The sequence below is a fragment of the Adiantum capillus-veneris genome, chromosome 3 (assembly GCF_014529385.1).
Source record: "Adiantum capillus-veneris isolate H3 chromosome 3, ASM1452938v2, whole genome shotgun sequence".
Taxonomy (NCBI): domain Eukaryota; kingdom Viridiplantae; phylum Streptophyta; class Polypodiopsida; order Polypodiales; family Pteridaceae; genus Adiantum; species Adiantum capillus-veneris.
In genome coordinates this window covers 121,374,076-121,446,164 of record NC_140933.1, presented here as the reverse complement: position 1 = coordinate 121,446,164, position 72,089 = coordinate 121,374,076, and the positions used below count along the sequence as shown (strand labels likewise).

Genomic DNA, 72,089 nt, shown 5'->3' with positions numbered 1-72,089 from the left:
GTATGGTTGGATTTAATGGATGATCAAAATGGACCTCAATTCACTCCTTTTGATTTAACACAAAGAATCCAGATAAATGTTCATGTGTCCAGAATTGTTTTTTCCAACAGCTCATAGTCTTTATGTTCAGGCCAAGAAGATTAAGAGATATATTGTAATTCCCTTTGCCTGTTGTAATTCCAATGATTAACTATGAAAACTCATTTGATGTGCATGTGTTTGTGTTTAATTAAAGACAAGCTCCATTGAAGTTTCTAGGGATTGAGTCAGTCAAAAGTTTTAGATTCTTGCCCGTATGTTCGAAGGGTTTCTCAAAGCATCGTAACTTGGGTAGCCATGGCTTTATCTTATTCAGAAGTTCATAGAAGAAGTGATGAAGATGTGGAAGAATTTTTGGAAAAGATGGAGGTTTCCAGCATTAGCAACCAGATTCATGACCCGGCATAGGTGTTACGTCTTCTCTAGATTTGTTTGAAGAGAGATGCACAATTTTGGTCCAAAGCATTTGAAGAGGAGTTGTGTGCGGCGGATCCACCTGTGAGATTAAGTTGGGACAATCTAAGGCATGGATTGGAAGTGGAGTTTGTGAAGACTGAAGATCCTGACAAAGTGTGGCAAGAAGTACAGGGTTTGGTGCAAAGGGAAGGTGAGCCAGTAGATGCGTACATATGTAAGTTTTAAATGGCATGGGAGTGGATGTGCGAGGCCTTAGCACCACAGGTACCTTCACCTTACATGATGAAGAAGGATAGGTTATTGGTTGGTCTTTGGGAGAATATACATTGGAGAGTGGAGCTAAAGAAGCGTAGGACATATGAAGATGCACTAGAGAAAGTAAGGACCAAAGAGTGGAAGCTGAGAAGAATGAGTCAAGTAGTAGTAGAGTCTTCACCCAGGAGGTCTATATTTCAGCCTATGGATTCCTTGCAAGGTCGCATGACATGGGTTCATCATGAACCAGTGGTTTTCGTTACTCCTCAGGTTATACCAGCAGTGGTCACTACAGCAGTGCAAGATGATGGGCTAAGGCAAGACATGAGGCAAGTGGTAGATTTAATGAAGAATATTTGCCTAAACATGCTAGGTAATGTGGTAAATAATCGAGGCCGAGGGAGGTCTGCAAATCAACCAAGAGGTGAAGAAAGACCCAGGAATGGTGTTGGACAAAGCAATGGTAGAGTCTGGAGTTTGACGCCAACATGTTATAATTGTGGAGAGTTGGGACACATCAGCCCGCAATGTGATAAGCCACCAAGGATGGGGGGAGACATGTATCCATTGCCAAGACAGGTGGTAACTAGGTCAAATGATTATGGCATTAAAATTAAGGGAGAAGAAGGAACCAATGGATCAACCCAAGAGGAAAAGGGAAAGACAAAAGTGATAAGTGTGGTCACCTTGGAAAAGGCAGTAAAGCTGGAGGATACATTAGTGATGCCTATTGGGAAGAGGACCACTGAGGACAGGGAAGGAAGAAGTGCCCCCGGTCCTAGTAAGAAGAATGGAAAGAGACATGAAGGCAAGGATGTCAAGGCAAAGAGGAAAAGGAGGGCTCGTCGCAAGTTTCATGTTTCAGATTTTCCATTAGGGGATGGGCAATTCAGCTATTACTTGAAGGAGGATCTTACAAGCAGGAAGGTAGATGTTACTTTTGGGAAGCTTATAGAGATGGTGCCTAAGCTAAAGCGATAGTGGAAGAGGATGGTTAACCCAATGGAGAAAGAGCCAGAGAGAGGTTCAGTAAAGGTGTTGGCAATGGATGAGCTACCAAACATTATCCCAATAGTATATGTGTGGCATAAAAGAAAAACATTTGGACAAGGCTATGTTGATGGCAGAGCCCAAATATGTGTCATAACACACTCATGCATTGAGAAGATGGGTCTTACAGTGACTAGGGTGTCAAGCTTTTGGAAAAGATTGGAAAACATTCAAAAAGTAAAATGTTTGGGTGTTGTAAAGAGCTTAGAAGTGGAGGCGTATGATGCAAAGGCAGTGGTTGATTTCCAGTGATGCCAGCAGGGTTGGGAGCATATCCTATTATACTGGGCAGGCCATGGCTACATGCAGTGGGAGTTGTTCAAGATTGGAGACGTGGTACGATTAGCCTCTATGGAAATACAGGTGCCAAGAAGCTATATAATATGGACACAAGGAAAGTATTAGAGGATCTTTATGAAGATGAGGACGAGTCTACTGATGAAGACTATTCCACAGTGTCTGACGAGGAAAGTGATAGTTCTACCAGCAGTAATGAGGATATTGATGTTTCATTTCTTTTGACGGACAAAGAAATCCAGGAGTATGGTTTAGTTTCATTTGCAAATGAGAGTGAAGATGAAAGTGAAGGGCGTTATGAAGTAATTGAAGGGCTGATGCAAACAAAGGTTGAATTGTCAAAGAAGCAGAAATTGATGAGACAAATGATCAGTGGAGACCTCTCAGCTATGGAGAAGGAGATATATTTGCACATGCTGGCTAGTTTTCTTGATTTGTTCATTACTTCATATGAAGAGATTAGAGGGCTCAAAGGAGAAGAGATGCATATAGAGCTGAAATAAGGTGCTAAGCCAGTGCGACAAAGGCTAAGAAGGACGGGTCAAGAGCAAATGAAAGCCTTGCGGGAAGAGGTGGACAAGTTATTAAAGGCAGGGTTCATAGTCCGAATGGAAACCATACAATGGGTGAGTCCAATAGTAGTCATTCCAAAGAAGGATGGAAAGTAGAGGATTTGTGTAGATCTTAAGCCCTTAAATGCAGCCACTAAGAAGAACCCATATCCTCTTCCATTCATCAATCAGATCTTGGATTCAGTGTGGCAGGTTATGAGAGGTACTGTGTGTGTGATGGTTTTTCAGGCTATTTTCAATTGAAGATTTCTCTTAAAGACTGAACAAAGACAACATTCATTATGCCATGGGGCTGTTATTGCTACACGGTATTGCCATTTGGATTGTCAAATGGACCATATTTCTATTAAGAGAGAGTAAATTGGGTATTGGCACCATTCATCGGTAGTTGTGTTAAAGCTTTTATCGATGACTTCTGTGTCTATAGCAGTAGGGCTTGAACACCATGAGAAGTTGCAGATGGCATTGGCTCGATATGATAAATGTGAAGGACAACTAAATCCAAAGAAATGTCATCTAGCACAACCAAGGGTGAAGTTATTTGAGTGCATTGAGGCTTATCTAGACAAGGTTAAGTCTATTATTCTTCTTCTATCACCTACGAGTACAAAGCAATTGGCAACCTTTATACACAAAGTGAAGTACATGGCGCAATTTAATCCATTGTCTTCACAACTCCTTTATCCATTACAAAAAGTGGCAAAGCATGATCCATTGTAATGGGATGACAAGTGTGAAGAAGTGTTTCAAGATGTGTTAGGGGGGTTGTCAGCCATGCAGGCTCCTGATTGGGAGCAAGTGTTTTATGGAAATCCATTAGTAGGGCATGATGCCGCTGGAGCCATGCTATTGCAAAAGGGGAAGTGTAGCCATTATATGAGGCTATTGTATTGTGCAAGCTGAGTGAAGTTGGTAGAAGATTGAAAATTAATGGAAGTAGAGCCAATGATGGCGAGTGTAATATTTGTTTGTCGACGATTTCGTCATTACTTGCTACCATGACCTTTTGTTTTCTTGATGAGTTACGCATTTTTGCCACAGTTAATTAATGGCACTAACATGTCAAATGTGGTCAAGAAATGGGTAATTGAGCTGCAAGAGTTTGACAAACACATTGAACGTGCTCTAAATGAATGTGCTCTAAATGGAGAGGCACATGAAGCAGCTCAAAGCATGATTGGGGAGCTATTTGTGTTGAGGACCAATTTACCTCTTTATGATGGCCGAGAAATTTTGGCTGAAGAAGAAGAGTTTTTGCTAGTAGGAATCATTTTGAAAGACATTCAAAAGTCTAAGAAGTATGGTTTTTTGCTAAGAGCATACATGTACAAATTGATTGGTGATGTCTTGTACATGAAATTGGCTGATCTCGTGTTGAGACGTGTACCATGGCGGGAGGAGCTTCATAGAGTGTTGGAAGAGAATCATGAAGGCGCATGTGGTGGACATTTTTCTCTAAAGGTCACCTTGCATAAGATCTTTCAAGAAGGGGGGTATGTATGCCCTAGTTTGCACAAGGATGTTCACCATTGGTGTAGGTCTTGCAATAGGTATCAAGCATTTGGGAAGAGAGTGTTGAAGCCAGAGCTACGAAAAACCATTATGGAGTTTGATGTGTAAAAGGGACCATTATAAAAGGGGGGCCGCATAACTCATTCACTATTTTCACTTTTGCAACTCTTGAGCTCCTCCACTCTCTATCTACACCCCAGGCTAGACATGGATGCTTCCACAGCCTCTGCATCTGCACCCACATCCACCCCTTTGTCACACTTCATCCTCTTCCTCGAGGACACCAAATACAAAGGGAAGTTGGACCTCCACACTGTTTTTACTTGTCTCCTGAACTTGCCACCACAATTGCCCTTCACATGGATGCATTTGCCGAGATTTTTGCGTTCATGGAGGAGCACATCATAAAATATTCTGTATCTATCTCCCCACATGCAGGGATCTGGGTGCCTTGCGATCTTTTGTGCTATATAGACAAAGGTGATCGCCCATTCTCTAAGAGGTTGCAATGATTCCAAGAAATTGCCACCGACGCATGCCATTTCTTGGATGAGCAAGCCCCAAGGGTGCCAGCGCTCAAGAAGCACAAGTTGGGGGTGGAGTACCTTTCTTGGCTCGCAACATTTATCTTCTTGGTGAACGAGGAACCTGATTTGGAGGTGCTCTGATTACCACATCTTTAGGTTGGGTCCTTTATCAACGACACCAAGGAGCAGGAGGTTATCCCCATGAACCTCGCAACGGAAGGAAAGACACTTCGGCTCGAGTACCCAAGGGGGCTCGAGGAAGTGGTTGAGAAATCTATAGTTATGGCTGGCCCTAGTGACACTCCAGTGCCACTACCATTGACGGATGTGGCTATCCCAGAGGTAGAAATCAGTCGCTTCTCCTCAGTGGTAGTGGATGGGGAGGAGTATGTGTTTTATGCATGATTTGGAGAAAGCATTTGGCCTGCACATGGATGAATGCTTGAGTGTGCTATGAAAGCAAGATCTTGCCAGTTGGGGACTTTGTTGTTGACACTATTGCAGTTGTATGTGCGGAGGTCCTGGCAGCAGAGCGGTGCCACTATGCAACCTCCCATTTGATGATCCAAAGCTCGTAGCTGCAGTGCATGGGAGCATTGACTTGGATGCAAAGGGCAACAGGGAGGAGGATGACAAGGAGTAGGAAGTAAAATCTATCCTAATTTTTATGTTATTATTTTATCCTTCATTGTCTTTTTTCTCAACCTTCATCGGTTTATGACAAGACATCGTGGAGGTTGATGATTTTGCTGCAAGGACGGGTGGCAAACGGACGGGCTTTGGACCTCAAGCTTCCCTTGCGCATTACCTAGGACAACCCCCCCTGTGGAAATGTGGCCATTATCCATAATGAATTTACTCCCCAAGCCCATTTTATGACTTGGTTGTTGAAAGCTTTGAGCAAGTTTTTGTGTTTGAGCACCATTGCTCAAACTGCGCATCTTGTGTTCCTAGTGCGTAGATACCTTGTATGCACAACGTTTCGAACTGGCTTCCATGGTAAAGTGCTTGCCAAGATAGGGATACATGATTCCATTGGCTCAACTGACTCAAAGGCCATAGTGCAATCCCTCTTGACTGGGGAGTTGCCTTATGTGCAAGATAGGCGCCAGGAAATGGTCAAGAAAATTATGAACTCCTCAGATACATGATGTAAACTCACCTTTTTGGAAGTAGTAAAAAAAACAAAATTGTCTCTCTATCTTGTAAATTCTTCTAAATGTGATTTGTCAATCTTGAAAATTGTTGTAATTGGTGATATGTTTCAATAAGCTGTGTCTTTTTTGTTTGAAGTAACAACACAGCGAAAGTTGGATGCACATGCTACTGGGGAAAGTATAAAACACATTTGAGTGAGAAGTGGTTTCTCTAAAGTAATGATGCAAACCCAATTCCTTTGAGTTAATTTATGTATTTTAAGTATCCTAGGGGGTAGAGAAGCCTACCAGGTGCCGAAAAAGGGGTGGCCACAAGGGCGTGCAAATGGCCCATCCACCAGTTTTGGATGGCCCATTTGTGTGCCCTTGTGGCCACCCTTTTTATGGCACCTTGTAGGCTTATCTACCCCCTAGGATACTTAAAAAACATAAATTAACTCAAAGAAATTGGTTTTGCATCATTACTTTAGATCGAGCCTTGTGGCCACCCTTTTTTTGGCAATTTCAGCATATGTTTGCACTCAAGGACACTAGAAAAGGTGAAATCAACTTTGAGTTTAAGTTTTCTAGCACACTATCACCTGCTTTAGCTCTACCTAGTACACCCCTGCACCAAAAGGCCCAATTACATTGAACATTTGAAAAATCCAAATTAATGTTGCATAGACACTTGGTTTAACAATATGTTAACTTTTTTGATATCCTATGGGAAAGTCAAATCTTGAAATTTCCAAAAAAAGGGTGGCCACAAGGCTCCATCTAAAGTAATAATGCAAAACCAATTGCTTTCAGTAAATTTGTGTTTTTTAAGTATCCTGGGGGATAGAGAAGCCTACTAGGTGCCAAAACAAGGGTGGACACAAGGGCGTGCAAATGGGCCATCCAAAACTGGTGGATGGGCCATTTGCGCGCCCTTATGGCCACCCTTTTTTTGCACCAAGTAGGCATCTCTGCCCCCTAGGATACTTAAAGTACATAAATTAACTGAAAGCAATTCATTAACTGCACCAAAAGGCCCAGCCAATTACATTGGACATTTGAAAAACCTAATTTATTGTTGCATAGACACCTGGTTTCACAATATGTTAGCTTTTTTGATATCTTATGGGTAAGCAGAACTTGAAATTGCAAAGTCATCTCATTACAAAGATAATAGACACAGTAGACACAATTGTTGATCATATTGTCATTGCAAAGTCAAAACATTACAAAGATAAGGGTGTGCAATACAAAAAGAGGGGTAACTTCGGCTAATGCTCTAAGTCTCGTCGCAATCGATGTGCAAGCTGCATATCTTTTGGCTGTATTGTCACTCACTTTGCATGAATGGCGTATAGGTTGGTATCTTCCAACACCAAAATGATGTGGGCCTCCGCAGCTTCTTGAATAGTCTCTAGCACTATTGCTTGCATTCTATACTGATTTCCATAGCTTTGAAGCACCTCCTTCACTGTGCGAGCAAAGGGGGTGCGTCAAATCAAAATTTCTGTAGTCTTCTGGTAGTGCAGGATTTTTGCGAATGCCCTTGCTATTTTTCGGTGCCGCTGCGATTGTCTTGGGGGCACTTGCACATTTGCTGGCTGGTGGCGTTTAGGCTTCTTGAAAAACTTAGACTTGCACTTGTTTACATGCTTAGGGGTTGGATCTGCAGCCTCTTCTGATTCATCCTCTTCCCTTAGACAAAGAAAGATACAGAGGAAACTCGGACATCTCAATATGTGGAAGTTGAAACAACGAAGAATGTACTATACCCACATCCAGATTTCATGGAAGAATGTATGGGATCAATTTACATGAGGCACGGAAAATACATCGACAATGAGATAGAAATGTTGTACAAAGATCAACTTACAGTTATCTACACATATCCTCCAAGTAGTTTTCTGTACAAAGCACAAGATGGAAAACGAAAAATTGGTACTCTCTATGGAGACGAAGACGGTCGATACTACAGGGCTGTCACAAGTCATGAAGTTCCTGTAGAAAAAAATCATTGTTTTGCAGCATAAGCATTTGGCTCAAGAGGAGGAGACTACATGTTTAAAGGTGGTAACGTATACCATCTCGTCATGAGTTTACCTCTAACTATGCACCTGGAAGAATTGACACCTACAGCTGTCACTACACAAATGAGTGACACACCACATGACACACAACAAGGCACAACACAAGACACCACATGGAAAGACACGACACAAGTCTCGTGCACCGCACCAGCACAAGACAAAGCTCAAACACACCAAATTGCACCAACAGGGAATACGCCGGAAGTATCACCTATGAAGATAGCACAACTTCAAAAAGAACTAGCTCGGTCTCAAGAGCTACTTAACAAAGCACAAGAAGTCATATCATCAGGCATTGAATAGATGCCAACATCAGATATGGAACCCTCTCGTATGGGGAGAGTTCAAACTCAACAAAGAGACCTTATATCTTCAAGAGTGGGATTAATAAGTCCGGCTTTACAAGAAGCAGTGTCCTTTTCAAGAGCCCAAGTGGAATCTCAAGAAGCATTGGAAGATGCTGAGCCGGAGGAGAGACCACTGGAAATTCACAATGCCCAATGTAAAAGGTCAGGTCAAGATGTCATTGTGGTCAACAAATACGATAGGCACTATGAAATAGCCAATGTGAAAAATATGGATGAATTTAGCAATTGTGGTCAACCTGTAAGTCACATACTTGGACCCCGTCCAAAATCACCATCCAAGGAAACGGAAAACAAAGATTCGGTTTGATCTTCACCCTCGGTGCAGAACTCACCAAAATCAACTCGGAAACATAGCCCTAAGGAGATGCAAAAGCCCCACGTCAAAGACCATATATTGATGGAAGAATTAGCATTACAACTGCTAGAAATCATGGATAGTGATTTGATCTTGTATGCAAGCAATAATGGAAGCTATTTTCAGATTCTCAAGGACAAAACGATGAAGGATAAAGAGACAAAGCCAGTGGATACACCTAAGTCAGTCGTAATCTACAGGTTCATGCATGCAAAGAAGAGGTCATATCTGTATCTAGATACCACAGGAAACCATTATCAACAGTATTATGGAGAGCTGCCTCGTCCAAAGGGTGCACATGTTGAGATAACAACATATTGCGACCAATGTGCCATTGGTCATTTAGTGAAGGAGTGCCCAGCAAAGCTCTACATGGAAAAGAAGAAGAAACAAGCCAAAAGCAAAGTTCAGACAGTGACAACAAGGGAACGGAAGAAAGAATCCCCAACAAGATCTCCAGAAAAGAAGCAGATCTTGTCGCAGAGCACAAAAGATAGGCTCAAGACATAGTTGCTTGAAGTCAAGGGTGTCAACGACATTATCATAGAGAATCAGGATTTCAAAAAAGATCAATTGAATCAGGTGATTCAAGATCGTTTAAGGAACCTCAGTGAGGAAAAGTCAAAGCATCCACAAGGTGATGAAGATGAAGCTCGCAGTTCAAGGGTCGAGAGCAAAAGAAGCCAAGATTCTGACCATAGTGAGTCAACACAAGAAGAGGTGGCAGAGGTAACAAAAATTCTTAGTGCCATGTCACAAGTGGAAGACATGCAAATATAGTCAATGGAGGAAGCTGAAAGTCTACCAAATAAATTTTCCATTGTGGACTCTTCATAAGTGATTGAACAAATCAAAGAGTATGAGAAGCTAAAAGAAAATGTAACTGAAGACATAAAATGCACAGAAGAAAGGGAAATGACCGACTCCAAAATTGACTACCAAGGACAAGCAATACAGGATATGAATGAATATTTTCGAGAAGAGACTCTACAAAAACCCATGGAACAATGGAAACCAAAGGCCACAGTGACCATTGCATTAGAAGAAGAGAGTCAACCTCAACATCATGCTACACAAGATTCAGTAGATTTCCAAGAAGAAAAGTCACCATTGAATTACCTTCAAGTGCTAGAAGAAGTAAATAGTGATAGAGAGCTGCTAAAATCAAGAGTCAAGGCGTCACAGTCAGAAACTAGCAAATGAAGACCAACAAGCTGCTCAGACTATAGACCTTCCCCAAAGCTATAGATTAGAAGATAGTAAGCACTTGGGACATGCTACAACCAGTCAACTGACAAAGAAGTTCAACATACAAGAGGATGACCAAGCCTTCAAGGCACAAAATTCTAAGAAAAGTATCGAAAGCAACGAGGACATCAGTTACTTGGCAGCCAACAAGAAGATTAAATTCTCGTTGGATGTGCATGAGAAATTGAAATTCAATTTTACAGCAGAGATAGATTGCACTGCCACGACTAATGTCATGTCTTATGGGCTATGGTTACTTCTAGGTAAGCCATAACTCTATGAAATTCAGGTACAGGTTCCTATATCACATGGAATAGCTGTCACAAGTTTAGGGATTGCAGAAGCTACCCTTAAACTACAGTCAAAGGTAATCAAAGACAAATTCCTAGTGGTGGATTCATAAAAAATGAGTACACATATTCGATTTTGTCCAAGAAGTGGGCAAAGTCAGTTGAAGAAGAAACTGGATTTTCAACAATGGTCATCACGACTAGCTCTCAAGAAAGCCAGCTTACAACCGCTCCAAGATTATCGGCTGCTGACAAAGGAAAAGCTAAAGTTAGCACACAAATGTCCTACCAACACACACATCCTCTGCAATCAAAGTCTTTAGCCAAAACCATTCAGGTTCAAGAAAAAGCTTCTACATCAACCGTCAACATGCTTCCACATCAAAGGTAGTCTCCAAAGAAAGTCTTTCAACCAAAATATCCTACACTATGAGATCACCGTCGACAAAGGTTTTCAAAGGCCTACATTAAAGATGAAGAAATAAAGGTCAAGGACCCAATACGGGTAAATGATCCTAGCCAATTGACAAAAGATAAACACATGGGATGGATAGCCTTCCACTATAGCTTAGCAGAGCAAGGCTATTATGAGGGTCAAAAGAAACTTTGGTTACCAAAACCACAGACCTCAGCTTATGCGGTGGATAAATGTTTCAAAAAGCATCCCCAAAAGCAACAAAGCTTATATTTATATCTCCAAAGGAAACCAACCAACAAGGCTCGCCAAAGGTACGCAAGAAATTTCAAATCCAGCTGGCCTTCATACCAACATAAACTTCATCGATAAATACCCCCAAAAATGGCACTCTTGTACATCTCAATACGACATCAAAAACATCATGGGAAGTGCCATCTACAATTCTTCAAGCACAAGGTTACTATCAAGGAAATCGGAGAATCTGGTTACCAAAGATGCCAGGTAAACATTCTTCAATCCGACGACTTCAGCATGAAAATAATCGCAATTTCACGGAAAGCAAAATCAAGGACAATGTCACAGTCAAGGCAAAGGATATCTGCAAAGACACGCTAATCAAGCGATGTAGATACAAATGGGTTCCAAAGGAACAACACATAACGAAGAAGATTGAAGTCGTCTCTAGCTTTCAAGAAATGTCAAGACATGATAGACAAAGTGTTATGGATAATGGAGCGAGCCAATCTTCTCAACCAAGGGACCAACAACAACAAAAAGAAATTTTGACAACCAAGGTCACCCAGGTATGGCAAAAGAAACCAATATTGCCAGTATGGTCCTTTACAAATCCTCTCTTCGAGGATGGGAGTTTTGAATTTCAAAACCTATTCTTGGTCGAAAGCTCCCGAGAGTAAGTCAAGTCGCCATAAAAATAATGGCATAAGAGTCAAGAGTCGGGCAGCTGAGCAGCTGAGCCACTAAATGAGTAAGCGTCAGACCCAAGCTTCATGTCTTAATATTTTTGGTGGTCTATGAGTCTAGAAATTTAGATTATAGCTCAAGCTGGAAGAGTTGAGCATATTGTAAAATGGGGTCGCTCATGCTGGATAGGTGAGCATAAGAGTCGAAGGCTACTATTTTAAATGGTGGAGTGGCAGAGTAGTCCAAAAAACACTAACGCACATGAACACAGTTAGGAGAGTGGACAAAACATCGTCAACAAAAAACCTTCTTGTGAGTAGCGGCATCTCTTGAAGTCAAATATATTTTTGCTTCTCTAGCTACGTTCACTCCTGGAAGCACCCATTCAAACTCCTCTCACACCGCATATTGTTTCCCATGCATCTATCTGTGCAAGCATATATAATGTCCCATCATTGGACGTTTGCATTTGACACGATTTGTGTTCCACCCATGCACTTACACAACAAAATGACGATGACGAAGCGGTAACAGGTTTCATAAGCATTTTCTCAACAACAACGACTCTGACTTCAAGCTACTAACACTTATCCAATGTATATCAAGTCAATAATAGTATCCATACGGCCATAAGTACTTTAACTCAACAAAACTTGGTTACATCTAACATAAGTACATATAGCCTCACATTTAATGGTGACTAAAGGCATTTTTTTCCCATAGGGTTTTTCCCTTTAGTCCTATCCAGGTATCCAAGACCTTCATTTTGTAATATACGCCACATTTTATTTTTACTATTTTTCTTATAAAAACTCAAAAAAGCAAACCCACGACATCCCCAAACAACTACATGCTCATAAGCTAGAAAATCAAAGGGGAGCGGCCTAGAAAAAATTCAAAAAGGCTTCAAGCTTACAGGTACACGTGCAGGATGACACCCAAAGAACAAACAATCCAGAGCTGCCAAGATAAAGACTTGCTGCAACAACAAACCTCACTCGATTTATTCATGCTACAACAACAAATTGGAGGGGGAGAGCTATGGCTTCAACTACACTACATGTACAAGAAAAAGGTACCTCTACAACATACAAAGAATCTGGTAGAAGCAACTGCAACAACAAAAGCTTCGACCAACACCAAAACATGAATCACTCATCAAGGCCACTGCAGACATAGGGTCTTATCGGGGATGACAAGACTTCGGAGGGGGAGAGTGTTGACAGGTCAACCTTTCAACAACGCTTCCACAAAGATTCCATGAACATTCCTCAAAGATTCTCTAAAGATTCCAAATAAAGATGCTGATGAAGTGATGAAGACGAAGATGGATGCTGTGATGTGAAGATACAAGCTCATGGACATCATCAAATATACCGTTAATATCATTTTGAGCCATTACGGCCACTTTTGTAATGTTTACAGGAACTTCATATTTTAAGTCGGCAATTGTATTTTGGCCACAGATGCTTGTTGGATGAGCAAAGCCAGCTCACAGTGTTGTAATTAACCTCTATAGAAGCCTAGGGACAAATCAGCTCATTTTGTCGGACATTAGGTTTTCTAAGGCTTAGTATATAAGCAAAAACCTAAAGCTTTGTAAGGGGACTTCTAATAATCTGATCTTCTGTGTCGTTGGGAGATTGCGAGACAGTGAGAGTGTGTGTGTGTGTGCTAAAAGAGCTATGGTGGTTGGAATCGCAAACCGAGAGCAGCAGTGTGTTGCCCACGAGGAGAGCAACGCGTTGATGCTTACATCACGCGCGTTCGTCTATGTTTTGGCAGATTCACCCACGAGCTACTTTTGGAGTTTCGGTGAGTAACTGTTGTCCGTTTTTGCATTTCAACATATCCACACAATCAGAGAAAGTAGAGCTACACATTAGGCACTTTAGTTTTTAGAAACATCGACCTGCAAAAATCGGCCAAACATCCTACGCGTTTTCTGCACGGAGGGTATTGGGTAGGTTTTTTTGGTCATGGACCTTAAGGAGAGTGGCCTATTGGTGTTGATAGGATATCCCTCAAGTTTCGTAACGTTTCAAGAACGTCTAATGGGCTTTTGACTGGAGGTAGCATCATAGGAGACTCTCACCTTCACAGAACTGATGGTGAGTAGATTTGATATCTCTGTAGGAAGTAGTCACTAGTCGGTCGAGTAGAGGTTGACATACTTTTCTTGCTTCCACGCGCCTGCGGGTCGAGCTCCGTCCTCAGTTGACATTATATGTTAGGTGAGTTCTCACTATGCTGATATCCGTCGCTACGTATCCGTCCAACAGTGTAACAATGGGCTTAAAAGACCTTAAGGTTCAGCCCACTAAGACTTCCAAAATGCTAAGGTTCCAAAATTCAAAGGTTATGTCCAAAGGTCAACTTTAGGGAAAATTGGATGCTTTGTGTGTGTCCCAAAAGTCTTTGTCAAGCCCTACATAGGAGGGGGCGAGCCCATGAAGTAGGGAATGATAGATAAACTCATACACACACACACACACACACACAAGCTCCCGTTGTACACAAGGGAAAAGAGGGACACATGTTAGCTTCCTAGCCAAGATGCCCACAACGTGTACTCAAATCCTATTGGATGGCCTTGGAGGTGGACCAATGAGAATTAGACTAGAGTAAATCTAGTTTAATTAATTTAAAAACACTTAATAAAGGAACCAATAAGAATTAAGATCTCTAGAAGACTATTGGACAGTCTCCCAAGGGGACCAATGAGCATTCAGCACCCCAATGGCTTGCCTGATTCCTCTTGGCCAGGAGGCAAAGGGGTCCAATGAGAGTTTAGTTGAATTATTAAATTACCTAAAGCTCTCACAAAAAGGGAAAGGGGGACACATGTCAGAAGGCTATCACTTATGCTGCTTAATTGTCATTGGCTAAGCCCGAGGAGGTCCAATAGGATGCTAGCATGAGTAATTAGCAAGGGGGGTCGACCAAGAGAGAGAGGGGGCTGATTTTTGCAAGGCATTATTGACACACACACTCACACAATCAACGTGTGGAGCAAGAAGACTCTCTCTGTCTCTCTCTCTCCTTCTCAAGCTTTAATGGAAAGCTTATCACCTACTCCAAGCTTGTGAGAAGGAAGGACTACACCAACAACTTGGCTTTGTCATGCAAATCCAACCAAGAGACAAGATTCAATGCATGCTCCTCTCCTCTACCATGCTAATTACTAAGCTAATCTATGCTAGTATGAGTGATTATGTGAGGAGATGTACATATTTCTCGTAATAATACTCCTTCTTCCTCTTAATCTACTCTCATACCCCACTAGCTCTCACCATCTTCGAAGGTGTGTGAGGTCTTGGGTCTGAGACTGTGAGGGAATTGATGTTGTGTTTGATAAGTGTTTTGCGTAGTGCATGAAGCTTCCATCTTCATTGCACTAGCTAGTATTGAAGGAACACAAGAAATTGTATTGTAAAATGTCTCTCTTGATGGGAGAAACCATAATACAAAGCCTTTTGGAGGGGGGGGCGGCTCCATGCAAATCCGGTCCTCAATTGTTGTCAATTGCTTAATTTCTCTCTCTTTTGAAGTATTGTTCATGCTATCTAACTGTGTTATGCTTTTTGTTGCTTTCTCCACCCAAGCACTCTTGTTATTATCATTTTAGGAAACTATTCTAATGAAATGCTCACTATGTTCATGCTTTTTTCCGCTACATACAAGTTACTAGGCCATTAAATATTACATTGGTATTAGAGCACAAGGTTTCTCTTTTCTTGCTCAAGAAGGAAGGTCATCAAGCTAGTTATAAATGGCTGGTACTATTAATTGCATGTGAATAAGTAGAATAGGGATTTTTTAGCCTCTTAGTGCGCCTGCCTTTGTGCAGTTAACCTGGCATCACCGTCGAGAGCTATGGTCTTAATAGTGGATTCCTACGAGGCTTGCCTACGGCTTAACCACTATTGAGCTATTAGAAGCTTGAAAGGAGCCGGTGTTGTTTTGGTGTTGAACGACCACCCTCTCATCTATTCCTTGCAATTAATGGTTTTCAAGCCACAGGTACAGTAGCTTGAGTGCTTTTTCTAAAGGGGTAAAGAGGAGTAGGAACTAGGGCTTGAAGTGCCAAAGTACAACCAAAAAGTTTACACTTAAAAGTCGTTAGAATGGCTGACAATAGTAAAGAGAGTGAAATTAATGTTGATAACTTTGATTTTGCTAATGAGCAAGGTACTAATGATGCCCCAATGCCTGTTAACTATCTTGTTTCTAGGCTTCAACAAGCCATGAGCAATCCATCCCTCCAAAGTGAAGTGCAACGGTAGCTTTGTGCTCATGGGATTCTCCAAGATCCCCACCATGATGAGAGAACACCTAGGAAGCCTCCTTGCAAGACTTCCAAAAGAGGTCTCTCTCTGATTCGAGAAGAAGAAGAGGATCCCTATGAAGGGCTCAGAAATTTTCTCCTTGATGACGCATCTCCTTCTCAAAGGAGAATTCAAGAGCCTCCATCGAAGGAACAAGAAAGAATTGAGTCTCCTGCCACTTTGGTGGAGATGGCTCCACGAAGATGGTGGGCTAAACGCTCTCCATCACCTCAAAAACGGAGAAGACCACCGCATACTTCTCCACACCATACTTCAAAGAGGGATAACAAAAAGCAAGAGAAGAAAAAGGTGAGAAATAGGACACCCTCTTCTCCATCTTCTTCATCCTCTTCCTCTTATGAAAGTCATGGTGAAGACAAAGAAGATCAAGGAAAGAAAAAGGCGAGAAAGAGGTCGCCCTCTTCTCCATCTTCCTCAAATTCTTCATCTTCTGAAGAAAGTGATGGTGCAACCTTTGAACCATCAAAAAGAAGAGGCCATAGGAAACCCTATGCCACGTGAAAGAGGTCATCCAAGCTCAAGAAGTTCAAAGAGGGAGGGAAGAGCATCTCTTTCCTTACCTACGATGACACTTTTGGTGCTACGGACAAAGTCTTGGCCTTTATTCAACAATTCAATGCGGCGTTTGGAGATGAGGGATTCACAGAGTCCTCTAAGCTATGCCATGTAGCTATGCACTTTCAAAAGTCCGCCAGACAATGGTGGTCTAGCCTACGGGCCAACGGTGAAGCTCCACAAACATGGAAAGCTTTAAGAGCTTCCATTATGAAGTAGTTTTTGGCCACCGATGCCAAAGACAAAGTACTCACCGAATGGCGAAGCTTGAAGATCTTTCCCTATGAATCCATCCACAAATACGTAGACACGTTTTGGGACCTACAATTCAAAGCCACTGTCTTCAAATAGTTGGATTTTGGAGAGCAAAATCAGCAATTTTGTGCGGGCTTAACCAAAGAAATGGCAAAGTATGTCAACTCCCAAAGGCCACGGACCATATCGGCGGTAATACATCATACTATGGTGGCCTCTCGAATCAATTTCCAAACAGGGGCTAAGAGGAATTCTAAGCCCCCTGAAAACAAGGGTTCCAATGAGCCTAAGGGAAAGGACAATGTCCAAAAGTCTCCTAAGGGCAACTCCAACAAAGCTAAAGAGAAGGGAGTTTATAAAGGCAAAAGTAAACTCTCTCCTGAAGAGCTTGAGCGTTATCGCAAGGATAAATGGTGTTTCAAGTGCGGAAAACAAGGGCATGCATACCGCGCTTGTCCCCAAAAGAACAACCACCATGATCCTCCTAGAGCTACCTTGGTCGAAATCCAAGAGGAGGAAACTCACCACAAAGGATCTCCTCTATGCCATGCTTGGGGAAAGGTAAGAGAACATGATGCTTTTATTCTCTTTGACCCCGGTTCTACTCACAATTTTATATCTATAGAGCTGGCCACCAAGCTAGGCATACAAGCCTACGAGATGGGAGATGTCCTACCCGTAGACGGTGTTTTTAAGGGGCAAGAAGCTTCAGTCACTCCCTTAATCGGGAAATCGAGGCTCCATGTCCAGAGCTATGTGGACAAAGAGGACTTCTTTATCTCTCATCTCAAGCATGAGGATGTAATCCTAGGGGCACCATGGTTTGATCCCATGGCTGCCAATGTTAAATTCCCTGAAAGGAGAATATCCTTTAAGTTCATGGAAAAAGATATGTATATAGATGCTAAGGAAATGTGTAACACTATACCCATTGTACATACACAAGCTTTCGACAAGTCAATAAAGAGCTCTATTTCCATGTACATGATTTTTGTTAAAGATTCTCGAAGTGAACCTAATGTTTTAGCAAAAGAAAATATACACAATCAAAAGGAATTAGACTTATCCAATTTTCTCAAGGGGTTTCAAGATGTCTTTATTGACGACATCCCTTGTGAGATACCTCCTAAACAAGGCAATGATGACCATGCAATTGAACTTCTTCCAGGAATTTCACCGCCTAACAAACCTCCTTATAGAGTTTCTCAAGCTCAACAAAAGGAGATTATGCAGCAAGTGCATGAGTTAGTTGAGAAGGGCATGGCTAGGCCTAGCTCATCTCCATTTTGTTCTCCTGTGCTACTAGTGCGAAAGAAAGACGGCACATATCGTATGTGTGTCGACTATAGAGCACTAGATAGGATCACTATCAAAAATAGGTTTCCTACTCCATGGGTAGAAGATCTATTTGATAAGCTATGCACTCTCAAGATGGCCGAGAGTGAATGCGGTTTCCATAGCAACTCACAATGATCTATCTTCTATGATAGATGAGTATGCTATTGATCCCGATTTTAGAGATGTGATTTCAGCCCTTGCACTAGGGAAGAAAGAGGAACCATTTACTTTACAAGATGGTTATCTTCTCTATGGCAATAGACTATGTGTTACTAGCTCACTACATGAGAAAGTAATGTATGAATCCCATGCTCCTCCTTATGTAGGGCATAGAGGGATTCAGTCTACCCTAAAGGGGATTGAAACATATTTCTATTGGCCTACCATGAAAGAAAACATACAAGAGTATGTTTCTAAATGTGTGGTATGCCAAAAGACGAAGTTTGATAGAGGGAAGAAACTTGGATTGCTTCAACCTTTGCCAATCCCTAATTCACCATGGGAGAGCATATCCATGGATTTTATCTTAGGATTGCCTAAGTCTATCCATGGGAATACTGGAATATGGACGATAGTAGACAGGTTCAGTAAACAAGCTCATTTTATACCTGTCAAAAAGACTATCAAATCCCATCAAATGGCAACCCTCTTCATTTCACAAATCTTCAAGTACCATGCCTTGCCAATGTCCATAGTATCGGATAGAGATCCTAGAATGACCAGTAACTTCTGGAAGGGTCTCTTTGAGAATTTAGGAACAAGGCTAAACTTCTCTTCGGCCTATCACCCGCAAACGGATGGCCAAAGTGAAATAGCCAACCTAACAATTCTCAATCTACTAAAAGCCTATGTGACGGAAGTAGATCAAAGATCCCAATGGGAGAAGTACTTACCCTTAGTGGAGTATGCCTATAGTAACACTGTACATACTTCTGCGGGAAAAGAACCTTTTGAGGTAATTGAGGGAAGATAAAAAAGTCCCTTGCTACTAAAGGTACACGGGAAGATCGTCGCTGCAGATGAGTATAGCCGAGACCTACAAGAATCTTTCCAAAAGATTAAGGATGCTATCTCTATCTCACAGCAAAGGCAGAAGGCTGTTGCTGACAAGCACAGAAGAGCCCAAGCCTTTAAAGAAAATGATTGGGTCTTACTCAAATTTTTCAAGGTTCGATTAAGGCACAGGACGGGCAAGAATCCTACGGGACACCAAAAGTACTATGCTAAGTTAGCAAAAAGGTACTATGGTCCCTTCCAAATTCTTAGGCCAATCAATGAGATGGCCTATCAACTCAAGTTGCCCAACCATTGGCTCATACACAATGCTTTCCATGTGAGCCTACTAAAGCCTTACAAAGGAGAGCCACCTCAAGAACCAACTATTGAAGACCACCGGAGATCGAGGACCAAGAAGAGGTGATGCAGCCCGAGTCCATTCTCCGACATGAAAACAAGGTACTAAGAGGCGGTAAGACTATCCGACGATATCTTATGAAGTTTAAGAATTGTCCTTTTGAAGATGCTAGATGGATGCAAGGCATACAATTAAAGGATAACCTAAACCTTGTCAATGCTTACAATGCTTCCCAAGAGTAAGCAAATGTACAAATGTTCAGCAAAATTTTTGTCTTATAAGACTCTCTTTTTCTTTATTGTGCACAAAAATGAAGTAGTATGCATGCTTAGATCAAGTTTGCAGAGACAACGTCTCCCTAACACCAAGTAGAGTTTGTCACTCTACCATGGAGGATTAATAGGACTAATGTGCAGACATGCTTGCGATAGCCTCAGGCTCTCAAACGCCACAATTGGACTAGTCATCGATTTTGGAACGATGTTGTAGGGTAACATAGGGATCCTCTACCCGCTAAGAAAAAGGACTCATGAATATGCTTTATCTTCTCTACACCATAGTCGAGGACGACTATGATTTCAAGAGAGAGGTAATGTCATAATAATCAATATCTAATTCTCCTAAATGATTTTCTCATGTTAAACTGATCATTTAATATGGGAAAGTGCCAGGAGAGTAAAAGCTAGAATATTGGTTAAGTTAGCAGACCGGCCACAATAGGGATCCAAAGGAGGAAAAATAGGGATCAAAAGGGGGGTCCATCTGCAAAAGAGCTATGTGCAACAATGGGCTTAAAAGACCTTAAGGTTCACCCCATTAAGACTTCCAAAATGCTAAGGTTCCAAAATTCAAAGGTTGTGTCCAAAGGTCAACTTTAGGGAAAATTGGATGCTTTGTGTGTGTCCCAAAAGTCTTTGTCAAGCCCTACATAGGAGGGGGTGAGCCCATGAAGTAGGGGATGAGAGAGAAACTCACACACACACACACACACACAAGCTCCCTTTGTACACAAGGGGAAACAGGGACACACGTCAGCTCCCTAGCCCAGATGCCCACAAGGTGTACTCAAATCCTATTGGATGGCCTTGGAGGTGGACCAATGAGAATTAGGCTAGAGTAAATCTAGTTTAATTGATCTAAAAACACTTAATAAAAGAACCAATAAGAATTAAGCTCTCTAGAAGACTATTGGACAGTCTCCCAAGGGGACCAATGAGCATTCAGCAGCCCAACGGCTTGCCTGATTCCTATTGGCCAGGAGGCAAAGGGGTCCAATGAGAGTTTAGTTGAATTATTAAATTACCTCAAGCTCTCACAAAAGGGGAAAGGGGGACACATGCCAGAAAGCTATCACTTATGCTGCTTAATTGTCATTGGCTAATCCTGGGGAGGTCCAATAGGATGCTAGCATGAGTAATTAGCAAGGGGGGTTGACAAAGAGAGAGAGGGGGTGATTTTTGCAAGGAATTATTGACACACACACACTCACACAATCAATGTGTGGAGCAAGAAGACTCTCTCTCTCTCCTTCTCAAGCTTTAATGGAAAGCTTATCACCTACTCCAAGCTTGTGAGAAGGAAGGCGTACACCAACAACTCTTGGCTTTGTGATGAAAATCCAACCAAGAGCCAAGATTCAATGCATGCTCATCTTCTCTACCATGCTAATTACTAAGCTAAGCTATGCTAATAGGAGTGATTATGTAAGGAGATGTACATGTTTCTCGTAAGATTACTCCTTCCTCTCAATCTACTCTCATACCCCGCTAGCTCTCACCATCTTCGAAGGTGCGTGAGGTCTTGGCTCTGAGACCATGAGGGAATTGATGTTGTGTTTGATAAGTGTTTTGTGTAGTGCATGAAGCTTCCATCTTCATTGCACTAGCTAGTATTCAAGGAACACAAGAAATTGTATTGTAAAATGTCCCTCTTGATGGGAGAAACCATAATACAAAGCCTTTCAGAGGGGGCATCGGCTCCATGCAAATCAGGTCCTCAACTGTTTTCAATTGCTTAATTTCTCTCTCTTTTGAAGTATTGTTCATGCTATCTAACTAGGTGTTATGCTTTTTGTTGCTTTCTCCACCCAAGCACTCTTGTTATTATCATTAGGAATCTATCCTAATGAAATGCTCACTATGTTCATGCTATTTTCCGCTACACACAAGTTACTATGCCATTAAATGTTACATTTTCCCTTACTAGGAGGTTTTTTCCCTCATGCATTGTGTATATGTCCATCACTCTAGGACTATCTTATCTTTCCATTTCACGAGCATTTCACACTAAGTAGTACTCATTGGGAGGTTTTTTCGTTCGTGCATTGTATATATGCCCATCACTCTAAGACTATCTTATCTTTCCATGTCACGAGCATTTCACACTAAGTAGTATAGTCTCAGTTGTTTGCCTTGAACTTCCTTCATCTTCTCCAAGTTGTGTGTGTTTCCCTGCAACCCTATCTCCAACATATCCCACAATCACTGCATTACAAGAGATGACATTCGGAACAGGAAGCTCTTCAAGCACTTTTTGTGCTTTCTCAAGCACACCACATTTGGGATACATATCGGTACCAAGGCAATGCCAAGCACGACAACTTTTTCCAACAATCTCTCACTAGAAATATAATTGTGAATTTTTGTGCTCATATCAGAATCTTGCATAGAGCCACATGAGGCCTTCAAGATGCATGTGTAGGTGATTGCATCTGGAGAGAGGCCCTCGCTTCGCATTTGTTGAAACCAAACTAGAGCTTTTTGGCCCTCCCCCTATGGGGCAAATCCTTCAATCAATTAATTCCAAGAGTCCACACTCCGGATAGGAAGCTTCTCGAGCACTTTTGGTCCTGTCTGAAGTGCACCACATTTAGCAAACATGTCAACCATGGCATTGCCAAGCATGACATCTTTTTCCAAGAACCCTCACTAACAATACCAATGTGAATTTTTATACCCATATCAGCATCTTGCGTAGACACATGTATGTCATCAAGATGCATGCGTATGTGATTGCATTAGGAGAGAGGCCCTAACTTTGCATCCATTGAAAACAACCTGGAGATTTTTGGATTTGCTCTTGTTGAGCTTATCTTGCAATCCAAGACACGACATTTTGGACAGGAAGCTCCTCGATCACTTTTGTGCTTTCTGAAGTGCACCACATTTGGCATATATATCGACTAAGGCATTGCCAAACACGACATTATTTTGCAACAACCCTTTACTTACAATATCAGAGTGACTTTTTTGGCCCATATCAGCATCCTATATGGAGCCACATCCCTTTAAGATGCACGTGTAGGTGAGCTCATCTCGATAGAGGCCATCACTTCACATCCACTGAAAATAGCCTAGAGCTTTTTGTCCCTAATCATGTTGTGTGCATCCCACAATCAATGCATTCCAAGACACCATCTCGAACAGTAAGCTCGACTCAAGCAACTTTGTGAAGTGCACCACATTTGGTATACATATCGACCAAGGTAGTGTCAAGCATGACATAACAACCTCCACTCTGCTCGTTCTCTACCTTCTTAGGCACGACGAAAGCAGACAATGTTGTTTTTTACATGAAGCTTGCTAAATTTAGCCTTTGCTTTTTATTTGGCCTCCAATCAAGCAATGCCAGGAGTGGCATCCCTCTCCTTTCTCCATTTTTCAAAGGTAAAGAGATTCAAATTTCAACAAATCATTGGGGAAAACGGTCAAAACATCTACATCGCGGGTTTTGTACATTGAATTTCGGGCTCCTTGAGAGCGCAGCACCTGATCATCGTCTTCTGCACTCTCTCGATCATGCATATGCACCTCTCTCCCGTTGCTGCTGTTGCCGCTGCGTTTGTAGTGCTCTTGTCATTTGCACTCATCACAATTATTCATGCTGCCGGTGAGCAGGGACTCTCTCTTCCACCTCTCTGGACCTTCTCCGCGGACCTCTCCTTGCCCTCTTCGACTCCTTCGTCTCTCAATTCCTACTCTCAACTCGCCCCCTTCTCCCTCTTCGTCCCCATCCTCAGCTCCCCCGCCTTTGCCTCCGGCTCCAAAGGCTTCTCCTTCGGATTCCTTAGCTCGTTCGAATCCTCCTCCTCATCCCCCTCCCAAATCTCCCTCTCCATCTGTTTAGGCGTCCAACATAGCAGCAGCAATGGTGGTAGCCCCTTCCTCGTTCCCGTCTGGAATCTCAATACCACAACCCTCCTCAAGCAGCAAGGCAGATCGCTTGTCAGGCTGCAGGTGGACGAGAACAAGCAGTTGTCTCTGGTAGATGGAGATGGAAGCGTGGTGTGGGCCCTGAGCGCTGTGAATAGCATGAAAATGGAGAGCAATGGCAATCTGGTGATATTTGACAGCAGGAATGGATCCATTTGGGAGAGTTTTGAGCACCCAAGTGACTGTCTCTTGCAAGGGCAGAAGCTGAAGCTGGGAATGGAGTTGACCAGCAGCAACAACATGTATAAGGTAGCGATGCAAGCAGGGGGGATCGTATTCTACCAAGTGTCAGCCAACCCTTTGCCCCTGGTATATTGGATCGTTGCTGTCAACATGACTGTGGACGTTTACTTTGATGACTTGGTGGGTGAATTTTCTCTGGACAAGGACGCACCCGTGAACCTTACAGCGTCTCTTGCTCTCGATTATCCGAGGCGCTGTGCAGTTTTGAATAACTCTCTAGCATATTTTCTGGTGGATGGGGATCGCTATGTGATGCAAGATGCTTGTGCAAACATCAGAATCATGGCGAAGAACACCACAGCAGCAGATCTGTTCAGGTTGGACGCAGATGGTATGGTGAGAGAGTACTATGTCCAGCAATTACCAAATTCTAGCTATGCATATACTTCTCCCGATTCAAATCGCAAGCCGTGCTTCAGCCCCAACGTTTGTGGAGCCTATGGAATCTGCTCTTTGTCTAATACCTTGGGTACTGCTGTGTCACATAATTGCAGGTATGGCCTCCCTCTCTCTCTCTCTCTCTCTCTCTCTCTCTCGTACAAGAGGGGAAAACGTTACAAGTTTACTAGGTACCCCTCTTCTTTCACACATTTTCAATGGATTTGAGCTCATTTAGCCCATGACATAATTCTTAGATGTCCCAAGAGTATCATAGCAAGGCCATCACTAACTTGCCAACTGAGGCACACTGTGTGAGAGAGAGAGAGAGAGAGAGAGAGATAGAGAGAGAGAGAGAGAGAGAGAGAGGGAGAGGGAGGAAGAAGAGAGTTTTAACGTCGTAGGAAACTATCTCTAGCCGACGGGGAGAGTTGAACTCAAGACTTGTCATTCAAGAGGGAAATGGCATAACCAATCTATTACTCTTGGGTGATAGAAAGGTTATACCATTTTCCTCTTTTTATTAGCACACACACCCACACCCACACACACACCCGAGAAGAAGAGAGTTTTAACGTCATAGGAAACCATCCCAAGAGACCTTAAATATCTAGCCATGAGGAGAGTTGAGAGAGAGAATTGCTTACACACACTCAGAGAACGTTAGAGAAAGAGTCATTTTTTGGACTACATAAGTAGTCCTTAGGAAAGGGTTGGATTTTGCGTGCATCTCTAGACCATCGGAAGAACAAATCTTACAGATTGTACTAGTCTCTGAAAGTTTCGGATGTTGAGTTGGCAAGCATCGACATTGTGGATCTTCACATTACGGCTTTTAATTGTGTGTAGATGTACGGCTATAAACTGTAGCCCTCTGACCCTAGACTTGGACATATTGTGTCAAACACAATCTTTCTTGCCCTCTTTCACTTTGTTTTTTCTTTCGATTTTTTACAATGCTTCCAAGTGTTTTTCAATCATTATTTTTTATGCTTTTGGAATATATTTTATTTTAAATAGTTCATTGTTACACTTTTTTCAAAAAAATTATTTATTATGAAACCAAGTGTTTTGAAATACTAGTATCACTTTCTATTTTCTCTCTCATAAAGTAGCCTCTTATTATGAAATTCTTCTTAGTAGCCTTATGTAGGCCATAGTGAATTTTCACCTTGTTTGTGTTGGAGATGTGTGTGGGAGAGAGAGAGAGAGAGAGAGAGAGAGAGAGAGATTAAACAAAATTGAAAAATTGCATTCTATAAGAACGATCTCTTCTTGGGAGAGGAAGTATTTAAGAGTCAAGGGCTTCTTATGTGTAGCAGCATACCTTGCACTCTTTGCTCGCCTTGTGTTGGTGCTTTGTGGTTGCCTCCATAAGGCCATATAGGGGAAGCTTGAAAAAAGGTGCAAACTATGAGCCATTGATGCAAAGCGAGTCAATGATGAACACGTGTCCTCTTTGGTTGAGCTGAAATGTCTCTTCCTTTTATATTCTTAATGAATCTTTCTGTAATCGTAACTTGGTCTCTTTATTTAAGTCTCTTTTGACTCTCTTTTCTTTTTTCTTTTGTCTTTGTTTACGTTAATGGGTCCCTTCATTTTTTAAGGACCTAATAACTTCTCAAGTGTAACTTGGTCTCGGTCTCTTCATTTAATTCTTTATTGACTTTCTTTTTCTTTTCTCTTTGTTACTTTGTAAGTGGGTCCCTTCAATTTTTAAGGATTTCATCTGTCCGGTTTAAGATGTACTTTTTTACTTTTGTGAATTGTCCTTTCATTCAAGAACTTCAAGGATTTCTTTTCAACTTTTGGTTTTAGTATGCAAATGTAGTGTTCATCGACTATTGGTGGGTGAACACTCATTTGCACACTCCTTTCTTTAATTGCCACCTTGCAAATGGCTCTAGATGCATTGACAATGAGGATCCTGATTGACATATATATAGTAAGAGCTACGATATTGAGAACAGTTTGACAGTCCAAAAATGTGATACTCTTCCAAACATGATGTGAGCCTTTAGACACAAATCTATTTTTTGAAGCGTGTCGGTGGCAACTCCTTAATTAGTAGAAGGAATAAAAAATGCAAGCTACCCAAGAAAAAGTAGTCGAGGATCTGCAACTCCTTTGATGTTTTTTTTCTCCTTTGATGTTTTTTTTTGGGAGAACCCTCTACAAAGGATATGCCAAGGTTTTTTGTAACATTCTATGATTAATGCAAATCAAACTCATCAAAGCACTTAAAAAAAATTAGAAACTCATATACTTCTCATATATATTATTATACATGTTAAAAGCAACACTTGATATGGAGAATATTCTAAAAAGAAAAAGGCCATCAATTAGTGTTATTTTTATGAAATATCATTGGTATTAATTTACAATTTCACATAAAATTAATTAGGACCTTCATTCCTCATAACTTTTTCTACAAATTTGTGATCAAAGTTATTTGATCATACTTTGAAGTTGTTTCAATGTTGATATTAGCTATAAAATTCTTGCATAACTTGAAACCATCACATCGATTTCTTTACATAGTTTACTACACAAATTAGCAAAAAAAAAACAAACTCCAAGTTGGACCAAAATTGGTGGACAAGTACCTTCTCCATAATACCACTAACAAAATTGACCTATTTAGTCTCCTTTTTTTTCAATTATCTATTACTCCTTCAATCATACACCCTCTCTACAACCTTTTAAAATTCTTGTTGTAGATTAAAAAAACTTATTAACTTCTACAAGTACAACCTTCTTCTACTTTTGTTTGTACTTCCTTGCGGGCCACAATGATCCTTCACCTTGTTTTTAACGCAAGGCCCTTTTTTTTATGACAAGCATGGCTCAAAAGCAATGCTCGAAAAAAACTTTTTTCCAAAAACTTGGCAAACCTAAATATGTGAAACAACGGAGGTAAATTGACAAAATTTGAAGGTTTTTACACCAAATTACACTAATTTTTGCAAAATTTTGTAAGTTTTCTCACCATCGAAAATAGAATTTAGAGGTAAATTTCGAAATTTGTAGGTGGGATTACACTAAACCTAGGCTTCTTTCGAGCACTGCTCAAAAGTTTAAAAAGCAGCATCCTAAAATAGCTTCAAAAAGCCTAAGAATTTTGTACAACATTTCATAGACTCCATGGCACACGCCTATATCTCTCTCCCTACAAGCAGACAATGCCAAAAACCATACAACTAGCAAACATGTGTCACTGAAGAATCTTTAATACCTAAACCATTCTTCACAAGTTTGAAAACGAATGATAACATATAATTTAATATCATAACAAGCCATATCATTAGCAAACATCTTTCAATCAAGAATTTTAATAACCAAATTATCCTTGACCAGTACGGTAACAGGCAATTTAAAGCACAAAAATAGGTAGGTGTGATAGCAAAGAGGGTTAATTAATGGGTATCTTAGAAGATGGCCGTTTTGTGATCAAATAGAAAAGGGCAATGGGTTGCTAGATGGCGGGCAAGGGAGACAGTAGACGCAGGTCAGGTCAAGTGGTGTGAGGGAAAAATGTTGATGAGAGGACACACACTCTTTTTGGCTTTCTAAAAGAAGCATTGGAGGCGAGTTGAGTTAGGCATATTTTCAATGTTTTCAGTGATGATGAATACTTACCTTAAATGTTATTTCGGGTTTAAAATATTTAATGGCAAGGACCAGTGCAAAATGGTTGCCGCAAAGCCCCTATTGGATAGAAATGGCCAGGAAGGTGAATAATAATGGGCTCGTTCTACTAGAGCAATTCTGGGATGGCAACAGTAAGTGCTGGAAAATTGCTGACTCTTTAGCCATCCAATTTCAATTGAATGGCTTTGAGATCTTACTAGTCTACAGGGTGATGAAAGAGCTTGATAAGGTGGTGATGCCAATTTGTGAATCCAATTTTGAATGGGGCGCTTGGAGATGGCCCGAGAGTAGCATCTTTTGGAAACCACATTCTAAAGGCATTTACCATGTTTTAATGCACGAGGCTAATTGGTGTAGCCCCCTCAACAAATTATGGAAGAGGCACTGGACGACAAAACGGTGGGAGGGAGTCATGGAGAACATTTGGAAGCCAAGGTGGCCTCAGTTTATGACTTCAGATGTTTCTGTGGAAAGTGATGTGGGGTGCTCTGCCCACGGGCGTAAAGATACAAGAAAGAGGAATCGGATTTGATCGTTGCTCGGGGTGCAGAATAGCTAGTGAAGACCTAGCCCACCTTTTCATGGGATGACAGGCACTCAGTGGCATGGCTGGAAAAATATGCAAGTGGATTCAAAGGACATGGAAAATTAAGTTCTTCAAGATTGATCTGTTCTTTGGTAGTAACAGGTTGGGAAGTTCTATTCTTCGTGTCTGCACTCAAGTAATCAAGTACTACTTCTTTCACCATATTTGGCAAGCAAGGAACCACCGCGTGTTTAAGGGGGATCTGGCTGTGACAAGCTTTTGTGAGATCATACAAGAGAGAAGAGTGACAATCCACATGATCGGAGGCAAACAAGCCTTAGAGGACTGGTCTAGAAGATTACATGGCATGATGACATCTTGTAATAAGTAAAGCCTAGGAGTAGTTGTGGTTTCTTTGTCAAGCAGAAAACTTGTAATCCTTCGATCCTCAAGGCTCGGTCTGAGCTTGAAGTTGGTGTATATTTCTGATGTTATTAATATTATCCACTCACAATTGTGAGTTTTGCAAAAATAAAAAAATAAAAAAATTTAATGGATCTTTTTATTTCACCTTTCATTTCACATCTTGACATGCCTTGGCTTTTCTTGCATTCTATTGTTTTAGAATGCTAAAGTGAAACTTCACCTTGCATAATTCTAGTGAATTCTATACACACACACACACACATAGATATATATATATATGTATGTATTATATATGAGTTTTTTTAATTTCACCTTTCATTTCATAGCCTCACATGGCTTAGCTTTTCTTACATTCTTTAGCTAGATCCGAGAAAGTCTCTTTTATTCAAGCGACCACCAAGCGAGTTTCCTCCTCGCAAAGAATTTTGAAATTTGAAGGATTTTTGATCTATTTTCTCACATATTTCATCGAGTTTCTTCCCTTTACCATTGTTTGCAATCGGCTAGTCTCGATTTTCAACCGGCTCAAGGCTAAGCTGAGGCAATCCTTTCCCAAAGACTAACTCCAGTTAAACTCAACTTAATGATTTTATCACTTTCTTATTGTTTTAGTTAAACTCAACTTAATGATTTTATCACTTTCTTATTGTTTTAGAAAGCAACTGTGACCCTTTCACTTGTTTTAAAATGCAGGGTGTCGTTCACCTTGCATTTCTAAAATGCAGAGTGTCGAACACACCTTGCATTTGAGCCATGAGATGCCGAGGTCAAATTCAAGTTGGCGCATGGAAATTTTAGTACAGTTTGCGACGAGCACAACTTGAAAGAAAGTCTATGAAGATTCCAGGCAATGAAAAAGGACAACCAGGTGAGTATGCAAAGCATATAAGGGTGGGTTCAGATGACCAGGCGGTAGAGAAGCATGTTGTTGCGTGGCATGTTTTGATTGGATGTAAAAAATGGGAAGAGTTTTTGGGTCCACCATTCCTGTGGCGACCCCTCCGGCCACTCTAAGAAGATGAGAAGCTCCCACAGTAGAGGCTTGAAGATGCCCTCACATAGAGCTAAAAACAACAGAAATTTTCACACAGTCCATAGCACTGTCATTGGCTGCTGCGAAAAGTGGAAAGAGTTTCCGGGTCCACCAATCCTATGACGACAACCCCCCCTCCGCCCTGTTGGAAGATTAGAAGCTCCCGCGGCCAGGGCTTGAAGGTGTCTCTGCTTAGAGCTGAAAGCTATAGAAATCGTGCGCAGTCCTTAGTACTATCAATTTGCTATAGGTGGTAATAAGTGGAGATTAGTAATTTTTTTACCAAAAAGCTCAAATTTTATAAAACTTTATAGACTTTATAGTTTTAAATTCTTTTTTTAAAACCTTTCCATTGATATATAGCTCGCTCGTTTATTTTACATGTAAAACATGAAAATGGGGTTTGTCAATTGATATCAAAGGAGACTATCCAAGGCACTACTTTGTGGTAGCATTAATATATTATTTTGTCCATCACCGTTAGTAATAATTTCACAAATTTAGCAATTCCCTTTGTATTAAAGTGATGGTACATGTCGTACTACTTTCCTGAAGAATAGTTTCAAGCTTAGTGAACATGTTATAAGTGATGTACTTTAATGGCCATGGTCAAAGCACAATACATTAAAATCTAGAAGAAATATAGAAGGTAATGGAGCAATGGCTTTTAATTGATCCGTATAGCAATGGCTCACTCAAACATACTGGGTCTATGTTACACTTCATTAATTTATTAATGAAGAAGATTCCTCGCTGAGAGCGTTAGCCGAAACCAAAGTGGGCTGGAGTGCAATTCCCACGGTGCGTGCGATCGCAGAGTAGGAGGACGCTCGAGTTCCTACTGGCGCTCTTTGCTTGTTGCGTATCATTGCTCGTGGGCTAGCATCCATGCAAGGCGTCGATCTGTAGCTACCTGGCACCACCAATAGGTCGCAGCACAACAGTCCCCACCCGGCAAGGCATCATGAGCAGGTGATTGCACCGCTTGTCTGTTTCGATGCATCGAGGGACCACCAATAGGTCGTAGCCGAGTAATCCTCAATTGCGGGCCACCATTAGGATGGCTGAGGTCGCGGACCAGAGACGGTCTGCTGTGGAACAGAGACACAGACAGAGAGAGACTGCAGTTGTCTCAAGTGCATCAAACATTTGTACATGTGAGAGATCGAGACATGTGGACGATTTGTACATCAAAGACATCAAGACATACTTCCAATTTTGCCATCCAAAACAGTTGCGCAAAGAACAAAACAAAAACATAATCTCATTTGATGTCAATAGATTGCTCTGTAGAAAGTTATGACAGCTTCAAAACAAAGTTTCAATACAAAACCATATGGTTGCTATACTTCTAGTGTATGTATTTCATGTAGTTGGCCTGCCAAGAACATTTGAGAACCTAGACGCTATCACATTCAGCGATTTAGCTGTGTTTCAACATCACAACCTCTTTCCGCAACAAAAAAATCCGATCTTCTATCTTTGAGACTTGTACATCTGCAACATTGACATTATAATTGTCGATAGTGTCTTTCATCGCATGCACTGCTTCAAGAAGCTCTGATCGAAGAGATGGTTGACTCCTTGTTTGATCTCCAAGAAATTCTTTTAGAATACCAACCAGCACATGTTCAATCGTGTCGATTCATAGGTCTTCGACTTGTGTGAATGACTCATCTGGTTGTGTGTCCTCCTGCACCGGTAGTTGGTTCTCGTCCTGCTCATCCATATTTTTCTCCTGCAAGGGACAATATTTTGTATTAGTGTCTTTCTTTGAATAAAAATAAACTCAATGAACAAGACAACAACCAGCATTAGTCCGCTAAGCGACTCTCGTGACACCAATTTGATGCACCAATGGGATATACTCATCTGCTATGTTCGCGTCTCTCACATCAGTATCGATGTCACCATCATCACCAATTGTAGGTGCTGGGCTACGGAACACACTTATCATCACAAACTATTTGAATCACCAGTTGCACAAACCTGATGCCTTACCTTTCTCTTTCTTGCCAACGTGACAAGAACCAATCCGATTGTGGATGCGATGTGCCATACATCTCGTCATTAACAAGGATGTTAACATTATCTTGGTAGCTTGTAGTTGTTGGATGTACCATGCAACGCCATAGCGCCTTCATTTTCCTCAATTGTATGCCTTGCCCCTGATATGGAGTTATCCATGACGAGGATGGGTAGTATTTACCACTCTTCACCATTCTATGCAATGTCGATAGAAAATCATTGCATGTCGGGTGGCGCAGCAAAAATTAACAAACATTAACGCTCTATCAAAAATGTTTGATGGTGTCAAGAAAACCTTGCTTTTCACCTCGTTGGCACCATACAAGCATTATAGTTCTATCCCTTTGTTTACATCATTAGCAGTAATGTTGTGCATGACTTTCTGAAAGTACACCTCGCCACATTCCTTCAGACAATAGCCTATCATCCCTTCAAAAGTATGCAACTTGCGTTGTTTGAGTCCTAGGCACAACACCATCCCACCCGCCGCGCAGGCATCGATTTATCCCACCCTAGATACGCTTTGATCTTTTTATTCACAGAAATCAGTGGCGGGGCCCACAAGCGTACCACCATTTGCAAATGGAGGTGAAAAAGAGTGCCTCCCCTCTCTACAGCACACAAGCCAACAATAGTTTCACTTTCGAGAAAGCGTTGCATACGTTTCAGCAAGCATGTATCTATATCCCCACCCCCTACAGAAATAGTCATGCTTACTTCCATGACTTTGCTGGCATGTTTTGACAGTCTCCCATTTCCCCGTTGCACTTTACTATGCTTGGATCTCTTTGAAATGCATTCATCTGGTTTTCCTCTAGCTCGGGTTTCACATTTTAATCGAGCCATGGCTTGGGTACACAACAATGCAACAACACTGCTTTTTGTGCTACCACCACACTGAAGACAGATTGCCACACAAAATATTCACAATAAACCTCTGCCACCTTATCACACAAAATCACAAGCTCCGCAACATCAACTACGATGAAGAAATACGCATAACAAGAGAAGCACCTAGTCCAGTTACACGTACCTGTCATTACGATTCCTCCGGAGCACCGCGTACAGAGCATGGCCACCTTGGTCTTTAAATAAACACAACCAACTGGTCCGAATGTTACAGCTCTCAATGGCAGTTGCTGCGATGCGTCCACCTCGACCCTGTCCGTGCCCATTGACACGCCACATCGCTCTCGGCTCTCTTTTTCCTCTTCACCTCTCGCTAACCTAGACTGGATCTCCTCAGATTCGCGTTAATTTGACATGCTTCGAAAATTAGAGGCACATACTAAGCTCATTTCCAATTCTATATTTTACGCTATGTTTGCATTCAACATCAAACAAAAAGGCACTTACAATGTGCTATAGCTATAATAGTCACTCTATGCTTTACTCCATAACGATGTCTTTTAAGAATGCAGTCCAAAGGAAGATGCCGAGAGAGTTCACTTATATAACGTGCGTTCGAGAAGTATTTTTAAAACCTTTTTAAACATGTTTGAATGAATAAAATGACTACTTATTGCAGGAGTTTTTTTCAAAACGAAATATAAAAAACCCTTTCGTTAATGTACCTCTCTTAATTTTCCTAAAATGTTTGCATTAAAAAACCCCTCCTGTTGAACTCTAACATTTCCCCTCAGAACTCTACCATTTCCCCTGAGGGGAAATGGTAGAGAAGAAACAATCAGTCCCGCATGTTATTTATCGAAAGGAATATTCAAAGGCCTTGTATGAAGCCATTATGCAAGGTAGATGTGTAGTGCTCTTGGAGTGTCATAAACGATGTTTCTAATGTAAAATTGTGATAAGTTGGAGATCAACCACATATAGCCTATTGAGAGCAACTTGCACTTCATAAGCTTTATAAATGAACATGCGGTATTGGGTGCTTTGCGTGCACCCATTGTGAAACAAATATTGCATCTCTTTACATGGGTTTTAAATCAAGGAACAAGTTAGATTCTTTATTAAGAGAGATTTGTCGGTAGTATTTCTTAGAAAACAAAAAGGTATGTGCTACAGTGCTTTGGTACACTACATATCTTATTGTACAGCTTGATCCCTCTGCTTACATTGGTAGCTTTGCAACAAAAGTGAGGCCAACATATTACCTTGTCCTAATGACTATCTCCATGTTCTTTTCCTCCATCTCCATCCTCATCTTTAGGATTGCGTCCTCATATGCACAAACAACTCCCACCTCTTGCCTTTGACTACAAAACACAAACCCTAGCTGCAAAGATTTTACTACATCCTACTCTTGGGTATCCATGTTGTTGCAAGCCACCACGAAAAAAGCCAATGTTGCATGGTGTAGATAGAGGTGACCAAGACTTATGACCTTGAGAATCAGAGAGTAACTATAGCATGGCATCCTCTACAACAAAGCATAACTATAATCATTTGTAGTTTTTAACAAAAGAAAACGAGCTTCCAACACTAGAGGAGAAGCATAAGTCCCCTTCAACATAAGAGGGGGAAAAGCGATAGAGGAAGGGTCCTTCAAGATTATTTATTTGAAGGAAGAAGCCAACTCCATGCCATACATATGTATGCATCCCAATACATGCCATGCACGTAAATGCATCTCTGTGTATCTTAGAAAGTTATAGCATACAAAATCTTTTTCCTATATATATCGGCTACTGAAATTTGGAAAACAGATCTAAGAAGAGATGTTATAAAGCCTCCAGAACAAGCTAAGAAACTATACAAAAGGTATACTAATATAGCTAGTATAATGGCACAACCTCCGGCGGCGGCACCCTTTTCATGGCAATATTTTCTTCTTCTCTATACCAATTTATCTCTTTATTTCAATGTTTATATCTCTTCATATTCTATTTGATTGCTTCTAGTCTTCTCTCTCTCTCTCTCTCTCTCTTTCTTCATAATTTTTTGATTAAAGGTAACATTAGGACAAAAGGCACGAGATCGGTGTGCAAACTTATAACTTAAATCACAAAGTTATTAAGCCATTTTCAGAATCTCGGAGTATGTTATGTGGGAAACGATCTGGTAAAGGAATGTATAAACAAATAGTTACTCGTGTTGAGACTTCTTCTTGTGTAATAAGCATATGGATAGCAACAATAGCTCACCAAAGCACCCAAGGTGTACTCTGCTCTGAGATATTCAACCGAGGTGTACCCACAAGGTGACATTTAGAATGGCAGGAAGCTTAGAAGCAAAGGCTTTCGCTCCCCCTTTATTAGAGACAAATTGTACTTAATTTCTTTCTAATCTTAATCATTGCTGCTTTTGTTTAAAATAATGCTCGGGAGAAGTGTATTGATTAGGAAGAGTATGGGGTCTAGGAGGGCCTCTTTATTTGCCATGAGCTTATGGAGGTGATTAAAATTTTGTGAACGGGTGTATGCCATGTGTGCAAGCATGGTGGGTGTGTAAGAGATATGTAAGAATGGTCAACGGATGCACTTTTTTTCATAAAATATAATATCTATCTTTATCAAATGATTTTCTCATATTAAACTAATCATTTAAAATGGGAAGATAAAAGGGGAAGAAGAGTTAGGATATAGATATGTGCTTCTATACCTATCCCAACATGGGACCAAAAGGAGAAATGGTTGCATCTCAATAGGGATCCAAAAGGAGACGGTCTACCAAAGAGCAATGTGTAATAAGTGCTTCTAGATTTACCTCAGTAAAGGGACCCATAGGAGAGATGGTTACATCTCAATAGGGGTCCAAAAGGAGGTAGTCTATCAAAGAGCAGTGTGCATCCGATGGAGCTTAAAAGACCTTAGGGTTATCTTCATTATAGACATCCAAAAGTTAGTGTTACAAATTCCTTTGACCTTAGGCAAGCTAATTTTGAGGTGGGAATCCTACCCAAGTATGAGGTGCTTGTCGGCTTGCTAACTAAAGTGCTTAAAGTGATTGTGAAAACCTTTCCCAAAGCTTGAGGTGATGTTTATTCTCAAATGATTAAGGTTCTTGAAGTGTTAAATTCAAAGATAAACTCTCAAGAGGCATAAACGGTTTCCATGTTTAATTGACTATTTCCTTGAAGGGTTCAATTCAAACCAGAATCCTTAAGAAGCATAAAAGACACATGTCAAAATCCTCCACATGTGGCCCTCATGATGTGCTTAAAACCTATTGGATAGGCTTTAAAGGGGTCCAATGAGAATTAACATGTATAAAAATAATTAGTTAAGTTCTTTCTCTCAAAGAGGAAAAAGAGGACACATGTCCAAATGATATAATTAAATAATAAATGAGAGAGAGAGAGAGAGGTGTAGACCAATCATGAGAGGGGGTATACTCTCCCACACACATGCACACACACACACACACACTCTCTCTCTCTCTCTATCATTGTGTGAAGTGCAAAGTGAAAGAGCTCCATCTCCTTCTCCAAGCTTGTTGAGAAGTTGAGAGCCTACACCAACACTCTTGGCTATGGATTGCAAATCTAACTAAGAGCCATGCTTCAATGCTTAATCTTGTTGTCTTCTTCATCTTCATTATTACTATGCTATTATGCTATGCTAAGAAAGAAGAGTGATGATAAGTGACGAACTATTTCGTTTTCCTATAAATGATTCTTCTTCCTCTTCCCTACCCTCATTCCCCGCTAGCTCTCTCCACCTTGGGACTGAGGCTTGGGATAGTTAATGCTTTTTTCAAAGTTTATGTTATGTTTGTGATGCATGAAACTTTCCATCTTCATAGCATCACCAAGGTCACAAGGAACCCAAAGATTGTATTGTACCAAGTCTCTCTTGATAAGAGAATCTATAATACAAACGCCTTTTGGAGGGGGGACCAACTCCTAGTAAATCTGGTCCTCAACTATTGTCATGTTCTCGAATACTCTCTCTCTCTTCCAAAAGTATTGTTCATGCCGAGTTAATTAAGTACTATGTTCATATTGCTACCGTCAATTAAGTTCACCCTCTATGTTCTCAAAGTAATCTCACATAAATGCTCACTCTAATTCTCTTAATTCCGTTATTCTCAAAGTTCATAGGCCATTTCCATTACATTAGTATCAGAGCATTTGGTTTCTCTTTTCTTGCTTAAGAAGAGAGGTCCTTAAGTAGCCTATTAATGGTTGATTTTGTTAGCTATATCAGGGTAAGTGGGACTGGGATCTATTATCGGTTTTGTTTAGCCCACTATGTGAGATATGGTATACACCTTAGGAGCCTTGGTCTTAACAATGGGGTCTTTTTAGACTTGCCTACAGATTTATCATTATTGAGCCATAAGAAGTCTGAAAAGAGCTATCCCTCAGCAATTATGCTATGTTAGACCCACCCCACTGCTCTCTATAATTAACCAATTCGAGCCGTGGGTGTAGATACTTAAGTGCTTATTTTCAAAGGCTAAGAGAAGTAGCAGCTAAGGTTTTGAATTACCAAAGGATACACTTAGTAAACACATAAGTATAATTAGCATGGCTGACATTAACCAAGAGAGTAGAATGAACGTTGCTAGTTACTTTGATTTTGCGAATGAAGGTGCTAACGATGATGACCCCATGTTTATCAATTATCTTGTTACTAGGTTGCATCAAGCTATGGGCAACCCTACTTTGCAAGCCGAAGTTACTCAACAACTTCGTGCTTATGGGATTTCCCTTCCTCTCCAAGAGGAGAGAGAGAGCTTAGGAGGTCTCTTGATGAGACTCCCGAAAGAAGACTCTCTCTCACAAGAGAGGAGGAATCCAAAGAACAAGAAATAAGTGAATCTCTAAGTTTCTCTAATGATGTGGATCCACAAAGACGGCGGTCTATACTGTTGCCAACTCCTCCCAATAGGAAACGGTCAACCCATAGTCCTTCTCCTCGTCATTCCAAAAGGGAGAGAGGAAACAAAGGAAGAAAAAGGCAAGAAAGAGATCCCCCTCTTCTCCTTCTTCTTCACCTTCCTCCTCTTCCGACGACAGCAATACTATTATTCTCCTATAGAATACAAGAGGAGAGGACATTGAAAAACTTACCCTGCATGGAGAAGGTCCCAAAAGCTCAAGAAGTTCAAAGATAAAGGAAGGAGTATCTCTTTTCCCACCTATGATGGCACCTTTGGTGCCATCGACAAAGTATTGGCCTTCTTCCAACAATTTGATGCAGCCTTTGGAGACGAGGGCTTCACGAAGTCCTCTAAGCTACACCATATAGCTATGCACTTCCAAAAATATGCTCTTCAATGGTGGGCTAGCCTTCGTGGCAACGGCGAGGCCCCAAAGACATGGAAAACTCTACAAGTTTCCATAAAGAAGCAATTCCTTGCAAGCGATGCCAAAGGACAAAGTGCTCACAAAATGGTAAAGTTTGAAGCTACTCTTCAGCAAGTCTATCCACAAATATGTAGACAAGTTTTGGGATTTACATCTCAAAGCTATAGTCTTTCAAAGGATAGACTTCGCTGAACAAAAGCAACAATTTTGTGTGGTATTACGTGAAGAAAATGGCCGAGTATGTCAACTCACAATGGCCTAGTACTATCACTGAAGTCATCCACCACACTATGGTTGCTTCAAGGATCATTTTTCAACAAGGGGCGAGAAGAAATTCCAAGCCCATGGAAAACAAGGATCAATATGAAGCTAAAGGGAAGAGCAATGCTCAAAAATCTTTTTAAGGCAACACCAACAACAACAACAAGGCCAAGAAGGAAGGAGCTTACAAAGGTAAAAATAAGCTCTCTCCCAAAGAATTAGAGGCCTTTCATAAAGAACATAAATGCTTTAAGTGCAGGGAGCAAGGACATGGTTATCGTTCTTGCCTCCCCAAAAGAAATGTACTGAATGACACTCCTAGAGATTCCATGGTTGAAGCTCCAAAAGAGGATACTCATTGTAAAGGCTCATACCTCTCCTATGCCTGGGGAAAAGTAAGGGAGCATGATACCCTTATTCTTTGACCCTTGCTCTACTCACAACTTCATATCAACGGAGTTGGCCACTAAGTTGGGCATTCAAGCTTTCAATATGGGAGATACTATAACTGTCGATGGAGCTTTCAAGGGATAGAAAGCCTTTGTTACTCCCTTGATTGGGAAGTTGAGGCTTCATGTCCAAAGCTACATCAACAAAGAAGACTTTTTTTTTTTTAAATCTCTCCTCTCCAACATGAGGATGTTATATCCTAGGGGCACCATGGTTCAACCGCATGGCTGCCAACATGAAGTTCCTTGAGAGGAGAGTCTATTTCACCTACAGGGAAAAGAGCATGTACATAGACACTAATGTTTCGGAGAACACCATATCCCTCGTAAATACGCTTGCTTTTGATAAGTCAATAAAAAGCTCTATTTTTGCGTATATGATTTTTGTTAGAGAATCTGTAAATGATTCTAATGTTTTCACAAGTAGAAATAAAGGGAATCAAGAGGAATTAGAGTTTTTTAATTTCCTAGATGGATTCCAAGATGTTTTCATTATTGACATCCCTAGTGAGCTACCTCCAAAACGAGGGAATGATGACCATGCAATAGAGCTTCTACTAGGAAGCTCACCGCCTAATAAGCCTCCTTATTAAGTTTCACAAGCTCAACAAGAGGAGATCATGAGGCAAGTGCATGAATTGGTGGAAAAAGGGATGGTCAAGCCTAACTCCTCTCCATTCTGTCACCAGTATTTTTAATGCAAAAGAAAGATGGCACATATAACATGTGTGTCGACTATAGAGCACTATAAAAAAAGATTTCCTATGTCGCAGCTAGAAGATCTATTTGATAAGTTTCAAGTTTTGTCTTGAAAAATTCTCCAGCCACATTTAAACTCACAATGGACAAAAATCTTCAAGCCACTCAAAATTCTCTTGAGGAGTACACGTGACACCTCCAGGTAATCTTTCAAGTTGTGTGAGAGAGTAATCTTTTCATTAATCGGAAGAAAAGTGAATTTTCTTCTACAAGAGATTCAATATTCAGGTTACATTATCTCTCAAGATGGTATCCGTATGGATCCATCAAAGGTGGAGGTAATAAAATAATGGCCTAATCCAAGGAATCTACATGAGCTAAGAAGCTTTATTGGTATGTGTGCATTTTATAGATACTTCATATCAAAATTCTCTCAAATAGCAGGACCATTTTATGACTTAACAAAGAAGAACGTTAAGTACACATGGACTGCTAAAGAACAAAATGCTTTTGACAAGCTCAAAGAGAAGCTTGCCTCTCAACCAGTCCTCATGCTTCCGGATCTCTCAAAGCCATTTGAGGTCCAATGTGATGCTTGTGGTGATTGCCTTGGAGCAGTTTTGCTTCAAGAAGACCATGCCATAGCATATGAGAGATGAAGGCTCAATGCCAATGAATGGGTCTTGGGCATATACGTAAAAGAGCTTTTAGCTATTCTACATGCCCTAGACACATGGAAGCACTATCTCTTGGTGCCTCCATTCATCCTATGAATGGATCACAAAGCCTCAAGAACTTCATGACACAAACCAAGCTCTCCGACAAACAAATGATGTGGAAAAAATTTCTTTCGCAATTTAAATTTCATATTGCTCACATTGTTGGCAAGCACAATCAAGTGGCCGATGCACTTTCACAATGGCCAAGGGTAAATGTGGTGTCTATAACAACTCACAATGATCTATCTTTTATGATAGATGAGTATGCTACTGACCGAGATTTTAAGTAGGTAATTATAGCCTTGCATTAGGGAAGAAAAAAAAGGAACCGTTCACCTTGAATGATGGTTATCTTCCAAACGGCAATGGGCTATGTGTTACGCACCCATACAATAAGAAAGTCATTATGAATCTCATGCTTCTCCTTATGCGGGGCAATGAGGGATTCCATAATCTACTCTTCGATGAAGTAGAAATGTATTTCTGTTGGTCTACCATGAAAAGTAAACATACAAGAGTATGTTTCAAAATGCATGGTATACCAAAAATTGAAATTTGATCGAGGGAAGCAACTTGGATTGTTTCAGTCGATAGGTTTAGCAAGGAAACACACTCTATGCCTATCTGAAAGACTATTAAGACACATCAAAGAGCAACCCTCTTTAGATCTCAAATTTTTAAGTATCATGGCTTGCCAACATCCATAGTGTCGGACAAAGATCCTAGAATGACTAGTAATTTCTAGAAGGGTCGCTTTGAGAACCTAGAAAGTAGATTAAGTTTCTCTTTTGGCCTATCATCCACAAATGGATGATCAAGTGAAATAACTAATCTAACGATTCTTAAATCTACCAAAAGCCTATGTCATGGAAGTAGATCAATGTTCTCAATGAGAGAAGTACCTACCTCTTATAGAGTATACGTACAATGACATTGTACATACTTCTATGGGGAAAATACCTTTCAAGTACAAAGAGAAAATATCCAAAAGTCCCTTACTACTTAAAGTACGTGGGAAGATCTTCGCTGCTGATGAATATAGCCGAGACTTACAAGAATCTTTTCCAAAGATTAAAAAGGTTATATCCATCTCACAACAAAGGTAAAAAGGGCTGCTGCTAATAAGAACAAAAGAGCCTTAGCCTTTAAGAGAAATGGTTGGGTCTTGCTAAAGTTTCTCAAGGCTCATCTAAGGCATAATACGGGCAAGAATCCTACGATCCATTAAGAGTATTATGTTAAACGAGCAAATTCTTAAGCCAATCAATGAGATGGCTTATTAGTTAAATTTGTCTAACCACCATTGGCTCATTCACAATGCTAACCATGTGAGCCTACTCAAGCGTTACAAAGGAGAGCCACCAAAAGAACCAATAATGGAGGTCCCACCAAAGATCGAAGATCAAAAAGAGGTGTTGCAGCCCGAATCAATTCTTCGACACAAAGGCAAGGTACTAAGAAACGGTAACTTTATCCAATGATATCTTGTTAAGTTTAAGAATTATCATTTTAAAGATGTTAGATGGATGCAAATAACCTAGCTTAAGGATAATATGAACCTCGTCAATGCTTACAATGCTACACTAAAGTAAGCAAATGAAAATACATTTTAAATGAACAATGTTTTTGGCTTATAAGACTCATTCTCTTTCTTTTATTGTGCACAAAATTTAAGAACTATGCATGCTTAGGATCATGTTTGTGGCGACGACATCTCCAAGTAGAACTTGTCACTCTACTTTGGAAGCATGACATGGACTAAAGAGCAAACATGCTTGTAGCAGCTAAGTCTCCCGAGCACCAAATGGATTAGTCATCCATTCTGGAATGATGTCATAGGGTCAAAGGGATCCTCTACTTGCTAAGAAACATGGACTAATGGCTAGGCTTTATCTTCTCTGCCTCATAGTCAAGGATGACTATGATTTCAAGAGAAATGTGTCATAAAATATAATATCTAACTTTACCAAATGATTTTCTCATATTAAATTGATCATTTAATATGGGAAGATAAAAGGAGAACAAGAGTTAGGATATAGATATGTGCTTTTAGACCTATCTCAATAGGGGACCAAAAGGAGAAATGGTTGCATCTCAATAAGAGTCCAAAAGGAGATGGTCTAACAAAGAGTAATGTGTAATAAGTGCTTCTAGATTTACTTTAGCAAGGAACCAAGAGAAGAGATGATTACATCTCAATAGGGGTACAAAAGCAGGTAATATATCAAAGATCAACGTGCATCTTATGGAACTTAAAAGACCTTAGGGTTAGCTTCATTAAATACCTCCAAAAGTTTGTGTTAGAAAGTCCTTTGGCCTCAGGAAAGCTAGGGCTGATTTTGAGGTGGGAATCCTACTTAAGCACGAGGTGCTTGTCGGCTTGCTAACTAAAGTGCTTAAAGTGTTTGTGGAAACCTTGCCCAAAGTTTGACGTGACTTTTATGCTTAAATGACTGAGGTTATTGAAGTGTTCAATTCAAAGATAAACTCTCAAGAGGGATAAATGGTTTTCATGCTTAATTGACTAAGTGTTTGAAGTGTTCACTTCAAACCAAATGACTTAAGAAGCATAAAAGACACATGTCAAAATCCTCTACATGTGGCCCTCATGATGTGCTTGAATCCTATTGGATAGGATTTAAAGGGGTCCAATGAGAATTATGATGCATAAAATAAATAAATAATTTTTTTCTCTCAAAGAGAAAAAAGATGACACATGTCCAAATGATATAATTAAATAATACGAGAGAGAGAGAGAGAGAGAGAGAGAGAGAGAGAGAGAGAGAGAGAGATGGACAGAGCATGAGAGGGGGTATACTCTCCCACACATACACACACACACACACTCTCACTATGTGAAGTGCAAAGTGCAAGAGCTCCATCTCCTTCTCCAAGCTTGTTGAGAAGTTGAGAGCCTACACCAACACTCTTGGCTATGGAATGCAAATCCAACCAACAGCCATGCTTCAATGCTTAAGCTTGCCATCTTCTTCATCTTCATTATCATGCTATTATGCTATGCTAAGCAAGAAGAATGAAGATAAGAGAGGAATTATTTCTTTCTCCTATGAATAATTCTTCTTCCTCTTCCCTACCCTCATTCCCCGCTAGCTCTCTCCACCTTCGAAGGTGTTTGAGGCCTTGGGACTGAGGCTTAGGATAAGTGAGGAATTATTTCTTTCTCCTATGAATGATTCTTCTTCCTCTTCCCTACCCTCATTCCCCGCTAGCTCTCTCCACCTTCGAAGGTTTTTGAGGCCTTGGGACCGAGGCTTGGGATAGTCACATGCTTTTTGCAAAGTTTATATTATGCTCGTGATGCATGAAGATTTCCATCTTCATAGCATCAACAAGGTCACAAGGAACACAAAGATTGTATTGTACCAAGTCTCTCTTGATGGGAGAATCTATAATACAAACGCCTTTGGAGGGGGAGACCGGTTCCAAGTAAATCCGGTCCTCAATTATTGTCATGTTCTCGAATATACTCTCTCTTGCAAAAGTATTGTTCATGCCAAGTTAATTAAGTACTGTGTTCATGCTGCTACCATCAATTAAGTTCACCCTCTATGTTCTCAAAGTAATCTCACAAAAATGCTCACTCTAATTCTCTTAATTCCGCTATTCTCAAAGATTATAGGCCATTTCTAGTACACCTTTTTCCTCAAAAAGGAGGTGGACAATTTTATGATTTTTGGCCTTCCATAACTCCCACACATGATCTTCGATTTGAGCGGAGATCATGGATCTGCAATCTATGCATTGCGCTCTTTCCATAGATATGCTACATGATATGATTCTACCTGATAGATATTAAATTCCATTTTAGGGAAAAATTTGAATTCAAATAAACTAGCCGTTTTACCAGTTTGAATTCAAAAGTTTTTCTTTGATTACTTTCTTAATACTTAAGGTTTGACTTTCTTAAACTGCTAAATTGAGAGGCCCTCCTAGACCCCATTCTCTTCCTGATGCAGTCCATCCTTGAATCATTTCAAAAATCCATTAGCTGATTAAGAGGAGACTCAAAGGAGATATTCCACATCAAAACTTGGATAAATAAATAATTTTTTCTTGGGATTAGCTATTTTGTGTCTGAAGAATTCACCTAAGAGTTGGAGTAATTTTTTGTCTGTGAAAATGATTTTTCCAAAAACATGGGGCCCATGTTTAATCTGCAATGGGAGGCATTGAATGACAATAATATGAGAGAGAGAGAGAGAGAGAGAGAGAGAGAGAGAGAGAGAGAGAGAGAGAGAGAGAGAGAGAGAGAGAGAGAGGAGAGGGCAATGAATGGGGCTGGACTTTAGGCTTGAGGAGTCAATGGCAACACAAGGATTGATTAAGGCCATTTTCACTCCGATAGGACCTGGCAATTGTTATGGCGTGGGGCAAGGGGGCCACCAAAGCTAAGACACATGTGTTCCTTGGGTTAGCAAGCCCCCCTAGAAACACACACACACACACACACACACATATGTGTGTGTGTGTATGTATATATATATATATATATATATATATATATATATATATATATATATATATATATATATATATATATATACATACACACACACACATATGTGTGTGTGTGTGTGTGTGTAGGTAGATAGTCAGATAGATAGATAGATAGATATAGAGAGAGAGAGAGAGAGAGAGAGAGAGAGAGAGAGAGAGAGAGAGAGAGAGAGAGACTTGGCACATAAGCATGGCCATCCCGAACACAACCATTAAACATCTTGCCTCTTGTGACCTCTTGAATTGAGCGAGGAAAAGACAACCGAAAGAGTTACTGACTGGCTGACTAAGAAAACCAACCCTTGATTTTCCTGATTTGCTAGCCAATAGCCTCCACCCAAAAAGAGGGGGCCGCTTTAGATTTTTCCCATGTCCATGGGTGTGTCTTTGTGGTTGGTGGGTGACCCATTGCCCTTATTTGTTCTGAGAGAGAGAGAGAGAGAGAGAGAGAGAGAGAGAGAGAGAGAGAGAGAGAGAGAGCACACACAAATGCACAGATGCACATGTACCTTGACACTCAAAAAGAGCAATTGAGGAGTTGGGAGCCCTAGCTTGGATGCATAGGCTGGGTTCAGACAAGCCGATGGAAGAATGCAAGGAAGGTGCGTGCTTCCTACCTGGCGCGCACCCATTGGGCTCGTTTGAACCCAGTCTAAATGGCACAACTTGTTGATTTTCCCTTAAAGATCAAAATAACCTAGTGCTCGTCCTTGAGCTGCTGCATCAACATTTTTTCTTTCTTAACATGCCTTTGCACAACACTGAGCAGTGTACAATTGCATATCTCTCTCTCTCTCTCTCTCTCTCTCTCTCTCTCTCTCTCTCTCTCTCTCTCATACACACACACACACACACACACACATACACACACACACACACACTCACACCGTTTTCTTGCCCTCTCCATTGTCCACTGCTACTTGATGTAATTGCTCGTTGGACTTGCACCCCAAGATGTTGGTGGGTCCTTGTAGCTACCTCAAGAACCTGCACATAGACATACAGGCTCTAGAGAAGGGAGAGATACAGAGATACACACAGAGAGAGAGAGAGAGAGAGAGAGAGAGAATTCAATTTCCCATACGCACAACATTGTGCACCATACTAAACAGTTGAGAACATTCTCTCTCTCTCTCTCTCTCTCTCTCTCTCTCTCTCTCTCTCTCTATCTCTCTCTGTCTCTTTGTGTGTGTGTGTGTATGTGTGTTGATGGCTTTCTATGTCCGCTCGATCTCATTCTCTCCATAATCTCTCTAACAATCAAGCTTTTTACCTTTGTGATTTATTGCTCCACAATCAACACCCTCATACTCTAGCTTCTCAACCTTTGTGTTCCGCCCACAATCTCCCTTGACGTGATGCTACCAATCTTTGGGTTTTGGGCCACCTTCAACCCTTAGCAACTAGCATGTGCTGCCCATTACCTACATAGCTTGCAGCCTATTCCATTATGTCACTCAACCCTATAGATACATCGACTCGGTATATCCAAACCCTCTGCCATTTGCTACGCGGCTTGGCCTGCCTCAGTCTTGTAATTGCCTGCCTATCGTGCTTAGAGCCTGTAAGGGTGCAACCGACAGAGGCTAGCAATCCTTGCACCTACTGTCCTCGGGGGGGTTTTCCGTTCAATACTCCCCTATATAACATGCGTTCTTAGGGTATTAAAAAATCCATCTTTTAACATGTTTAAATGAATAAAATGACCCCTTATTTTAAAAAAAAAACAAAATTGAATATAAAAAGCCCTTGTTTTAATGTATCTCTGTTAAATTGCCTAAAAATTTTACCTTCTAAAACCCCTCCTTTTGAACTCATGTTATACATTAACAATTACATAGTGCATCCCCGAGCTGCTGTCTACCCGTAACAATGCTCGGTGCATGCACGTGCACACACACACACATACACATACAAACACACAAAGCGGGGCCTTGATCAACGAAGGTAACCAGATTCAAAAAAGTGCAAGAAGTTTGATCGTTAGAGAACATATTTTTACATAGGAAGAGAGAGAGTGTGTATGTGTGCACACTCCGAACAGCAAGGGTGGGACAGTAATCACCGAGGCCCTATGCCAAGACCTGTGTGTGTGTGTGTGTGTGTGTGTGTGTGTGCGTGCGCGCGCACGCGCGCGTGTTGGCGTGCTATTTTGCTTCAATGCAAGACACACTTGCCAGACAATAGAAATGCAGACACATGGCCGGGGGGAGGGGCCAGAATCCCTTCCCCCGTTATAGATAGTACTAGTATGGCCAACCGCCTTCAGCGGCTTCTCTCTCTTTCTCTCTCCCTATTTATCGTGTGATAGGGGCTTGTTTCAGTTTTGGAATTTAGCCTTCATGTCACAGATTTTGACAAGTGTAAAGGGCTCCCCCTTCCCCCATACTATGTTATTTTAGATAGAGTATAGAATAGAAGATAGTATAGATACCTCACTTTTGGAAAAAAAACCTCAAAGGTATATAGATCAGACAACAATTCAAAATTTCCTTTCCGAGATCGTAAAGAAATTATATAACAATTGTTTTTCGCTACTATAACACTTACGGTCATTAGCGCGCTTTGAAGTAGATTAGAGAGATATAAAATTACACACATTTACAATTACAATGTCCTGTAAATTATTGCAGGTGCCCTTCTCAGCAAGATAACCAAAATTTAAGCGACGCATTCTCCTTTATTGACATATCTAACCCCTCTCAAGGTTGCACAAGGACAGTCAATTTGAAATGTGAGCAAGTCTCATCTCAATCCCTTGCAGAGATTCGGAATGTAGCATACTTGCCTATGCTGCCCTTATTTGAGCAAATGTGGGAATCTAACACCAAGTCACTTGAAGATTGCAAGGCTTCATGCTCTTCAAATTGTTCTTGCTCGGGACTCCTCTATCACACCAAATCATCCTTCTGCTTGCCATTTGGTGATACCACACCTTTGTCCAATGTAAGCCTCCTACCTCTACCATCGGATGAGCATATTGCGTTTGTAAAAATACAGCTGATTGAAGCAAAATCTACATCACATTCTACCGTAGTTGCGATTGCGGTGGGTGTGCCGATTTTCGTTCTTATCATTGCAGCCGCAGCAGTTCATTGGAAGTGCAAGAAAGACATGGATCCCGAGTTAAAATTGGCAGAAGAGGAGCTGTTGGGTGTCTTGCCAATGCTGCCCACAAGATATTCATACAGAGAGTTAACAAGAATCACCCAAGGTTTTAGTAAACATCTTGGTTCGGGAGGATTTGGGTCCGTGTACGAGGGTGTGCTGCCGGACGGAAGGAGGGTGGCAGTCAAGAATCTAGAGATGATGTCACAAGGACAAAAGGAGTTTCTGGCTGAGATTGCTACAATTGGAGGCATAAGTCATGTCAATATAGTCAATCTCTATGGCTTTTGCTTAGAAAAGAAGCACAGGTTGCTAGTCTACGAGTACATGGAAAATGGGTCTTTGGATAAGTGGCTCTTCTGCAGAGGGGAGCAAAGGCGGCAGGTGATGAGTTGGGAAACTCGCTACAATGTGACTCTTGGGACAGCTAGAGGTCTGGCTTATCTGCATGAAGAATGTCCAAAGCCCATCTTGCACTTTGATGTGAAGCCTCAGAACATACTACTGGATGGAAATCTTGATGCTAAACTGGCGGACTTTGGGCTTGCAAAGCTGGTGGCAAGGGACCAATCATCGGTAATGACAGCAGTGAGGGGGACACCAGGCTACATAGCACCGGAGTGGGTGTCCCAATCGATAGTGAGCAAGAAATGCGATGTGTATAGCTTTGGGATGATGGCTTTGGAGTTGGTAAGTGGGAGGAAAAATGTGGAGTTGGGGATGATGGGGAGCAGCGAGGACGGGTATTTTCCGAAATGGGCAGCAAAGAAGGCCAGGGAAGGGAAAGTTGCTGATCTTATAGACAGAAGGTTAGCTATGAATGGCAGCGCTGATCAGAACGAAGCAGGCGCAGATGCCGTTATATTGGAGCAAGTACAAACAATGGTGAGGGTAGCTCTGTCATGCATACATGAAAAACCGGAAATGAGGCCAAGCATGACAATGGTGTGTGGGATGTTGGAAGGCACCATTGCCCTTCCCACGAAGATCCCAGCAGTTTCTTACACTGGGCGCGACAAAGTTAGCGCATCTGGCACCGTTGAAGTAGTCCAATACTCGGAAATCCAAGGGCGTTGATTGTTGCATTTTCCTGTCAGTCATTGGCACTAGTTGGGTGGTGGTTCTCAGTAGTTATTAATTAAGGCCTGCGGCATTGGGAATTGTTTATGATTTTCTGTCTGGCACACTGTATATAGATAGTTGAAGGGGCTAATTACTTGCAAGTTGCTCTCTATTTGGTTTAGTAGTACACCTTTGCGTGAGATTTTAATCAACACGAGTGAGGCAAAAAAACAGAGAAGTTATTGAGAGTACAATCGATATCAATATTGGATTGGATGTAATGAAATTTGATATGTGACTTTGCAAGCCTTTCTCTCTCTGTGTACACACACACACACACACACACACACACACACACACACACACACAAAGATCATATCATTGAGATTTGGGCGGAGAGAGAGAGAGAGAGAGGTGCTTATCTTCAAAAAAGTGGAAATACTTCAAAGACAACCTTGTGATAGCTGAAGTAAAAGAAAAAAAGATTATTATTTTAAAAAATACTCATGCGTCCTACATAACTAAATGTATTATAATTTTATTTTCTAACTATCCTAGTAGTTATCTAAATCTAAATATCTATTATATATTTATACTATTAGCATGTTGCAGAATGAAGGGCACGGTAGAGTATGCACATGTAGCAGACCAAGCCTCAATGGCAGCAGGGGGCCTAAGGTTGCGAAAGCACCATTCAATCAATAAAGGTGCCGCAGCATGGGAGTAGTAATTGTGTGTGTCTGTGTGTGTATGTGATAATACAACAACCCTCCATTCATTCCTCCTATGCATATTCTCTAGCATGAGAGTTTCATGGAGAAGAAAGCCCCATCCTGCTATGCCTTCCAGGTTGCCAAGTGGTTGTGTGCAGATTCCACTATTAGATTCTCGTAACAAAAGCAAAAGCGCTAGAAAGACACACACACACACACACACACAGAGTCCCATGTAGTATTGTTTTTGTTTTGCAACATAGTTGATTTTGAGCTCCTTCAATATCGCCAAGTCTTTCAAGGAACCATGCATGGTCACCCATCAAAGGGTGTTTTTTGACATTGCCATTGGTGAGAAGCCTGCGGGGATGCATCATAATGGAGCTTTATGGTGACAATACTGCTCCCAAAACATCCAAAAATTGGAGGGACAAGAGTGCAAGTCTGGCAAGCCTTTGCACTTCAAGGCTCTACATTTCACAATAGCGTGCTTCCAAACTTCATGTGCCAAGCTTAGGAGACTTAACCCGTGCAATTGGAATTGGTGGGGATTTCAAGCTAAGTTTTTCGTTGAGAACTTCATCAAGAAGCACACTGGCGTTGGTATCCTCTCCATTGCAAATTATGCTACATCAAGCACTAAAGGATTTCAGTTTCTCCTTTGCACTGTGCAATATGTGCTTGCAGGAAAATCACAAAGGATTTTTCAAAACACACTCCTCCAGTATGGACTGAACTACTTGTAGTTTGGGTTTCAGGAGAGAATCGCAAAGGCTTGGCTGCCTGGGGGGGTGCACCATGTAATCACGTTAATGTATAACGTGAGTTCAAAAGCCTAGGGGTTTTAAAATGCAAAATATTTAGGCAATTTAACAGAGCACATTGATGTGAAGCCTTTGAACATACTACTGGATGGAAATCTTGATGCTAAACTGACAGACTTTGGGCTTGCAAAGTTGGTGGCAAGGGACCAATCATTAGTAATGATAGTAGTAAGCGGGACACCAAGCTACATAGCACCAGAGTGGGTATATCAATCGTAGTGAGCAAGAAACGTGATGTGTACAGCTTTGGGATGCTGGCTTTGGAGTTGGTGAGTGGGAGGAAAAATGTGGAGTTGGGGCTGATTGGGAGTGAGGACTGGTATTTTCCGAAATGGGCAGCAAAGAAGACCAGGGAAGGGAAAGATTCTGATCTTATGGACAAAAGGTTAGGTATGAATTTAGAATGTGACCATGTTGAGAACGAAGCAGCAGACGTTGTTATGGATCAACTTTATACAATGGTGAGGGTAGCTTTGACATGCATATATGAAGAACCAGAGATGATGCCAACCAAGCATGACAATGGTGATGGAGATGTTGGAAGGCACCATTGCCCTTCAAGGAGAGATCCCACTAAAAGAAACGGGGTTGAATGCCTCTAGAATAGCCGCACATCAACAAGAGTTTTTGGAGAGAGAAAGAATTGGGCACACGGGTATCACCGCAAGTGTTACGGCGGCTGTAAGCTCGCGGCAATCTTTGAGGGTATACACGTGGGTATAAATTTTATAATTGCCATGCAAATTCCCACGTTCATAGCCTTGGTGATATCCGCGCTTATACCCTACAGGAAATTTATTAAAAAAAATATCCAAGGATCTTAGATGATTCAAGTCCCTGTTGGAATTAGGGTTGCAGAGAAACACACATAGCTTGGAGAAGATGAAGGAAGCTCAAGGCACACAACCGAGAGTTTTTTACTTAGTGTGCAATGGAAAGATAGATAGCCCTAGAGTGATGGGCGTATATACAATGCACGGGGGAAAAAACCTCCTAAAGAGGGAAAAAATGCCCTGACGTTCCTAGTGTGTTCACACACATCACTACCACATGTATATCGTAACAAATCCCTGGTGGAGTGATGCGGTGAATGACAACTAGACATGAGTAAAGGGAAGTGCCATGCCCTGAGGACATGATCAGTCCACAAAGGGGAGTAAGGCCAAAGCTTTGCGGAAAGCTTTGAGCTTCTCACAACAATGCCTTTGTGAAAAGATATGCGGGGTTGTCCTATGTTGGTACATAAGCCAAGATGATCTCTCCTACTGAGAGCCTCTCCCTGACATAGTGGTAATGCACCTCAATGTGCTTTGTGCGAGCATGAAAAACTGGGTTCCTCGCAACTGCCAATGCGCTTTGACTGTCAGTGTAGATAGTGTTGGTAGTGTCCTGTCCAACACCCAAATCAACCATAAGGCGTATGAGCCATACACACTCGATCGTAGGTGTGAAGAATTCCTTATACTCAACTTCACAACTCAAAGTGGCCACAGTAGGTTGCTTCTTGATCAACCATGATATACATGAACTGCCAAGCATGAAATAGAAACCACTTGTGGACACTCGCTTGTCAAAACAACCAGCCCAATCTGAGTCCGAAAAAGCATGTAAGTTTGACGGCAATGATCCCCCCTTGGGATGAAACAAGCCAAGATGTAAAGTTCCACTAAAGTAGCAAAAATCCTCTTGACATCCTGCCAATGCTTAGACCTTGGGCTATGCATAAATCTACTAATGTGTGAGACTGCAAACTAAATATCCGGCCTGGTGTTGCATACATAAATGAGGCATCCAACAGCAGTTTAGTAAAAATTGACATCAGTAGGATCGCCAACATCATGTAGACTCAACTTGAAACCTGTTTCCATAGGAGTGGCAATAGGTTTGCAATCCTCAAGTCCAAACTTACAAAGCAATGTCTCTATGTAACTTTTCACACACAAGGAAATACCACCATCACGCTGCTAAAACTGTATGCCCAAGTAATGATGCAACAACCCCAAATATTTCATCTTGAAAGTAGCATTTAAATCAGCCTTAAATTCAGTAATATGTCTCTCATTTGGTCCAATGATCAACAAATCATCTACATAAAGAACCACATGAGAAGTACATCACCCTCACGCTTTACATACAATTTTCTTTCTGTTGGACTCTTACGACAGCCTTGTTTCCCCAAATGAGTGTCAGCTTTCTCATACCAAGCACGAGGAGATTTCTGTTACCATATACATGTGGTAGTGATGTGTGTGAACACACTAGGACCGCCGGGGCATTTTTTCCCTCTTTAGGAGGTTTTTTCCCCCGTGCATTGTACATACGCCCATCACTCTAGGGCTATCTATCTTTCCATTGCACACTAAGTAACACACTCTCTATTGTGTGCCTTGAGCCTCCTTCGTCTTCTCCAAGCTGTGTGTGTTTCTCTGCAACCCTAATTCCAACAATTGGTATCAGAGCCAGATCACGTCCTCCCGGGCTTAGTCGCCAGCTGCTCCAGCACACGCCTGCTCACTTTCTCCGATTTCAGTGAGCTTTGGTGAGCGTTCGCAGGTCAACAAATATTTTGGGAGAGCTCGTAGAGATTGGTCTACTCAGAATTTTGATTTGGGCTCATTTCGGCCTCCGTTTCCATTATAGGCAGTACTGCACAGGCTATTTCGTCATTTTGTGCAGATTTTTTGTCAGTGCCGTTTTCTGCATAACAGGTGCCTTATAGTCTTCTACGGTTTGTGCTATATAGCACAGGTTGTTCCCGCTCCGTTTCTCCTATTTTCGGGCAGTTTTCACATCAGGTGCAGCATTTACCATGGCTGACAACAACAACACAGATGTGTTCAAGATGTTTGCTGCTGAGGACAGGTTGGATGGGGACATCTACCCTATGTGGGCTTATATGATGCAACATGTTCTTGTGTCAAAAGGTGTCTGGAACATTGTGCAGGGCATTGATGTACGTCCTGGTTTTGAGGATGTAGGCGATGTTGAGGATGTTGCAAGTCTTGCTGCAAGGATTGTAGCTGCTAGAGTTGTTTTGCCTACGGCTGAACAAGCTCGTTGGGATGTTAAGGATGCGCAGGCTCATGCATTGATTGCGTTGTCTGTGAAGCTCACCATTATTCCTCACATCCGTTCAGCAAAATATGCAAAACAGGCTTGGGTTATTCTAGCAGGTCTTTATGCAAGCCGCAATGAGGCTAAAATTGCTTTGCTGCATAAAGAGCTGGTGTCGAAGATTATGCATGAGGAAGATGATATGGACACTTTCCTTGCTAGTGTCAAGGATATCAATGAGCAGCTTATTTCTGCAGGTGAAGTCATTTCAGACAGTTCCCTTGTGCAGACTGTTCTTGATGCCTTACCAGATTCCTACTAGACTTTTGCTAGTACTTGGAGACTGATGACCCAAGGAAATCCTGAAGTTGTCAAGTTTGATGCATTATGCACATTGCTGTTGCAAGAGTCACTTTCTAGAAAAAACAGGACTAGGCAGCGTGCAGTTGAATAGGCTTTTATTGCTTCTCAAAGAAAGGGTGGTAACAGTAATGCATCCACTTCTTATGATTCTGCTGCGAGTGGCAAAAATTATGTTCCTAATGCTTCTGGTGGCAGCACTTCGTCTGGCAATTCTGGTGATAAGGGCAAAAAGAAGATGCGTTGCCATTATTGTAAAGCCAATGATCACTTGATCAAGTCGTGTCCTAAGTTGAAGGCCAAAGAGGCTAAGAAGAAAGAGGGTGATTCCACTGCAAATGCTGGTTCCACTACAAATGCAGCCATTGTTGAGTCTTCTGTGAAAGGAGACTGTGATGCTGACGTTGATGCAGAATGGGCTTTTAGCGCAGAGTGCACTTACAATCCTGCTGTCCATGATGCATGCTTGTCAGTTGCTGCAGATTCACATGTGTGGTATTTTGACAGTGGTGCTACAAAGCACATTACCTCACATCGTGAATTGTTTACCTCTCTCGAGTCAGTCCCTCATGGGAATTCAGTCACTTGTGCCAAAACGCCTCTTATCCAGTTCAGGGAGTTGGAAAGATTGTGCTCACTGCTGCTAATGGCAGTTCCTTCACACTTGTTGATGCACTTTATGTACCTGGGATCAAGAAGAATCTCTTGTCTATATCCCACTTGCTAGACTTGGACTTGTAGTCAAATTTGTGGATGACAGATGTACAGTTCATGATCTCAGTTTTGGTGTTGAAATTGTTGCATCTGGCCTTTTGTGCCGTGGGTTGTATAAGCTCACTTTGTATGACAAGTGTGGACAAAATTTTGCAAATTTTGTTGCAGATTCAAGGGCTATTTCAGATGCAAAACTTTGGCATGCATGTTTTGGTCATCTGAATTTTGCCAGTTTGCTGCGTTTGCAGAAATCTGATATGGTTGCTTCTTTGCCGCATCTTGAAGCACCTGCCAAACATGTTTGTGAAGGCTGTATTCTGGGTAAAATGCAGCGTTCTAAGTTTACAAAAGGATGGTTCAGTTAGGGCCACATGTAGGTTGCAGCTTGTGCATAGTGATGTTTGTGGCCCATGCAAACTCCGTCCTTGGGCAATTACCTGTACTTCGTGACTTTCATTGATGATTACTCCAGGCATGCATGGGTATTTCCGCTTAAAGCGAAGTCCGAAGTTTTTATGTGCTTCAAACAATTTCTGGCTATGGCTGAAAATGTCTTGAAATGTACTATGGGCACCCTCCGTTCCGATAGAGGGGGGGAGTATATGTCTCATGAATTTAATGCATTTCTGGCTAGTCGTGGGATAAAACACCAATGTACAGTGCCTTATACACCTCAACAAAATGGTGTTGCTGAGAGGAAAAACAGGTCACTGACGGAAATGGCACGATGTATGGTCAAAAGTCAAGATTTGCCGCATTCTTTTTGGCTTGAGGCCATCATGTGTGCCACTTATGTACTTAACAGGTGTCCTATGAAAGCTCTGCAGTCTATTACTCCATATGAAGCATGGCATGATAGAAAGCCTTCTATTGAGCACATGCGTGTTTTTGGCTGTTTGGCATATTCTTTGGTGCCACAAGTGCAGCGCAGAAAATTGGATGATAAGGCTGTCAAATGTATTTTTGTTGGTTATAGTGTTGAAAGCAAAGGTTACAGGTTGTATCATCCGCAAACAAAACGTATTCTGGTTTCACGGGATGTAGTGTTTGTGGAAGATTCTGTTCAGCCCTTGCTATCATGTACTAGAGACACTAATGTAAGCTCACAGGACATTTATCACACTTTGTTGCCTCTTTTCAGTGGTGGAAATACGAATGTAAGTTCCAATGAGGCAAATGTACAGCCTATGGGTGTTCTGAAAACGTTTTAGATCAGCCTATTACTGATGCAGATGTACATGATGTACTTGATGAGGAAAGGGCTGAAAATGAGCAGGCTAGAGGTATGCCAAAATGGCTGGTGCACACTTTGCGTGACAGTAAATTGGATGCACCTTTGTCTAGTCGTACTCGTTCAGGCTCTCGCCATGCATCTTATGCATCAGATTGTTATGCTTTGGCTGTGTCTAGTTTACATGATGTTGAGGAGCCTCTGTCTTTTGATGAAGCACAGAATTCAGAAAATTGGATGGCTGCCATGCAATCAGAATATGATGCACTTATAGAAAATGACACATGGACTTTATGTGATTTGCCTCCTGGCAAAAAGGCCATTGGTACGGAGTGGGTTTACAAGTTGAAACGCAAGCCGGATGGTGAGATCGATCGCCATAAGGCTCGACTTGTTGCAAAGGGTTATGCACAACAAAAAGGCATAGATTATGAAGAGACTTTTGCTCCCACTTGTCGTATGACTAGTGTGCGTTTTCTATGTGCATTGGCAGCTCATTTTGGTTGAGATGTACATCAATCAAACATTGTTACTGCTTTCTTGAATGGTGACATATTTGAGGAAGTTTATGTAACGCAGCCTCGCGGTTTTGCCATAAAAGGACAAGAGGACAAAGTGAGCAGATGTAAGAAGGCTTTGTATGGGTTGAAGCAATCTCCTCGTGCTTGGTATGAGAAAGCTGACACTCATTTGGTTAAACGAGGCTTTCGTAACAGTCCAGCAGAAAGCACATTGTATGTAAAGCGTGAGGATGATGTATTTCTCATTGTAGTTCTTCATGTTGATGATTTGCTGATCACAGGACCAAATGAGAGACATATTGCTGAATTTAAGGCTGATTTGAATGCTACTTTCAAGATGAAAGATTTGGGGCTGTTGCATCATTATTTGGGTATACAGTTTAAGCAGTGTGATGGTGGTATTGCCTTGTGTCAGAAAAGTTACATAGAGACATTGCTATGTAAGTTTGGACTTGAGGATTTCAAACCTATTGCCACTCCCATGGAAACAGGTTTGAAGTTGAGTCTACATGATGCTGGTGATCCTGCTGATGTCACTCTTTACCAAACTGCTGTTGGCTGCCTCATTTATGTATGCAACACGAGGCCGGATATTCAGTTTGCAGTCTCACAGGTCAGCAGATTTATGAATAGCCCAGGGTCTAAGCATTGGTAGGTTGTCAAGAGGATTTTCCGCTACCTTAGTGGCAGTTTACATCTTGGCTTGTTTTATCCCCAGGGGGGATCATTGCCGCCAGACTTACATGATTTTTCGGACTCAGATTGGGCTGGTTGTTTTGACACGCGAGTGTCCACAAGTGGTTTTTGTTTCATGCTTGGTAGTTCATGTATATCATGGTTGAGCAAGAAGCAACCTACTGTGGCCACTTCGAGTTGTGAGGCTGAGTACAGGGCAGTCTTCACAACTACGGTTGAGTGTGTATGGCTTAGACGCCTTATGGCTGATTTGGGTGTTGGACAGGACACTTCCAACACTATCTACACTGACAATCAGAGCGCATTGGCAGTTGCGAGGAACCCAGTTTTTCATGCTCGCACAAAGCACATTGAGGTGCATTACCACTATGTCAGGGAGAGGCTCTCAGCAGGAGAGATCAGCTTGGCTTATGTGCCAACACATGACAACCTTGCAGATGTTTTCACAAAGGCATTGTCTCGTGAGAAGCTTGAAGCTTTCCGCAAAGCTTTGGGCTTACTCCCCTTTGTGGACTGATCATGTCCTCAGGGCATGGCACTTCCCTTTACTCATGTGCCAGCTCTTGTTCACCGCATCACTCCAGGGGGGATTGGTTACCATATACATGTGGTAGTGATGTGTGTGAACACACTAGGACCGCCGGGGCATTTTTTCCCTCTTTAGGAGGTTTTTTCCCCCGTGCATTGTACAGACGCCCATCACTCTAGGGCTATCTATCTTTCCATTGCACACTAAGTAACACACTCTCTATTGTGTGCCTTGAGCTTCCTTCGTCTTCTCCAAGCTGTGTGCGTTTCTCTGCAACCCTAATTCCAACAATTTCTTCAACCCATACAACTTTGTCCTCTTGACCTTTCTTGACAAAACTACGAGGCTGCGTTACATAAACTTCCTCAAATATGTCACCATTCAAGAAAGCAGTAACAATGTCTGATTGATGTACATCCCAACCAAAATGAGTTGCCAATGCACATAGAAAACGTACAGTAGTCATATGACAAGTGGGAGCAAAAGTCTCTTCATAATCTATGCCTTTTTGTTGTGCATAGCCCTTTGCAACAAGTCGAGCCTTATGGCGATTTATCTCACCATCCGGATTGCGTTTCAACTTGTAAATCCACTTCGTACTAATGGCCTTTTTGCCAGGAGGCAAATCACATAAAGTCCATGTGTCATTTTCTATAAGTGCATCATATTCTGATTGCATGGCAACCATCCAATTGTTTGAATTCTGTGCTTCATAAAAAAAAAAGAGGCTCCTCAACATCATGTAATCTAGACACAGCCAAAGCATAACAATCTGATGCATAAGATGCATGGTGAGAGCCTGAACGAGTACGACTAGACAAAGGTGCATCCAATTTATTGTCACACAATGTATGCACGAGCCATTTTGGCATACCTCTAGCCTGCTCATTTTCAGCCCTTTCCTCATCAAGTGCATCATGTATATCTGCATCAGTAATAGGCTGATTTTGTAACATTTTCAGAAATCTCCATAGGCTGTACATTTGCCTCATTGGAATTTACATTCAAACTTTCACCACTGAAAAGAGGCAACAAAGAGTCATAAATGTCTTGTGAGCTTACATTACTGTCTCTAGTACATGACATCAAGGGCTAAATAGTATCTTCCACAAACACTACATCTCGTGAAACCAAAATACGCTTTCTTTGCGGATGATACAACTTGTAACCTTTGCTTTCAGTAGTATAACCAACAAAAATACATTTGACAACCTTATCATCCAATTTTCTGCACCGTGTTTGTGGCACCAAAGCATATGCCAAACAACCAAAAACACGCGTGTGATCAATAGAAGGCTTTCTATCATGCCATGCTTCATATGGAGTAATAGACTGCAAAGCTTTTGTAGGACACCTGTTTAGTACATAAGTGGCACACATGATGGACTCAAGCCAAAAGGAATGCAGCAAAGCTTGACTTTTGACTATACATCGTGCCATTTCCGTGAGTGATCTGTTTTTCCTCTTAGCAACACCATTTTGTTGAGGTGTATAAGGCACTGTACATTGGTGTTTTATCCCACGACTAGCCAGAAATGCATTGAATTCATGATACATATACTCCCCCCCTCGATCGGAACGGAGGGTGCCCATATTACATTTCGAGACATTTTCAGCCATAGCCAGAAATTGTTTGAAGCACATAAAAACTTTGGACTTCTCTTTAAGCCGAAATACCCATGCATGCCTAGAGTAATCATCAATGAAAGTCACAAAGTAAAGGTAATTGCCCAAGGACGGAGTTTGCATGGGCCCACAAACGTCACTATGCACAAGCTGCAACCTGCATGTGGCCCTAATTGGACCATCCTTTGGAAACTTAGAACGCTACATTTTACCCAAAATACAGCCTTCATAGACATGTTTGACAGGTGCTTCAAGAGGCGGCAAAGAAGCAACTATATGAGATTTTTGCAAACGCAGCAAATTGACAAAATTCAAATGACCAAAACGTGCATGCCAAAGTTTTGCATCTGAAATAGCCCTTGAATCTGCAACTACATTTGCAAAATTTTATCCACACTTGTCATACAAAGTGAGGTTACACAACCCATGACCCAAAGGCCCATATGCAACAATTTTATCACCAAAACTGAGATCATGGATTTGACATCTATCATCCAAAAATTTGACTACAAATCCAAGTCTAGCAAGTGCAGATACATATAAAAGATTCTTCTTGATCCCAGTTACATAAAGTGCATCAACAAGTGTGAAAGAACTACCAGTTGCAGCAGTAAGCACAATCTTTCCAACTCCTTGAACCGGATAAGAGGCATTGTTGGCACAAGTGACTGAATTCCCATGAGGGACAAACTCGAGAGTGGTGAACAATTCACGATGTGAGGTAATGTGCTTTGTAGCACCACTGTCAAAATACCACACATGTGAATCTGCAGCAACTGACATGCATGCATCATGGACAACAAGATTGTAAGTGCACTCTGCACTAAAAGCCCATTCTGTATCAACATAAGCATCACAGTCTCCTTTCATAGAAGACTCAACAATGGATGCATTTGTAGTGGAACCAGCATTTTCAGTAGAACCACCCTCTTTCTTCTTAGTCTCTTTGGCCTTCAACTTAGGACACTGCTTGATCAAGTCAACATTAGCTTTACAATAATGGCAACACATCTTTTTTTTTCCCTTATCAACAAAATTGCCAGACGAAGTGTTGCCAGCAGAAGCATTGGGAACAGAAGTTTTGCCACTCGCGCATAAAGACCAGCCAAAATATCCGAAGCCTTTTTTGCGGATTTTACTAAACGAATGGTACACTTTATAGACAATGCAATCAATGCATGAGCCTGCGCATCCTTTAGATCCCACCGAGATTGTTCTGCCATAGGAAAAACAATTCTAATAGCAACAATTCTTGCAGCAAGACCTGCAACATCCTCCATATTGATTGCGTCCTTAGAACCAGGATGTACATCAATGCCCTGCACAATATACTAGATGCCCTTTGACACAAGAACATGTTGCATCATGTAAGGCCACATAGTGTAATTGTCCCCATCCAACCTGTCCTCATCAGCAAACATCTTGAACACATCTGTGTTGTTGTCAGCCATGGTAAATGCTGCACCCGATGTGAAAATTGCCTGTAAAGAGGATAAACAAAGCGGGACAACATGTGCTATGTAGCACAAACCATAAAAGATTGTAAGACACCTGTTATGTAGAAAATGACACTGTCACAAAGTTTGCACAAAATGACAAAATTGCCTGGTGCAGACCTGCTTGTAGTGGAAACAGAGGCCGAAATGAGCCCGAATCAGAAATCTGAGTAGACCGAGTTCTACAAACCCACCCAAAATTTTTGTCGACCTACGAATGCTCGCCAAAGCTCACTGAAAGCTCCCTCGTCATCCTCGTACTCATTAGTACAAAAATAACAAAGCAAACCATATAATTAGTAAACATTAAAATAAGTAAACAACTTAAACAATTAATTAGTTAGGTTGACTTCATACTTGTGTAGTGGTCAAGCTGTCGATGAGAGCGTCAAACTGTGCTTGATTGATGTGGCCTTGTTGGAGCATCCACAGGTAGGTACTGTATTCATCGTTGCGTTTTTGATACTTCACCACCTCCCTTGACACTTGATGTCCTATAAAGTTTTCCTACATATTCAGCATTATTTATATTACTGTACATCAAGATTATGGTTCATATAAAAAGTAAAGACATTACTTACCACTTTGTCCTTTGAGACGTCCTTTCTGCCAGAACCCCAACTGTGAGCTTGTTGTCCTACCCTTGCTTGCCTTTGCTGAGGATGGTCGACTCCACTATCCCTCTCTTGGAGGGAAAAGTCCCACTCTACATCATGCATATTGGCACCCCTTTTTTGGAGATTTCAGTGTTGGCATTGTTGTTTAGCGGCCTTTCGAATGGTGGACCGTTTATTATGAAGGAAGGTCTTGATAAAACCTTTCATCCACTGCATGGTAAAAGATTGGCCCTGGTGATTAGGAAACCGCATCTACATTGTATCAACAATATACTACAGGTACTGAGGATCTTGTTGCTCTCAGTCGATGAAGCAATTGGTGTAGGTAGAGTGGATCAATCTCTTCAAGTGATTGTGGAAGCACTTGCCATTGTTTGTGCTAAGCTTGGGGGCACCGTCTTGATGACATCTATATTATAGGCCATCATCATTGGCATCTGGAAAGTCCACATCAGAATCGTAGCCCGGATTTGGCAAGTCAGTGGACAATCCTCCCCCACCTCCTCCAAAGCAAGCGTCAAACAAGATCCTCCCCCCAATCCTTATCTCCTCTCCCTGTCAGTGGACTCTTGTTAGCCCCCAAAACCACTCGATCTACATCGCTCACTCTGCCCTAAAGAAGATCGACAACCATGAGGGCTAGGATGGCCTCATGGTCAAAGCGGGGAGGGTTGATGCGAGGGAATCATAGAAGATAGTGCCGAGGGAAATGGTGACGGAAATGTAGTAGCAGGGACCGAGGGATAGGGTGAAGGAAATGTAGTGGGGGGTGCCGAGGGAAAGGTTGAAGGAAAGGTAGTGGGGTCCTGCGAGGGCATGGGCGAGGGTGAGGGAAAAATCCCATACTGGGACAACTGATGTGGCGTATATGAAGAGAATATTCCTTGTGAAGCTCGCTCATACTCTTGCCACATCCGCAAGAATGAGACTATTTGGGGGATCCATAGGGACCAAATGAGGAGGAGGACAGGCAGGGGAGTGGTCATAGGGACCGGAGCCCCCATAAGGATTCCCGGAAGAGGAGCCCACATTTGTCTTAAAAAAGCAGAAGAAGTCTTTGTTTTGCCCGGCCATGTCACAACTGAAAAAGAGAGAAAAGAGAACTCAAACACAACCTAAACATAAGCCCATTGCATGCAAGTAGGCGTGCCAAAACCTCTCTAATAGAGGGGCTATAGCCATGCCATAAACTAGGGGTTTTGGGTTGTCCATTTGGCATGCCTATTTGCATCTATTGGGAAACCTAATCATCTTTCCCACTATTGAAGGGAGTGGAAAAAATAGGTGCAAAAAAACATGACCATGGGGGAAAACCCGCTCACATGCGCCTTTACCTCGACCAATTTAAGTCATGAGTTTGGCCCCTCTAAAAGAGGGATTTGGGCTGCCCATTGCATGCGAAAACCCCTCTAATAGTGGAGCCAAAATCATGCCGTTTGGCCCCTCTATTAGAGAGGTTTTGGCATGCCTCTTTGCATGCAATGGGCTACCCGTTTGGGGAGCTCATTGCATGCAAATAGACATGCCAAATTCCCTCTAATAGAGGGGCCGAATCCATGCCATTTGGGCCCTCTACTATTAGAGAGGTTTTGGCATCCCTATTTGCATGAAATGGGCTACCCATTTCGAGAGCCCATTGCATGCAAATAGATATGCCAAAACCCATCTAATAGAGGGATCAAACTCAGATTCCAAAACTAGGGGTTTTGGGATGATTTTGGCCCCTCTACTAGAGGAGTTTTGGGCTACCATTTGGCCTGTCTGTTAGAGAGGTTTTGGCATTGCAATGGGATGCCCGTTTGGGGAGTCCATTGCATGCAAACAAACCACTCTAATAGAGGGGCCAAACTAATGCTGTTTGGCCTCTCTATTAGAGAGGTTTTGGCATGCCTATATGCATGAAATGGGTTACCCATTTGGGGAGCCTATTTCATGCAAATAGACATGCCAAAACCCCTCTAATAGAGGGGCCAAACTCATACCCAAAACTAGGGGTTTTAGACACTAAAGAGGGGAGGCAAAATAGGGCCAGAAAAACATGAACATGGGAGACAACCCATGGGCTCACATGAGCCTTTACATTGACCAATTAGGGCAAAATAATAGTAATAAGGAGGGAGGGTTTTGACATTCATAATCACATGCAATGGGATGCTCGTTGCATGCAAATACGCATGCCAAAACCCCTCAATAGAGAGGCATAACTCATGCTATAAATTAAGGGTTTTGGGCTAGGATTTCACCCCTTTCTTAGAGGGATCTTGACATGCCTATTTGCATGCAACGAGAAGCCCATTTCATGTGAGTATGCATGTCAAAACCCCTCTAATATAGGGGCAAAACCCTTAGTTTATGGCATGAATTTGTCCCATCTATTGGAGGGGTTTTGGCATGCATATTTGCATCCAATGGGCTACCCAAATAGGTTGCCCATTGCATGTCAAAACCCCTCCAATAGAGGGGAAAAATTCATGCCATAAACTAGGGGTTTCGGCATGTATTTTTTCATGCAATGGAATGCTCATTTGGAATAGTCCATTGTATGCAAAACCGCTCTAATTGCGGGGGTAAAATAGAATCCAAAAATCATGAGCATGGGGAACAACCCATGGGATCACATGAGCCTTTACCTTGACAATAAGAGAAAATAACACTAATTAAAAAAAAACAAAACTGAAAAGAATATAAGTGCAGCTACATCGAAAATGTGTCGCACGCGTTCGTTTTTGTGCCTCCTTGCTGCCCCTAATGCTCCTTTGACACTCTCTTGCTGCCAACATTTGACTATCATAATAGCTTCCGTGTGTGTGTATGTGTGTGTGTGGTGCACACTCATAAGTTCGAAGACAAGTTTTAGGCAGTATTTTAGCCCCACAGTGGGCCACATATACATGGTTCTTAACTTTAATTAGAGAGTACGGCATTAATTGCTGCTATTTTCTTTTGTTCAGTATTAGTTCTCATACGTGCAGTTAATCTATACTTTGGAGTTGCCTGTAACAAAGAAATGTTAGTAATTGTGTACTACTCCTCCCTAGATGGAGTCAAAAAAACCATATGAAAGATAGTAAGTATGAATGCTCAATCCCCTTTAACCATAAACCCATAACGGTGAGACATTCCAGATTCCCTTAGTTCTTTCATAAGCCAAGGGAGTTTATCATCAATGCCCATTACATAATATGAAAATGATGCAAAAAGCAACCATAATTGGTCATATGAGTAGCCATAAGGTACCATGCATAACCATACTTTGCAACCATATTCGGCCACAACCCTTTTTAACCATATTCACAACCACTTGGTTATATGAGCAGCCATATCGAGATGCAGCAACCATAATTGGTCACATCCCTACGACATCAATGCATTTCACTACCCATACATCCCTACGACAGTTTAGTAGACAAACATTTACAGTTTCAATAAAATTCAAAAGAGATAAAAAAACAGTGTAGTGGTTACCTAAGTGTCAGAAGAAGTAGCCAACTATTCCCATAATAGTCATACATCGACTTAGTATAGTAAAAAAAATGCAGGAGTTCTATACTGCTAAACTGCTATACTGGTACTGGTATACTGATACTGCTATCTTGCAATACTGGTATATTAGTACCGGTCTTAGATTTCAATACTAGTACTAGTACTAGTAGTAATAATACTAGTCGTACTGGTACTGATAGTAGTGCTATACTGGTACTCGTACTAGTACTGATACACCAAAGAATCTTTTAAGATTACAAAGGACACTGGAAACTATGTCAATGAAAAGGTGGTATAATTTCCATTCATAGTATATAACAACTTTTATACACAAGTATTAAAATCAAGAGCCGAAAGATATAAAAGTCCGTCATCTTCAAGGAACATTGAAAACCATAGTTGAGAAGGTAACCCTAACCTAAGGGTCAAAAGAATTAGCCAACTATTCCCATAACAGTCATATATTGACTTAGTATAGTCAAGAATATGCATGAGTTCTATACAGCTATACTGCTATATTGGTGCTGGTATATTGGTACTGCTATACTGTGAGGAATCCCAAACTCCGAGCAAGTGTTTCCGAGCTAATACAAAATCGAGCGACATCTAGCAAAGCACCTTGAACATATCCATGTTCAAAAATTGATGCAACTCATGATCAAGAAAGAAAGCATATTCAAAAGTAAATTTTTATGATTTTCAAGTTCACATATGCATCTTCTCCATCATCTATGTTTACGGCCTCCAAATGTCCTTGTGCTTCCAAAATGTCAATGGACGCAAATATACATGGTCTCCCATAGGCTCAAAATTCTCTTTCAAAGAATAACCTTGATCTCAAACATTCTACATTCTAACATCAACATAACCTCATGGATAGGAAGAGGACTAAAGATAGGGATATGGATATCCATGGAAATCTATTTTCTTGCAAAAATTGGAGAGGGACGGAAGGTACTAGTGTCTATTATAGAGAAGCTAAGGAAGTAAGCTTGTGAGCACTTAAAGCAAAACTTTTGTAAAGAGAGAGTTAGATGACTCTCAAGGGGAAATTCCAAAGTCCATAGATGGAACATAGTGATGCATCATAGTGGGCGTCCTTCCATACCATCCATACAAAACTTGTGCACACAGCCTTCATTTTTCTTTGGGTTAATGGAAGTCTTTTTTGGCGGTGGTTGTTTAGGTGATAGTCAAGTGAGATGACCTAGTTATTCAGAAATGATAACTAAGGTGATAATGCCTAGCATTAATTACAAAGGGAAGCAGTGCTCCATGTTGTTTCAAGCATAATAACTAAAATCACATTTTCCTACATCGACCGCCACATGGAGGTCAGCTGTGTGCATAATATAGGTGATAGCATATGATTGCCACTACCTTCTCATCTTTGCTTGGTCCATATGTGCTAAAAGTTGCTTGCAACCATACTCATCAAAATAAGGAAGGGGTTAATAGTGTTAGTATATTGATTTTGGCATGGTGCTTGAGGCCTCAAACTACTATGCTCGATCACAACTATAGAGCCCGTGAATCTCATAATTGGTGGATAGTTATTTGAAAAGTAATTGAAAAATATGCATCGTGTGACCATTCTGTTATGGCAGTCTAGTAATAGCATACCCTCATGATCAAGAGGCATGCTTCAATTATTTCAACGAGTAACTTTTTTTCCAAATTGAAGCTCCTCTAAAGCTAGAGCTTAGCACTAGAGGAAAAATTTGAAGACTAATAAAGGATTGATACAAGAGCTCACTACTAGACTAAAGGGGTGTGGGCTCCCTTTCGCCACCAAAAAGGTTTGAACTCTAACATGTCCTCTCTCTCTCTCTCTCTCTCTCTCTCTCTCTCTCTCTCTCTCTCTCTCTCTCTCTCTCTCTCTCTCTCTCTCTCTCTACTCTCCTCGTCGGATAGATCTTTAAGGTCTTTTGGAATAGTTTCCTACGATGTTAAAACATTCTTCTTCTTCTTCTTCTCTCTCTCTCTCTCTCTCTCTCTCTCTCTCTCTCTCTCCCCATAGTTAAAGACTCAAATGTCATTTGCATTGATGATAGACACATGCGAGTATGAATGTAGAATCCCTACAAAATCTCTCTCTCTCTCAAATTTGCAAAGGAAGCTAGAAGCCTGACCTTGTCCGTCTTTTTGGTCTTCAGTGAACACTTCACGAGGGACTCTTGATAGTGTCGGCCTTCCAAGGTCTGCTGCTAGAGTTCTAATGAGGTACCATTCAGCCATGCCTCCTAGTAGGTTGTCTGAAGCTACAATAGTTATAGCCTTTTCGGAAGAATCTCGTAGGACTGATGATCACTGGCAGAGAGCTGGAAATGACAAAACACCTTTGGTTACTAGGACTGAAAGCAAAACGTCTCTAGCTAGTGGTCGTGCATGAAAAGGCTCCCTTACTAGTGCGTCCGTGGAGGACTTGAATGGTTTAGCCAACTCATTTGCTCCAAATGAAAGCAACCATAGGATTATGGATACATTTGATTTGAAATCGTGCAATGATTATAATGCACTCTGATCTCGTGTTACTTCCTTTTCGCTATATTACTGTGTGACCCAATGCTTAAAGTGAGGGTGAAGGGAGCTCAAACTCAAGATCAGGTGCATGCATATTGTAAGGCAAGAGAGTCGGTAAACGGTAGAAAGAACATGGGATCCATCGCTTGCCAAGAGAGTCGGTAAACGGTAGAAAGAACATGCAGGGCAGCCTCCTGTCTTGCTCAATAAAATAAATGCAGGCAAGGTTGCCACCCACGCTACCTCTCCTCCTCGCGACACGCTGCCTAGCTCCTCATTGGCCACTGTCATCACACTTCCTTACATATCAGATTGATTTTGGGAGCGAGGGGCCGAACGATGGGATTTGATCAGCATCAAGCGGGGATAGAGCTGCTGTAATGGAAGTGTGAAGATTTGCTTCAATGCCTCTGCTGCGAGCTCCTAGCTACTCCTACTCCTTTTTCGGTGACATTCCTGGCATTTGAAGCCACGCCAATCTTGCACGACCAGCCAACTACGTGAAAATAATAGGCTCTGCCGTAATTATTAGGAAAGGCCGTTTTCGAACTCTGTAGACGGGCAAGGTAGGATCTCCTCTCGGGACCACTGCCATTACCATGGAGGGAAGTGACTTCACTCACAGCCTTTTGTCCTTGCGCTGTAGCATGGGATTAGGCAAGAAACACTAACGTGAAACTACCTGTAGCCATCCACGCCGGCGTGGATGGCTACAGGTAGTTTCACGTTAGTGTTTCTTGCCTATTTCCATGCTACAACATTCAAAAAATGTCACATCATTATTTCTTACCTATTCCCATGCTATAGCACATGAAAAAATTTAATGCAAGAGCATATGGTGTCTTCTCAAGTTTATTGGAGAGAATCTAGTAAGATCCCTTTCCTAGCCAGTCGATATGGAGTAATATCAACATACAGTGCGGAGAATTCGAACCTGGGAACTGGATGGTCTCAGAGAACATTTCTCCTAAGCCATGTGGCCAAGCATCAACGTTGTCAACGACCAAGCACCCAAACTTTAGAAAAAATGATGAAGGCCCCCCCTTTCTCTGTCGCGCGCTCGCTTCGTAGCCTGCTGCTCATGCCACCCCCTCCTCCGGTGTTTACGATCGTTTGTGACTCCGGCTCAGCTGTTAGCAATTGACCATGCGCCATCGTCTGCACCAACCCTGCCCATCTCTCCTCCTACCTCGCATGCCCGACTATTCTTCTGGTATTCGACTTTGGTATCTCGGGTCAAAACATACTACTATAGCGGTCAAAACATGAACTCCCTATAGCCATCCACGTCGGCGTGGATGACTATTGACATTTCATTTTTGGGAAAATTACCAAAATAACCCTCTAATTTGTGGAAATTCCCAAAATACCTTTCAAATTTAAGAATTTCAAAATATACTCCTCATATTTTGTCATAAAATCCCAAAATTCCCTTTAAATTTTCCAAAATTCCCAAAATATCCCTAGTTGTGAGAGTAAATTTATCCAAAGATAAAATAATTTGTAGCTTTTCATAAGAAGATTGATTGTCTATCAACAGAAGATACTTAAACTAGAATTTGAGCTAGTTATGTAGGATTTGGAGATGAATTGCTTTATTATTTTTAGACATTATTGTCGTTTTTTTGGGAGGTAATTTGTGACAAACTACATGCTAAGTACTAATAATGGATCTCCATTGTCAAAAAAGAATAAAGCTTAGGAAATCGTGGACAATCCAACTAAAATAGCTACAAGGGTATTTTGGGAATTTCAACAAATTAGACGGGTATTTGGGTAATTTTCCCTTCATTTTTTGAACGATCATGCCGCGGTTTGCAAGAGTGACAGGTAAATATTTCCATTCCACGCTGGTGCGGATGGCTATAGGAAACTCCATTATGCACCAAATAATTCCCTTGTTAGATGTGGCGCTCATACAAGGCAAATGAAACACCCCCGCTAGCTACCTGTAGAAACTCTTAGGTAAAGATTTCCATTAGAAACTTGCATGTAGCCATCTGTGCCGGCACAGATGGCTACAGACACTTCCATTATGTACCAAATAATTTTCTTGTCACATGTGGGTACTCTTACAAGGCATGTTGAACACTCTTGCTAACACACATAGACAATGAGCCGAAGAAAATGAAGGTCTCATCTGACTATAAAGTGTTCATGATGCCTCCTCATGATCTAAAGTTCAAGACATTTACGTGTCATTCTTGCCTCTAATAATAGGAATGTATTTTTCTTCTCGAGGAGGATGCCCTGAACAACAAACATCTCTTGCAATGTAGCTTCTTGCCACAAGTTGTGCACAAACGTAAAATTGCACTAAATAAATAGCAATAGAGGGATATTAATCAATTGACACAGCAAAAGCTACAAATTAGACCTAATTTTAATGACTTAAGTTGACCTCGTATGGCATGCTTTTCTCACAAAGAATTTCATGTAGCCATCCATGTTGCCAAATCCTCTTCACCCAAAAACCAAAGCTAGTGCTTATGGAATTTCCCTTTTTTTCCAGCTTTCATTGCATGTACCCATTCGTGTTGGCAAGCATACCTACAATAATAGAAAGCGATGTTTTTTTTTTGGGTTATGCAATTCATATGGGCATGTAGGTTGTTGCATGCCTAACAATATTCCGGGGTTAAGCTCTAAAAGAAATGTATTTTACTTGAATAGATCACTTTCATGTTGGCTTAGATAAGTTGATGGTCAACTCAAATCCAATATGGATTGATGCTAAAACAGCATTGAAGCTTAAGCTCATATATAAACCTCCATTGCAAGCCTTGGCCAAAAACATAATTTATAACTTGGATGCTAATAATATGACTATTTCTTGGTGAACAATGATTACAAAAAGCTTCTTTAGTATTATGGATGAAGAAATTGGAGGGTGATTTCTACCATTGTAATTGCAATTCTTTTACTTTGCAATCATGAACTTTTGAGTTGATATGTCACATTGAATTTTGATGGTTGTTTGAATAGAATATAGTGATCAGTAACTATAATTTATATTGATATTGATGCTCTAGGCTATAGCATAAGCACAGAGGCTCTCATTTTCATGAATGTGCAAGATGAGCTTATATATTTCTTGCATATAGGTGTCGCAAATTATGAAGATTATATGGGAATCCTATTTGACAAGGATAAAAAGCTGGTAGCAAGAGCGGGCAAGAAATATTGTTGAGACAGAGAGTCTTGGTATCCACTTACTTATCCTTCAAAGTAGAAATTCAAAATCAAGCGGTATCCACTCATCCAACTAGACGCATCTCTCTCTCTCTCTCTCTCTCTCTCTCTCTCTCTCTCTCTCTCTCTCTCTCTCTCTCTCTCTCTCTCTCTCTCTCTCTTTACTCGCTCAATTTTCTTCTTTCTTGAAAATATTCGCTCGCCATACGGTAGGACTCCTATACTTCTATACTGGTACTAGTATATTGGTACTTCTATACTGCTATACTTGTATATGTATACTAGTATATTAGTACTGGTGTCAAATGTTTAGTGTTAGTATTGGTACTGGTAGTATTGGTACTGGTAGTACTGGTGCTGGTAGTACTAGTACTGGTAGTACTGATACTTGTATTACTGGTACTGGTAGTATTGGTATACTAGTACTGATATACTCATACTAATATACCAAGGAGTCCTTTCAATTTACAAAAGACACTACAAACTATGTCAATGAAAAGGCGATATAATTTCCATTCATAATACAGAACAGTCTTTATACACAAATACTAAAATCAAGAGCCTGAAGATATAAAAGGCTGCCATCTTCAAGCCAAGGAATATTGAAAACCGTAGTTGAGAAGGTAACCCTCACCTAAGGGTCAGAAGAAGTAGCCAACTATTCCCATAACAGTCATCCCATAACAGTCATCATCGATTTAGTATATTCAAGAACATGCATGAGTTTTACTACCATATGAAAGGTGAATCACAACACATTCAAGCAGCTCAAACAATAGTCCATATTGGATACAAAGTCACCTGAGATTGAGTGGGAGCAGCTAGCTCCACAATAGCTTGCTTATCTTTGCCTTTTTCCATAGAGCCAGCAACACACACCCTTGCAAGTTAAATCCTCACACTCTCAAGGTACAAAGAACCTTTCAATAGTACACATATACACCATAGATGCACACATGTACCAGTGCTAAGTGAGCATGGAATCTCCCCTTTGATAGGCTTCGGTTCTAGTAGCCACATTTCATTCATAGCAACAAGGCGGTTCCATCTTCAAGAGGTCAAGGTGGGTCCATTTTTAAGACAGGGAAGAACCAACATCGTCGCCTCGTACACACACACACACACACACACACACAAAGAGAGAGAGAGAGAGAGAGAGAGAGAGAGAGAGAGAGAGAGAGAGAGAGAGAGAGAGAGAGAGAGAGCACTAGAGATGCGCTGTAGAGCAAATGCCACACAGTAGGGAGCCACCGCATCATCAAGCATATGAGGACACATTATACAGAGTCTGGCCAGCTCGTTATAAAGCCATTATATCTTCCTTAACTCACTAGGTGTTTGGTATAGTATATTAGGCAACCAACCACAAATTCCCTATTAGGAATTTCACCTCGTAAATACAAACACCGTTTTTTTACAAGAGATTTCCTAGGTCAATACAAGATATGAAGCTAATTCCCTTGCTAATTACACCAAGGCCATGGCAACAAGCCTTCTATGTCTAGAAGTAGATTAATCCTTGCAGTAACAGCAGCATGTGTGTGTGTGTGTGTGAGAGAGAGAGAGAGAGAGAGAGAGAGAGAGAGAGAGAGAGAGAGAGAGAGAGAGAGAGAGAGAGTACTAATGTTTTATGGAAATGGA

The 72,089-nt window shown here is 41.3% G+C and overlaps 1 protein-coding gene across 1 annotated transcript; it reads left to right on the top strand.

Moving 5' to 3' along the window:
* The first annotated feature begins 23,140 nt into the window (after positions 1-23,140).
* On the top strand, positions 23,141-49,116 carry LOC147461621 (G-type lectin S-receptor-like serine/threonine-protein kinase SD2-5). The gene is made up of 2 exons (XM_086509113.1): positions 23,141-24,291; positions 47,333-49,116. The coding sequence occupies exons 1-2, from the start codon at positions 23,141-23,143 to the stop codon at positions 48,882-48,884; spliced, it is 2,703 nt and encodes a 900-aa protein (XP_086365239.1). The 3' UTR covers positions 48,885-49,116.
* The last annotated feature ends 22,973 nt before the right edge of the window (positions 49,117-72,089 follow it).

Coding starts and splice junctions, on each gene's coding strand:
- LOC147461621 (XM_086509113.1), top strand. CDS start 23,141: ATGCATATGCACCTCTCTCCCGTTGCTGCTGTTGCCGCTGCGTTTGTA. Junction 24,292..47,332: donor GCTGTGTCACATAATTGCAG/GTATGGCCTCCC, acceptor AAATTATTGCAG/GTGCCCTTCTCAGCAAGATA.